We start from the raw sequence: 72,089 nt of genomic DNA on the forward strand, positions 1-72,089 counted from the left end.
CGAAACAGCGATCAGTGCTGATTCGAGGCACTTGCGTCTGCGGAAATTAGTTTCTTTGATCACTAATTGGGCGTCTCTGATTTTCATGGACTGATGAAGCCACTGTGTGGCGAAACGTTTCCTCAATAAAGATACCCATGAGTTGCACATGTGTCTAATTCATCAACATGTCGGTTCTCTGAACCATTCATCGACAAACTTGTCAAACACTGCAACTTCTTGGGATCTTAATACTTAGGAATTCTTCGCTTGCCTAATTCTTGGGCACGACCTACTTCCACATTGAACAAATGTGACACCACCTATGACTGCTGCACCTCTTCTGCCATACGGTTTATAAGCTGCTTCTCAGCTCATATGCCGTATTCTATTCAACATTGATGGACTGAACACATCGACTCAAGGTTGAGGGACTGATTACCTCATTCTCCTCCTGTTCTTCAAGTTTCTCCTACGTATGGACTGATGAAGCCACTGTGTGGCGAAACGTTTCCTCAATAAAGATACCCAAGAGTTGCACATGTGTCTAATTTATTAATGTGACATTTATTGTGGCAACGTTTCGCTCTCCAGGAGCTTTATCAAGCCATTACAAACAATACATGGACACAGAGGGTATATAAAGGCTCAGAGTGAGGTGCAATACTTGTGAGGTAACATTTCGATGTTCAATAGTGGTAGTAGTAGTAGTAGTAGTAGTGACAAAAGTAATACAATATGATAGAGCAATTAATTCGTACAAGAGTAAAAGAATATAAAAGCTATTACTTGGGTAACATAAAAATAGGTTGGATAAATATAGACTGGAAAGAGGCAGCTTGTTTCAGTGTACACTCTCCGTAATGTGCTTTGTGTAGTATAGCAGGAGAGACTAAGTGATGGCAGGGTTTACTGTTTTCAGGAGGATTCTTGCTAAGACTTCGGAGATGGTGAAGCTGCCGTTGTTTTGTTTAATTGTATTCGAAACAGCGATCAGTGCTGATTCGAGGCACTTGCGTCTGCGGAAATTAGTTTCTTTGATCACTAATTGTGCGTCTCTGAATTTCATGAGATGATTGGTGGAATTTCGGTGTCGTACACAGGCGTTGTTCAAGTTATCGTTCCTACATGCGTAAATGTGTTCATTGAGGCGGGTGTCGAGGTTTCTTGCTGTTTCACCTACGTAAATCTTGTCACAGCCTCCACTGGGTATAGTGTAAACTCCTGCATTGACTGGTTCGTGGTGCTTGGATTGTGTCCTGGTTAGATCCTTTACTGAAGCGCTAGAAGCGATGGCGACTCTGGTGTTAGCTTGTGAAAGTACTTTTGAGATGTTCAGTGCAACCTGGCTGTTGGGAAGAATTATAACTTTGTTGGGAGTTGTGTTGATGCGTGGAGAATTAATGATCTGAAGAGCTCTTTTTTTGCAGTCTTTGATGAAAAAAGAAGGAAAATGTAACTCAGAGAATGTTTGGTGAATATATGTACATTCCTCGTCAAGAAAGTCAGGACTGCAAATTCGGTATGCTCTTAGGAAAAACCCGATGATGATGCCTCTTTTGGTCTTGGTATCTTGACTGGAATAGAAGTGTGTGAGATCATTTTTATTGGTCGGTTTCCGATAAACTTGAAATCTTAGGTTGTTGTCTACTTTGTGAATGAGGACGTCGAGGAAAGGTAGCTTGTCGTTGGACTCTTCTTCTAGTGTAAACTGGATCGCCGGTTCAACTGCGTTGAGCCTTGCCTGAAGATCCCGTACATCAAAACGTTTTGGAGTTATTACGAGGACATCGTCCACGTAACGTAACCAAGTGACGCTTGAAGGGATGATGTTGGCGAAGTGTTCGGACTCTAGGTGTTCCATGTATAAGTTGGCTAGGACGGCACTTATGGGGGACCCCATTCCCATGCCGTAGGTTTGTTTGTAGAGCTTGTTATTGAAAGAAAAACAGTTGAAATTAACACAGAGTTCAATCAAGTCAACGAAATCTCCGGGAGGTAGAGGAAGATTAAGGTCCTGATTGACTTTACGTCGGAGGACCTCGATGGCTTTTTTGGTAGGTACTTTTGTGAAGAGGGAAGTCACATCCAAACTGCTTAGTTTCTTGTTACGGATGGAGAGGTTACGGATGCGGTTGAGAAGGTCGCCTGAGTGTTTAAGATGAGCGGGGCTGATGGTCCCAAGAAGGCAGGAAAGATGTTTGGCAAGAACTCCGGCTAGTTTGTGTGGAGCACTGCCTATTCCTGACGTGATTGGTCTGAGTGGAATATTGTGTTTATGGGTCTTGGGTAAACCATACATATGTGCTGGTTTAGGGTTGCTTGGTAACAAGTACAGAAGTTTCTCCCCTTCTCTAGTGCGTTTGAGTATTTGTCTGGTTTTGTATAGAAAATCTTTGGTGAGCGTCTCCCACTGTTGAGTGCTGATGGGTTCGTATGTAGATTGATCATTCAAAAGGTCCATCATTTTAGTGTTGTATTCACTGGTGTTGAGTATGACGACTCCACCTCCTTTGTCGGCGGTGGTGACGATAATGTTGGGGTCGTAATAAAGTTGGTAGAATTACGGACAATATGTAAAGTAAAAGGACACTAAGTGCAACTAATGTGACATTTATTGTGGCAACGTTTCGCTCTCCAGGAGCTTTATCAAGCCATGGCTTGATAAAGCTCCTGGAGAGCGAAACGTTGCCACAATAAATGTCACATTAGTTGCACTTAGTATCCTTTTAATGTTGGGGTCTTTGGCGAGGTTCTTAAGGGCAGTGATGTATCGTCTAGGAAGATTAGAAGAAGAAGGTTCACATAAAGCTGCAGTGAGAAGGCCCTGTATATAACCCTTCTGGAAGTTGCTGTCACTGTGTCTGTGGTTCCTGGTAACTAGATTGAGTTGATAGTTAGGTTTGCGTATGTTGGTGGTAAATTTGAGTCCTAGACTCAGTGCTTGTTTTTCGTAGTCGGTTAAGGTGTGTGACGATAAGTTGTTTATCAGGGATTCGCGTTCCATTTCCTTCCATCGACTGTTAGTGCAGAGGTACTGAAGTTTGCGATTGAGTTTGATCTTCTGTTGAAGGTTAGCTGTGGTGACTGTGCTGAGAATATGCTCAGCAGTGTGTTGGTCAATCTGAAGATTGGCCCTCGTATTCCTTGCAGTTTCAAAGGTTTCCTTAGCGATGTTAGAAAGTTCTTCGGCACATTCAGTTAAGTAAGCTTGGGTAGCTGGAGAGAAGGAGTGCTTGGAGTTGGAGAGTTGTGCAATAACAAGCTCTACAAACAAACCTACGGCATGGGAATGGGGTCCCCCATAAGTGCCGTCTTAGCCAACTTATACATGGAACACCTAGAGTCCGAACACTTCGCCAACATCATCCCTTCAAGCGTCACTTGGTTACGTTACGTGGACGATGTCCTCGTAATAACTCCAAAACGTTTTGATGTACGGGATCTTCAGGCAAGGCTCAACGCAGTTGAACCGGCGATCCAGTTTACACTAGAAGAAGAGTCCAACGACAAGCTACCTTTCCTCGACGTCCTCATTCACAAAGTAGACAACAACCTAAGATTTCAAGTTTATCGGAAACCGACCAATAAAAATGATCTCACACACTTCTATTCCAGTCAAGATACCAAGACCAAAAGAGGCATCATCATCGGGTTTTTCCTAAGAGCATACCGAATTTGCAGTCCTGACTTTCTTGACGAGGAATGTACATATATTCACCAAACATTCTCTGAGTTACATTTTCCTTCTTTTTTCATCAAAGACTGCAAGAAAAGAGCTCTTCAGATCATTAATTCTCCACGCATCAACACAACTCCCAACAAAGTTATAATTCTTCCCAACAGCCAGGTTGCACTGAACATCTCAAAAGTACTTTCACAAGCTAACACCAGAGTCGCCATCGCTTCTAGCGCTTCAGTAAAGGATCTAACCAGGACACAATCCAAGCACCACGAACCAGTCAATGCAGGAGTTTACACTATACCCAGTGGAGGCTGTGACAAGATTTACGTAGGTAGGTAAGACACAAAGGCAACAGTTAGGCAACTTTATTCCGAAACGTTTCGCCTACACAGTAGGCTTCTTCAGTCGAATAGAGAAAGTAGGCAGGAACAGTAGAGATGTGAAGACGATGTAATCAGTCCATCACCCTTGAAGTCGTAGAATTTGAGGTTGTCAGTCCCTCAGCCTGGAGAGTTCAGTTCCATAGTCAGGAACTATCTGAAGATCAAGCGACTTACTTCCCTATCACACAATCTGTCACTGTCCTTGGCGTTAATCTTGACTACCTTCTTCGTTTACACGGACACATTCACTCAAGGCATGCAATAGCTAGTAAGGCCCTTGCGGGCCTCTACAAGCTGAAACATGCCTCTCAACGCACCAAACTACACCTCTACAAATCCCTAATACGTCCTCTGATAACTTACTCTCCTCTAGCCCTCTCTCTTGCAGCAAAAACAAACTTACTTAAACTGCAGCGTGTCCAGAACAAGGCGCTGCGCTGGGTGCTTGATGTCAGATGGGAGGACTTCGCCACAAGCGAGTCTCTCCATGCCCAGTTAGACGTCCCTGCGCTGAATCTGTACTGGAAGAGGCTCAGTGACAGACAGATAGACAAACTTGAGACACGACATGACTACTGGACCTCTCTGCTTGACGAAGACATTCGCAGACCCACAAACCAACACAACCTTTTCTACTCCTTGCATGATCCTGCTCCTAACCCTAACCCTTTTTGAGAGCTTTACGAATTTGTAGTCCTGAGTTCATAGATGAGGAAATATCCAAAATTTATGAAATAGGTAATGATTTAAAATACCCAAGAAATGTAATTGATAAATCTTTTAAAGTTGCTAGAAATACTTTTTACAATCCCAAAAGGGACAACCAGCCTTATTCAACTAAAAATATGTTGGTTCTCCCTTACCATGAAAACTTGGTTGATATGCCTTCTCTTCTTAAGACTTTTAATATTAAAGTTGTATTCAAAAATCTTGATACTGTAAAAAAAACTTTTGATAAAGAATTCCCCCCAAAATGCTGATGGATGTGTCTATAAGATTCCTTGTAAAATTTGCGATAAAGTTTATTACGGTCAAACTGGTAAAAATCTCGAACTAAGATTAAAACAACATAAATTTAGCATTAGAACTGGACAAGATTCCAGTGCTCTATTTATTCATGTAAGAGATTTTAACCATCCAATTGATTTTCAAAATGTTGAGAAAGTAGTATCAAGCAAGTCCATGGTCGACAGGAATATAATTGAATCTTGTTTCATAAAAAGCAGTTTTGACAATAATATGAATATTTCCTTTGGTTTATATAAATTAGATCCATTTATAATTAACAGAATTTGGGAAGAATTTAATAATACACTGGACAAATAATAATTTTAAAAATTTTCTTGGGTAGAATAGTTTGTTGGTGGTTGAGCAAAGGACCTGTCCAGTTGGGCCGGCGCGATTCAGGTGTTTAACCGTTGTGGGATCTGATAGTGAGGTGTTAGCCAGACCACCTTATATACCTTCCTTGGATGCTTTACTTTCATAGTTCCTTGATAATGTGAGTAGTCACGAAAGCGCTTGGAATTTCTCTATTCTTTCAGAGTGGTTGTTTTGCATATATATATATGTATGTTTGTGTATGTATTCAACTACTTGTGGTTGCAGGATTCGAGTCACACCTGGCGCGAGTCGCTACTAGGTCCACTCTCTCCCTGTTCCATGAGTTTTATCATTCCTCTTCTTAAAGCTGTGTATGGATACTGCCTGCACTACATCACTCTCCAGATTGATGCACTTCCTGACAAGTGCAACTCATTGAAATACTTCCTAACATTCCTGTGACTCACCTGATTTTTCAACTTGCAGATGTGTGTGTGTGTGTGTGTGTGTGTGTGTGTGTGTGTGTGTGTGTGTGTGCGTGTGTGTGTGCGTGTGCGTGTGCGTGTGCGTGTGTGTGTGTGTGTGTGTGTGTGTGTGTGTGTGTGTGTGTACTCACCACTTCCTTCTTACCTCTTTGTGGTCGGTTTACAGCACTTGGTCCCTCATCTTAACTATCAGCTACTAGGTCCACTCTCTACCTGCTCCAGTAGTTTTATCGTACCTCTTCTTAAAGCTATGTATGGATCCTACCTCATCTACTTCACTCTCCAGACTGTTCCATTTCTTGACAACTGTAAGGCTGAAGAAATACTTCCTAACATTTCTATGATTCAATTAATTTTTAACTTTCAGTTGTCCCATTGTCTCATTTCTGAAAAATTCTGGCCCTGTCTACCATATTAATTACTCTCAGTATTTATTGCGTCATTATTCTGTACTCCCTATCTCTCCTGTCCTTTAATTTCGTCAGATTGAGTTCACTTAGCTGCTGCTTGTTGGAAATACACCTTAGCTCCGGGACAAGTTTTGTTGGAAACTTTTGCACTTTCTCCAGTTTCTTGAGGTGCTTGAACAGGTGTGGGTTCCATGCTGGTATGGGACGGACGTACATTGTGCACAGTGTTGTGAATGACTTCTTACTTAGATGTCAAAACGTTATTGTTATTTAGGGCTTGCCAGGCGTCCAAGTACTGCAGCGGTTATTTGGTTATGTGCCTCTAGAGATGTGCTCGGCATGATGCTCACCCCAAGATCCTATTCTTTGAATCAGTTTTGCAGCCTTTGTCTCCCAGGACTGTCCTCCGTCTGCAGTCTTCTTTGTCCATCTCTAAGCTTTATGACTGCACTTGGTGGGGTTAAACTACAAGAGCCAGATTTACTTGAAAACTTACCTTAACCTCGTTCATTTGTATTCTTGTTAGTTTCACATCGTCTGTGAGCACAGACACCTCTGAATCTATTCCTTCCATCATGCCATTCATATATACAAGAAACAGCACCTGCCCTAGGACTGACCCTTTTGGAACTCCATTCGACACTTGCACCCACTCCGACATTTCGTCACGTAAAAACGCACATTTCTTTCGTGTCAGGGATTCCTTGATCCATTGCAGTACTTTTCCATCTATTCCCGCCTGACCCTCTTGCTTTTCAACTAGTCTCTTGTGTGTTACTGTGCTGAAAGCCTTTTTCAGTTATGAAAACGCAGTCTACCCACCCTGTGTATGTGTGTGTGTGTGTGTGTGTGTGTGTGTGTGTGTGTGTGTGTGTGTGTATGTGTGTGTGTGTATGTGTGTGTGTGTGTGTGTGTGTGTGTGTGTGTGTGTGTGTGTTTGCACTCACCTATTTGCTATTGCTGGGATCGAGTCATAGCTCCTGGCCCCGCCTCTACACTGATCGGTACTAGGTTCTGTCCCTGCTTCGTGGGCTTTATCAAGCTTCGTCTTAAAACTATATATGGTTCCTGCCTCCACTACGTCACTTTCCCGACTGTTCCACTTCCTGACAACTGTGACTGAAGAAAACTTCCTAACATCCCTATGATTCATCCGACTCTTCAACTTTTAATTGTGACCCCTTGTTTCTGTGTCCAATCTCTGGAACATCCTGTCCCTGTCTACCTTGACAATTCCTCGCAGCATTTTGTAAGTCGTTATAATGTCTCCCCTAACCCTCCTGTCCTCCAGTGTCGTCAAGTCGATTTCCCTTAACCTCTCCTCGTAGGACATGCCCCTTAGCTCCGGGACTAGTCTTGTTGCAAACTTTTGCACTTCCTCTAGTTTTCTTACGTGCTTGGCTAGGTGTGGATTCCAAACTCTGATAGTGTATTCACACCTATTTGTAGCTATAAGGGTTAGTCTTTGCTCATTGCCCGTCTCTCTTTGTTGTGTGAGCTCTGTTACACTTGATAAGAACACATATGTGCAATAGTTAATTGTTTTTATTTCAAAACGAATACGAAGGCGGCAACAAAAGCAGCAGTGATGTAAAGACGATATAATCAGTCCACCACAGTCGAAAACGTTGTATTGAGGTCGTCAGTCCCTCAGCCTGGAAAAAGAGTTCTGTTCCATTGTCTGTCATCGTGATAGGCAGAGCATTTTGATGACAGAAGAGACGGGCCCTGCTAAAATGCATCAAATTTGAGATTATTACAGCTAGATTTAAAATACTGTCTCGGCTTGAAAAGTGATTGCTGTGCTCTTAACCTCTGTCTCGCGACTTCCCCCAAAAAACTTGTCCAGGCGGCCCCATGCCCTTCTGCGTATAAGGGAGACCTATTCGTATCCCTCTTAGCACCTTTTACCCAAGTTCACCTAGCAGGAAATAGGTTTCTCGAATATTGTGGGTTTCATTATCGGAAAGAAATTTGGTAAGCTGTGGCAGGCAAGGTTAAAATAAGATTTCTTACACAAGGTTTGGCTTGAAACTTGAAATATAAATTCTTGGTGAAAACTTGTATTAACGCTGGTAGAATTACCGACAATATATGAAGCAAAAGGACACAAGTGCAACTAATGTGACATTTTATTGTGGCAACGTTTCGCTCTCCAGGAGTTTTATCAAGCCGGCTTGATAAAGCTCATGGAGAGCGAAACGTTACCACAATAAAATGTCACATTAGTTGCACTTGTGTCCTCTTACGATAACACTTTTCTAGTATTGTTAGCCATACAGTGCCATGATACTGAAATTCTTTTCATCACTTGATCTGACTTGTTTTGTCGTCACCACCTCACCAGTCCAGTCCTCTGGCTTTTACTCTCATTTTTCTGTCACACGTAAGTCGTCATAGTATATAAACATCGAGAATTAAATTTAGAATTAGATGCCTAGAGTAGAAGAGCGATATTCTTGAAGTTTATTATTTTCATGGATCGCATACTGATAGTAAAAATAAGGTAAAGCTGATATCCTTGATATCCTGCGTTCTCTTCCTGATACCTGTAACACACCCTCGTGCTTTTCTGAATGTCTACAACACACCCTCGTGCTTTTCTGAATATCTACAACACACCCTCGTGCTTTTCTGAATATCTACAACACACCCTCGTGCTTTTCTGAATGTCTACAACACACCCTCGTGCTTTTCTGAATATCTACAACACACCTTCGTGCTTTTCTGAATGTCTACAACACACCCTCGTGCTTTTCTGAATGTCTACAACACACCCTTGTGCTTTTCTGAATATCTACAACACACCCTCGTGCTTTTCTGAATATCTACAACACACCCTCGTGCTTTTCTGAATATCTACAACACACCCTCGTGCTTTTCTGAATGTCTACAACACACCCTCGTGCTTTTCTGAATATCTACAACACACCCTCGTGCTTTTCTGAATATCTACAACACACCCTCGTGCTTTTCTGAATATCTACAACACACCCTCGTGCTTTTCTGAATATCTACAACACACCCTCGTGCTTTTCTGAATATCTACAACACACCCTAGTACTTTTCTGAATATCTACAACACACCCTCGTACTTTTCTGAATATCTACAACACATCCTCGTACTTTTCTGAATATCTACAACACACCCTCGTACTTTTCTGAATATCTACAACACACCCTCGTACTTTTCTGAATATCTACAACACACCCTCGTACTTTTCTGAATATCTACAACACACCCTCGTACTTTTCTGAATATCTACAACACACCCTAGTACTTTTCTGAATATCTACAACACACCCTCGTACTTTTCTGAATATTTCTGAATATCTACAACACACCCTAGTACTTTTCTGAATATCTACAACACACCCTCGTACTTTTCTGAATATCTACAACACACCCTAGCACTTTTCTGAATATCTACAACACACTCTCGTGCTTTTCTGAATATCTACAACACACCCTAGCACTTTTCTGAATATCTACAACACACCCTCGTGCTTTTCTGAATATCTACAACACACCCTCGTGCTTTTCTGAATATCTACAACACACCCTAGCACTTTTCTGAATATCTACAACACACCCTCGTGCTTTTCTGAATATCTACAACACACCCTCGTACTTTTCTGAATATCTACAACACACCCTAGCACTTTTCTGAATATATACAACACACCCTCGTGCTTTTCTGAATATCTACAACACACCCTAGTACTTTTCTGAATATCTATAACACACCCTCGTGTTTTTCTGAATATCTACAACACACCCTCGTGCTTTTCTGAATATCTACAACACACCCTAGCACTTTTCTGAATATTTACAACACACCCTCGTACTTTTCTGAATATCTACAACACACCCTAGTACTTTTCTGAATATCTACAACACACCCTCGTGCTTTTCTGAATATCTACAACACACAATAGCACTTTTCTGAATATCTACAACACACCCTCGTGCTTTTCTGAATATCTACAACACACCCTCGTGCTTTTCTGAATATCTACAACACACCCTCGTACTTTTCTGAATATCTACAACACACCCTAGTACTTTTCTGAATATCTACAACATGCCCTCGTAATTTTCTGAATATCTACAACACACCCTAGTACTTTTCTGAATATCTACAACACACCCTCGTGCTTTTCTGAATATCTACAACACAACCTCGTACTTTTCTGAATATCTACAACACATCCTAGTACTTTTCTGAATATCTACAACACACTCTCGTACTTTTCTGAATATCTACAACACACCCTCGTACTTTTCTGAATATCTACAACACATCCTCGTACTTTTCTGAATATCTACAACACACCCTATTACTTTTCTGAATATCTGCAACATACCCTCGTACTTTTCTGAATATCTACAACACACCCTCGTACTTTTCTGAATATCTACAACACACCCTCGTACTTTTCTGAATATCTACAACACACCCTAGCACTTTTCTGAATATCTACAACACACCCTCGTGCTTTTCTGAATATCTACAACACACCCTCGTGCTTTTCTGAATATCTACAACACACCCTAGCACTTTTCTGAATATCTACAACACACCCTCGTGCTTTTCTGAATATCTACAACACACCCTAGTACTTTTCTGAATATCTACAACACACCCTCGTACTTTTCTGAATATCTACAACACATCCTCGTACTTTTCTGAATATCTACAACACACCCTCGTACTTTTCTGAATATCTACAACACACCCTCGTACTTTTCTGAATATCTACAACACACCCTCGTACTTTTCTGAATATCTACAACACACCCTCGTACTTTTCTGAATATCTACAACACACCCTAGTACTTTTCTGAATATCTACAACACACCCTCGTACTTTTCTGAATATTTCTGAACATATCTACAACACACCCTAGTACTTTTCTGAATATCTACAACACACCCTCGTACTTTTCTGAATATCTACAACACACCCTAGCACTTTTCTGAATATCTACAACACACTCTCGTGCTTTTCTGAATATCTACAACACACCCTAGCACTTTTCTGAATATCTACAACACACCCTCGTGCTTTTCTGAATATCTACAACACACCCTCGTGCTTTTCTGAATATCTACAACACACCCTAGCACTTTTCTGAATATCTACAACACACCCTCGTGCTTTTCTGAATATCTACAACACACCCTCGTACTTTTCTGAATATCTACAACACACCCTAGCACTTTTCTGAATATATACAACACACCCTCGTGCTTTTCTGAATATCTACAACACACCCTAGTACTTTTCTGAATATCTATAACACACCCTCGTGTTTTTCTGAATATCTACAACACACCCTCGTGCTTTTCTGAATATCTACAACACACCCTAGCACTTTTCTGAATATTTACAACACACCCTCGTACTTTTCTGAATATCTACAACACACCCTAGTACTTTTCTGAATATCTACAACACACCCTCGTGCTTTTCTGAATATCTACAACACACAATAGCACTTTTCTGAATATCTACAACACACCCTCGTGCTTTTCTGAATATCTACAACACACCCTCGTGCTTTTCTGAATATCTACAACACACCCTCGTACTTTTCTGAATATCTACAACACACCCTAGTACTTTTCTGAATATCTACAACATGCCCTCGTAATTTTCTGAATATCTACAACACACCCTAGTACTTTTCTGAATATCTACAACACACCCTCGTGCTTTTCTGAATATCTACAACACAACCTCGTACTTTTCTGAATATCTACAACACATCCTAGTACTTTTCTGAATATCTACAACACACTCTCGTACTTTTCTGAATATCTACAACACACCCTCGTACTTTTCTGAATATCTACAACACATCCTCGTACTTTTCTGAATATCTACAACACACCCTATTACTTTTCTGAATATCTGCAACATACCCTCGTACTTTTCTGAATATCTACAACACACCCTCGTACTTTTCTGAATATCTACAACACACCCTCGTACTTTTCTGAATATCTACAACACACCCTAGCACTTTTCTGAATATCTACAACACACCCTCGTGCTTTTCTGAATATCTACAACACACCCTCGTGCTTTTCTGAATATCTACAACACACCCTAGCACTTTTCTGAATATCTACAACACACCCTCGTGCTTTTCTGAATATCTACAACACACCCTAGTACTTTTCTGAATATCTACAACACACCCTCGTACTTTTCTGAATATCTACAACACATCCTCGTACTTTTCTGAATATCTACAACACACCCTCGTACTTTTCTGAATATCTACAACACACCCTCGTACTTTTCTGAATATCTACAACACACCCTCGTACTTTTCTGAATATCTACAACACACCCTCGTACTTTTCTGAATATCTACAACACACCCTAGTACTTTTCTGAATATCTACAACACACCCTCGTACTTTTCTGAATATTTCTGAATATCTACAACACACCCTCGTACTTTTCTGAATATCTACAACACACCCTCGTGCTTTTCTGAATATCTACAACACACCCTAGCACTTTTCTGAATATCTACAACACACTCTCGTGCTTTTCTGAATATCTACAACACACCCTAGCACTTTTCTGAATATCTACAACACACCCTCGTGCTTTTCTGAATATCTACAACACACCCTCGTGCTTTTCTGAATATCTACAACACACCCTAGCACTTTTCTGAATATCTACAACACACCCTCGTGCTTTTCTGAATATCTACAACACACCCTCGTACTTTTCTGAATATCTACAACACACCCTAGCACTTTTCTGAATATCTACAACACACCCTCGTGCTTTTCTGAATATCTACAACACACCCTAGCACTTTTCTGAATATCTACAACACACCCTCGTGCTTTTCTGAATATCTACAACACACCCTCGTGCTTTTCTGAATATCTACAACACACCCTCGTACTTTTCTGAATATCTACAACACACCCTCGTGGTTTTCTGAATATCTACAACACACAATTTTTCTGAATATCTACAACACACCCAACACACCCTCGTGCTTTTCTGAATATCTACAACACACCCTCGTGCTTTTCTGAATATCTACAACACACCCTCGTACTTTTCTGAATATCTACAACACACCCTAGTACTTTTCTGAATATCTACAACACACCCTCGTGCTTTTCTGAATATCTACAACACACCCTCGTACTTTTCTGAATATCTACAACACACCCTAGCACTTTTCTGAATATATACAACACACCCTCGTGCTTTTCTGAATATCTACAACACACCCTAGTACTTTTCTGAATATCTATAACACACCCTCGTGTTTTTCTGAATATCTACAACACACCCTCGTGCTTTTCTGAATATCTACAACACACCCTAGCACTTTTCTGAATATTTACAACACACCCTCGTACTTTTCTGAATATCTACAACACACCCTAGTACTTTTCTGAATATCTACAACACACCCTCGTGCTTTTCTGAATATCTACAACACACAATAGCACTTTTCTGAATATCTACAACACACCCTCGTGCTTTTCTGAATATCTACAACACACCCTCGTGCTTTTCTGAATATCTACAACACACCCTCGTACTTTTCTGAATATCTACAACACACCCTAGTACTTTTCTGAATATCTACAACATGCCCTCGTAATTTTCTGAATATCTACAACACACCCTAGTACTTTTCTGAATATCTACAACACACCCTCGTGCTTTTCTGAATATCTACAACACAACCTCGTACTTTTCTGAATATCTACAACACATCCTAGTACTTTTCTGAATGTCTACAACACACTCTCGTACTTTTCTGAATATCTACAACACACCCTCGTACTTTTCTGAATATCTACAACACATCCTAGTACTTTTCTGAATATCTACAACACACTCTCGTACTTTTCTGAATATCTACAACACACCCTCGTACTTTTCTGAATATCTACAACACATCCTCGTACTTTTCTGAATATCTACAACACACCCTATTACTTTTCTGAATATCTACAACACACCCTCGTACTTTTCTGAATATCTACAACACACCCTCGTACTTTTCTGAATATCTACAACACACCCTCGTACTTTTCTGAATATCTACAACACACCCTAGCACTTTTCTGAATATCTACAACACACCCTCGTGCTTTTCTGAATATCTACAACACACCCTCGTGCTTTTCTGAATATCTACAACACACCCTAGCACTTTTCTGAATATCTACAACACACCCTCGTGCTTTTCTGAATATCTACAACACACCCTAGTACTTTTCTGAATATCTACAACACACCCTCGTACTTTTCTGAATATCTACAACACATCCTCGTACTTTTCTGAATATCTACAACACACCCTCGTACTTTTCTGAATATCTACAACACACCCTCGTACTTTTCTGAATATCTACAACACACCCTCGTACTTTTCTGAATATCTACAACACACCCTCGTACTTTTCTGAATATCTACAACACACCCTAGTACTTTTCTGAATATCTACAACACACCCTCGTACTTTTCTGAATATTTCTGAATATCTACAACACACCCTAGTACTTTTCTGAATATCTACAACACACCCTCGTACTTTTCTGAATATCTACAACACACCCTAGCACTTTTCTGAATATCTACAACACACCCTCGTTCTTTTCTGAATATCTACAACACACCCTCGCACTTTTCTGAATATCTACAACACACCCTCGTGCTTTTCTGAATATCTACAACACACCCTCGTGCTTTTCTGAATATCTACAACACACCCTAGCACTTTTCTGAATATCTACAACACACCCTCGTGCTTTTCTGAATATCTACAACACACCCTCGTGCTTTTCTGAATATCTACAACACACCCTAGCACTTTTCTGAATATCTACAACACACCCTCGTGCTTTTCTGAATATCTACAACACACCCTCGTACTTTTCTGAATATCTACAACACACCCTAGCACTTTTCTGAATATATACAACACACCCTCGTGCTTTTCTGAATATCTACAACACACCCTAGTACTTTTCTGAATATCTATAACACACCCTCGTGTTTTTCTGAATATCTACAACACACCCTCGTGCTTTTCTGAATATCTACAACACACCCTAGCACTTTTCTGAATATTTACAACACACCCTCGTACTTTTCTGAATATCTACAACACACCCTAGTACTTTTCTGAATATCTACAACACACCCTCGTGCTTTTCTGAATATCTACAACACACAAGAGCACTTTTCTGAATATCTACAACACACCCTCGTGCTTTTCTGAATATCTACAACACACCCTCGTGCTTTTCTGAATATCTACAACACACCCTCGTACTTTTCTGAATATCTACAACACACCCTAGTACTTTTCTGAATATCTACAACATGCCCTCGTAATTTTCTGAATAACTACAACACACCCTAGTACTTTTCTGAATATCTACAACACACCCTCGTGCTTTTCTGAATATCTACAACACAACCTCGTACTTTTCTGAATATCTACAACACATCCTAGTACTTTTCTGAATATCTACAACACACTCTCGTACTTTTCTGAATATCTACAACACACCCTCGTACTTTTCTGAATATCTACAACACATCCTCGTACTTTTCTGAATATCTACAACACACCCTATTACTTTTCTGAATATCTGCAACATACCCTCGTACTTTTCTGAATATCTACAACACACCCTCGTACTTTTCTGAATATCTACAACACACCCTCGTACTTTTCTGAATATCTACAACACACCCTCGTACTCTTCCTGATATATATTTATATATAATTCACTTTTGTACTCCTCTTGTCATCTAAAATATTCCCTTGAACTCTTACTAAAATGCATCAAATTTGAGATTATTACAGCTAGATTTAGAATACTGTCTCGGCTTGAAAAGTGATTGCTGTGCTCTTAACCTCTGTCTCGCGACTTGCCCCAAAAAACTTGTCCAGGCGGCCCCATGCCCTTCTTCGTATAAGGGAGACCTATTAGTATCCCTCTTAGCACCTTTTACCCAAGTTCACCTAGCAGGAAATAGGTTTCTCGAATATTGTGGGTTTCATTATCGGAAAAAAATTTGGTAAGCTGTGGCAGGCAAGGTTAAAATAAGATTTCTTACACAAGGTTTGGCTTGAAACTTGAAATATAAATTCTTGGTGAAAACTTGTATTAACGCTGGTAGAATTACCGACAATATATGAAGCAAAAGGACACAAGTGCAACTAATGTGACATTTTATTGTGGCAACGTTTTGCTCTCCAGGAGTTTTATCAAGCCGGCTTGATAAAGCTCATGGAGAGCGAAACGTTACCACAATAAAATGTCACATTAGTTGCACTTGTGTCCTCTTACGATAACACTTTTCTAGTATTGTTAGCCATACAGTGCCATGATACTGAAATTCTTTTCATCACTTGAACTGACTTGTTTTGTCGTCACCACCTCACCAGTCCAGTCCTCTGGCTTTTACTCTCATTTTTCTGTCACACGTAAGTCGTCATAGTATATAAACATCGAGAATTAAATTTAGAATTAGATGCCTAGAGTAGAAGAGCGATATTCTTGAAGTTTATTATTTTCATGGATCGCATCCTGATAGTAAAAATAAGGTAAAGCTGATATCCTTGATATCCTGCGTTCTCTTCCTGATACCTGTAACACACCCTCGTGCTTTTCTGAATATCTACAACACACCCTCGTGCTTTTCTGAATATCTACAACACACCCTCGTGCTTTTCTGAATATCTACAACACACCCTCGTGCTTTTCTGAATGTCTACAACACACCCTCGTGCTTTTCTGAATGTCTACAACACACCCTCGTGCTTTTCTGAATATCTACAACACACCCTCGTGCTTTTCTGAATATCTACAACACACCCTAGTGCTTTTCTGAATATCTACAACACACCCTCGTGCTTTTCTGAATGTCTACAACACACCCTCGTGCTTTTCTGAATATCTACAACACACCCTCGTGCTTTTCTGAATATCTACAACACACCCTCGTGCTTTTCTGAATATCTACAACACACCCTCGTGCTTTTCTGAATATCTACAACACACCCTAGTACTTTTCTGAATATCTACAACACACCCTCGTACTTTTCTGAATATCTACAACACATCCTCGTACTTTTCTGAATATCTACAACACACCCTCGTACTTTTCTGAATATCTACAACACACCCTCGTACTTTTCTGAATATCTACAACACACCCTCGTACTTTTCTGAATATCTACAACACACCCTCGTACTTTTCTGAATATCTACAACACACCCTAGTACTTTTCTGAATATCTACAACACACCCTCGTACTTTTCTGAATATTTCTGAATATCTACAACACACCCTAGTACTTTTCTGAATATCTACAACACACCCTCGTACTTTTTTGAATATCTACAACACACCCTAGCACTTTTCTGAATATCTACAACACACTCTCGTGCTTTTCTGAATATCTACAACACACCCTAGCACTTTTCTGAATATCTACAACACACTTTCGTGCTTTTCTGAATATCTACAACACACCCTCGTGCTTTTCTGAATATCTACAACACACCCTAGCACTTTTCTGAATATCTACAACACACCCTCGTGCTTTTCTGAATATCTACAACACACCCTCGTACTTTTCTGAATATCTACAACACACCCTAGCACTTTTCTGAATATATACAACACACCCTCGTGCTTTTCTGAATATCTACAACACACCCTAGTACTTTTCTGAATATCTATAACACACCCTCGTGTTTTTCTGAATATCTACAACACACCCTCGTGCTTTTCTGAATATCTACAACACACCCTAGCACTTTTCTGAATATTTACAACACACCCTCGTACTTTTCTGAATATCTACAACACACCCTAGTACTTTTCTGAATATCTACAACACACCCTCGTGCTTTTCTGAATATCTACAACACACAATAGCACTTTTCTGAATGTCTACAACACACCCTCGTGCTTTTCTGAATATCTACAACACACCCTCGTGCTTTTCTGAATATCTACAACACACCCTCGTACTTTTCTGAATATCTACAACACACCCTAGTACTTTTCTGAATATCTACAACATGCCCTCGTAATTTTCTGAATATCTACAACACACCCTAGTACTTTTCTGAATATCTACAACACACCCTCGTGCTTTTCTGAATATCTACAACACAACCTCGTACTTTTCTGAATATCTACAACACATCCTAGTACTTTTCTGAATATCTACAACACACTCTCGTACTTTTCTGAATATCTACAACACACCCTCGTACTTTTCTGAATATCTACAACACATCCTCGTACTTTTCTGAATATCTACAACACACCCTATTACTTTTCTGAATATCTGCAACATACCCTCGTACTTTTCTGAATATCTACAACACACCCTCGTACTTTTCTGAATATCTACAACACACCCTCGTACTTTTCTGAATATCTACAACACACCCTCGTACTTTTCTGAATATCTACAACACACCCTCGTACTTTTCTGAATATCTACAACACACCCTCGTACTCTTCCTGATATATATTTATATATAATTCACTTTTGTACTCTTCTTGTCATCTAAAATATTCCCTTGAACTCTTACTAAAATGCATCAAATTTGAGATTATTACAGCTAGATTTAGAATACTGTCTCGGCTTGAAAAGTGATTGCTGTGCTCTTAACCTCTGTCTCGCGACTTCCCCCAAAAAACTTGTCCAGGCGGCCCCATGCCCTTCTGCGTATAAGGGAGACCTATTCGTATCCCTCTTAGCACCTTTTACCCAAGTTCACCTAGCAGGAAATAGGTTTCTCGAATATTGTGGGTTTCATTATCGGAAAAAAATTTGGTAAGCTGTGGCAGGCAAGGTTAAAATAAGATTTCTTACACAAGGTTTGGCTTGAAACTTGAAATATAAATTCTTGGTGAAAACTTGTATTAACGCTGGTAGAATTACCGACAATATATGAAGCAAAAGGACACAAGTGCAACTAATGTGACATTTTATTGTGGCAACGTTTTGCTCTCCAGGAGTTTTATCAAGCCGGCTTGATAAAGCTCATGGAGAGCGAAACGTTACCACAATAAAATGTCACATTAGTTGCACTTGTGTCCTCTTACGATAACACTTTTCTAGTATTGTTAGCCATACAGTGCCATGATACTGAAATTCTTTTCATCACTTGAACTGACTTGTTTTGTCGTCACCACCTCACCAGTCCAGTCCTCTGGCTTTTACTCTCATTTTCCTGTCACACGTAAGTCGTCATAGTATATAAACATCGAGAATTAAATTTAGAATTAGATGCCTAGAGTAGAAGAGCGATATTCTTGAAGTTTATTATTTTCATGGATCGCATCCTGATAGTAAAAATAAGGTAAAGCTGATATCCTTGATATCCTGCGTTCTCTTCCTGATACCTGTAACACACCCTCGTGCTTTTCTGAATATCTACAACACACCCTCGTGCTTTTCTGAATATCTACAACACACCCTCGTGCTTTTCTGAATATCTACAACACACCCTCGTGCTTTTCTGAATATCTACAACACACCCTAGTACTTTTCTGAATATCTACAACACACCCTCGTACTTTTCTGAATATCTACAACACATCCTCGTACTTTTCTGAATATCTACAACACACCCTCGTACTTTTCTGAATATCTACAACACACCCTCGTACTTTTCTGAATATCTACAACACACCCTCGTACTTTTCTGAATATCTACAACACACCCTCGTACTTTTCTGAATATCTACAACACACCCTAGTACTTTTCTGAATATCTACAACACACCCTCGTACTTTTCTGAATATTTCTGAATATCTACAACACACCCTAGTACTTTTCTGAATATCTACAACACACCCTCGTACTTTTCTGAATATCTACAACACACCCTAGCACTTTTCTGAATATCTACAACACACTCTCGTGCTTTTCTGAATATCTACAACACACCCTAGCACTTTTCTGAATATCTACAACACACCCTCGTGCTTTTCTGAATATCTACAACACACCCTCGTGCTTTTCTGAATATCTACAACACACCCTAGCACTTTTCTGAATATCTACAACACACCCTCGTGCTTTTCTGAATATCTACAACACACCCTCGTACTTTTCTGAATATCTACAACACACCCTAGCACTTTTCTGAATATATACAACACACCCTCGTGCTTTTCTGAATATCTACAACACACCCTAGTACTTTTCTGAATATCTATAACACACCCTCGTGTTTTTCTGAATATCTACAACACACCCTCGTGCTTTTCTGAATATCTACAACACACCCTAGCACTTTTCTGAATATTTACAACACACCCTTGTACTTTTCTGAATATCTACAACACACCCTAGTACTTTTCTGAATATCTACAACACACCCTCGTGCTTTTCTGAATATCTACAACACACAATAGCACTTTTCTGAATATCTACAACACACCCTCGTGCTTTTCTGAATATCTACAACACACCCTCGTGCTTTTCTGAATATCTACAACACACCCTCGTACTTTTCTGAATATCTACAACACACCCTAGTACTTTTCTGAATATCTACAACATGCCCTCGTAATTTTCTGAATATCTACAACACACCCTAGTACTTTTCTGAATATCTACAACACACCCTCGTGCTTTTCTGAATATCTACAACACAACCTCGTACTTTTCTGAATATCTACAACACATCCTAGTACTTTTCTGAATATCTACAACACACTCTCGTACTTTTCTGAATATCTACAACACACCCTCGTACTTTTCTGAATATCTACAACACATCCTCGTACTTTTCTGAATATCTACAACACACCCTATTACTTTTCTGAATATCTGCAACATACCCTCGTACTTTTCTGAATATCTACAACACACCCTCGTACTTTTCTGAATATCTACAACACACCCTCGTACTTTTCTGAATATCTACAACACACCCTCGTACTCTTCCTGATATATATTTATATATAATTCACTTTTGTACTCTTCTTGTCATCTAAAATATTCCCTTGAACTCTTACTAAAATGCATCAAATTTGAGATTATTACAGCTAGATTTAGAATACTGTCTCGGCTTGAAAAGTGATTGCTGTGCTCTTAACCTCTGTCTCGCGACTTCCCCCAAAAAACTTGTCCAGGCGGCCCCATGCCCTTCTGCGTATAAGGGAGACCTATTCGTATCCCTCTTAGCACCTTTTACCCAAGTTCACCTAGCAGGAAATAGGTTTCTCGAATATTGTGGGTTTCATTATCGGAAAGAAATTTGGTAAGCTGTGGCAGGCAAGGTTAAAATAAGATTTCTTACACAAGGTTTGGCTTGAAACTTGAAATATAAATTCTTGGTGAAAACTTGTATTAACGCTGGTAGAATTACCGACAATATATGAAGCAAAAGGACACAAGTGCAACTAATGTGACATTTTATTGTGACAACGTTTTGCTCTCCAGGAGTTTTATCAAGCCGGCTTGATAAAGCTCATGGAGAGCGAAACGTTACCACAATAAAATGTCACATTAGTTGCACTTGTGTCCTCTTACGATAACACTTTTCTAGTATTGTTAGCCATACAGTGCCATGATACTGAAATTCTTTTCATCACTTGATCTGACTTGCCTTGTCGTCACCACCTCACCAGTCCAGTCCTCTGGCTTTTACTCTCATTTTTCTGTCACACGTAAGTCGTCATAGTATATAAACATCGAGAATTAAATTTAGAATTAGATGCCTAGAGTAGAAGAGCGATATTCTTGAAGTTTATTATTTTCATGGATCGCATCCTGATAGTAAAAATAAGGTAAAGCTGATATCCTTGATATCCTGCGTTCTCTTCCTGATACCTGTAACACACCCTCGTGCTTTTCTGAATATCTACAACACACCCTCGTGCTTTTCTGAATATCTACAACACACCCTCGTGCTTTTCTGAATGTCTACAACACACCCTCGTGCTTTTCTGAATGTCTACAACACACCCTCGTGCTTTTCTGAATGTCTACAACACACCCTCGTGCTTTTCTGAATGTCTACAACACACCCTCGTGCTTTTCTGAATGTCTACAACACACCCTCGTGCTTTTCTGAATGTCTACAACACACCCTCGTGCTTTTCTGAATGTCTACAACACACCCTCGTACTTTTCTGAATATCTACAACACACCCTCGTTCTTTTCTGAATATCTACAACACACCCTCGTGCTTTTCTGAATATCTACAACACACCCTCGTGCTTTTCTGAATATCTACAACACACCCTAGCACTTTTCTGAATATCTGCAACACACCCTCGTGCTTTTCTGAATATCTACAACACACCCTAGCACTATTCTGAATATTTACAACACACCCTTTTACTTTTCTGAATATCTACAACATACCCTAGTACTTTTCTGAATATCTACAACACACCCTCGTGCTTTTCTGAATATCTACAACACACCCTAGCACTTTTCTGAATATCTGCAACACACCCTCGTGCTTTTCTGAATATCTACAACACACCCTAGCACTATTCTGAATATTTACAACACACCCTCGTACTTTTCTGAATGTCTACAACACACCCTCGTGCTTTTCTGAATGTCTACAACACACCCTCGTGCTTTTCTGAATGTCTACAACACACCCTCGTGCTTTTCTGAATGTCTACAACACACCCTCGTGCTTTTCTGAATGTCTACAACACACCCTCGTGCTTTTCTGAATGTCTACAACACACCCTCGTGCTTTTCTGAATATCTACAACACACCCTCGTTCTTTTCTGAATATCTACAACACACCCTCGTGCTTTTCTGAATATCTACAACACACCCTCGTACTTTTCTGAATATCTACAACACACCCTCGTACTTTTCTGAATATCTACAACACACCCTCGTACTCTTCCTGATATATATTTATATATAATTCACTTTTGTACTCTTCTTGTCATCTAAAATATTCCCTTGAACTCTTACTGATATCAATAATAAACCTACACGCATTTCTTGGGAACTCTTACAAGCCCCTGAGTTCTTCCCTCAATCCAGAATGCTCCCTCCTCTTCCTGGCATTTATAACCTATCTTCGTACATTTCCTGGTTTATCTAACAAGTTTGTACTTTTCCTGGCACTATAAACATTCAGTAATTCTCTTCTTAGCGTCAATAATACGCACTCATTCTCTGTCTGGTATAGATAACTATCATTCCTACTTTTCTTGAGAAAAATTAGGTTAAGCGCCGATAAATTCTAAATATTGTTCATTTCCTGACAACGTTTTGCCCACGCATTGGTCTTTTTCTTGTAGGATTTGCGAAAGTCTACTTCATGGGCGAAAAGTAATCTGTAAGACAGCAACCACCCAGGGAGGTGCTACCATCCTGTGGTAGTAGGTTGGTAGACAGCAACCACCCAGAAGGTACTACCATCCTTAGAGGATCTCATCACAAAGCACGTGTTTCTTTTGTCTTTGTAATCTTCTTAGTATCCACAACACATATTAGTACTTTTTCTCGAATTTATAACACACTTTTGTTTACGTCTTCGAGTATATTAACTCACCTTTGCGATCTTCTTGGATTCTGTAACTGCTTCATTCTATTCCTGGAATCTATAAGTTACTCTTGTTCTTCGTAAATATTAATATAACATCTTTATTTCTACAAGTACAAGGTATACAGGCCTAGTTGACATCAATGACGTACTACTACATAAGAAGTCGCTTGTTATTCAGGACATTTCAGGAAAATTAAGTCATTTTTTTTTGTCCCAGGATGCGACCCACACCGTCGACTAACACCCAGGTACCCTCTTTACTGGTGGGTGAACATGGACAACCGGTGTAAGGAAACACACCCTATGTTTCTACCTTTGCAGGAATCGATCACGGACCCTCACCGTGTGTAGTCAGAGTTTTTGCCATCAGGCCACGGGCTATTGTGTAACACACCCTCATTCTCATCCTGGGATCTATAAGGCCCTTTGTTCTTCCTGGCCTTTAAATGGCCCTTATTTCTTCCTGACATCTATAACATTATTCTTTTCGTTAAATCTATAATACGTTGTAGTGGCTTGGTGGCTGAAGCTCTCGCTTCGCACGGCAAGGGTCCGGGTTCGATTCCCAGCCAGGGTAGGAACACTGAACGTGTTTCTTTACATCGGTTGTCTATGTTCATCCATCAGTAAAATGGGTACCTGAGAGTTAGTGGACTGGTGTGGGTCTCATCCTGGGACAAAACTGACCTAATTTGCTGAAATGCTCTGCGTAACACATCCTCCGCTGCAACTGTCAATACTTTCCTCTGTTTCCACCCCATCAATCTCTTCCAGACGTATGGAACACATACCGGTACTTATACCCACATCATCAACACATCCTCCGCTGCAACTGTCAACACTTTTATTATGACTCCTTTGTCTCCCTTCACCGCTACTGTCACGAAAGTTAATGGAAGTCTTATTTAAAACTTCTTCAGAGATCCTGTTCACCACAAAGACACTTTGCATCTCAGGGGAATATCGAAGCAAGACGTAAAAGCACTCTCTTCCTTCACCTATTCGAAAATAAGAGTTTATCTTAGCAAATTAAATCGTTACGCTGACTCAGCATGATCGAGTGGGTTTAATTGATGTTTAAAACGAGTAATTAACGAGTGAACCTCTGGGAGAGTTTGATCATTGAGTGACAAATGGTTTATTTATGTAAACGTTAGTCTAGTTTAATCGTGAGATACATATGTATCCGTGACAGAAGCGATGAACACGGAGACATCTGGAAGGGGCAGTAAAGCTTGCCAACTTGCCACCTGGGGCACTTGGAGGCACTTGACGCAAAAGTTGTCTGGTTATTTTCTACTCCCTAGAAGTATAGCTTTTGTCAGTACTATTGTGTCATATTACAGTGTCACTTACTTTAATACGCACTAGTTTGGAATCATACGTAGAAAATAATCCCAGTTTTATTCTCGTAAAACTGTGTTGAAGTGTATCTTAGCTCCTTTGATCATCTAGACGCAACAAAATTATCATAGAAATTCTAGACTATAATACTGAAATGCTACAATAGTTTGTGTCGTATTTATTCAAATACATAACATTTCATTTCATTATATAAATAATTTTCGACACATTTTTTCTTGGGTAAAGACGAAATCATTTACAGATTGTTCAAGGGATATTTATTATAGGTAATTTTTGCAGTAAGTGAAACAGTTTCTCAAAGGTTATGTTAAATTTTTGTCGATTTCAGTGGAAAGCAATAAATTTGCTACGTCTATAAATGAAGCATTTTAAGTTATTATTAGCATTACACTTGTTTCTATATCATACGAACTTAAACACACGTCTACCTGGAGGACATTCCGGGGATCAACGCCCCTGCGGCCCGGTCCACGACCAGACCTCTGAGGAAAGCCTTGTGGCTATCCCTTTATATGCATCAACATAAATCCTGCACATCATGTCTGCTTGTCAGAGAGCATCAGATGTACTCTGGACGTCACAGTGTATATATGTACTCACAAAAGCTTTTAGTTCATTGTGTACATTGGTGATTAACTTGCTTAAGTTGCATTTCTCTGCCACATACACATTTCTCTGCCACATACACATTTCTCTGCCACATACACATTTATCTACCACATACACATTTCTCTGCCACATACACATTTATCTACCACATACACATTTCTCTGCCACATTCACATATCTCTGCCACATACACATTTCTCTGCCACATACACATTTCTCTGCCACATTCACATTTCTCTGCCACATACACATTTCTCTGCCACATACACATTTCTCTGCCACATTCACATTTCTCTGCCACATGCACATTTCCATATTTAGATTCGATATTTTTTGCTCTCTTGTATGAAATCCAAATTTCAGATTAACATGAACGAAAAAAACTAAGAAATCGTGTTATTTGTGGTCCCACTAGTTTACCTGGTGAAGGTTTCGGGGGTCAACGCCCCCGCGGCTCGGTCTAAGACCAAACCTCATGGTGGATCAGGGTCTGATCAACCAGTCTGTTACTGCTGGTCACACGTAAACCGACGTACAATCCACAGTCTGGCTGATCAGGTACTGATTTTGTGCTTGTCCAGCGTATTGTGGTGAGAACCGAAAAATCACTTGACTGACTGCTACTTCTGTGGTTATTGTGGCTGGTTTCTCGTAGAAAACTTAAAAAAAGATGAAATACCTGTTTTCTGAGTCATTTTGTTAGGTCATTTACCTGGTTCTTATGACGCTGAGCGTGATCACTGTGTTTATGAATGTTTATTGATGTTTATGAACTGGTTGTCTTCAAAAGCGAGCTGGACAGATACCTAAAGTCGTTGCTGGATCAGCCGGGCTGTGGCTCGTACGGTGGACTACGTGCGGCCAGCAGTAGCAGCCTCGTTGATCAGGCCCTGATCTGCTGGGAGGCCTAGTAATGGACCGGGTCGTGGGGGCGTTGATGCCCAGAATACCCTCTAGGATGACCAAAATCTGAGACTATTACACAACCTAACTTGACTGTCCATTGTGGTGCACCAGGCGGCATTCTATCAAATTGGGAATGTGACTCAAACCCCAAGGGTGGGGTTTGAACCCGCTAGCTGGCCCAGTGTCTGGTGAGGGGCTCTTGATCTAGGGAATTGGATCTGTACTCTGGGTCCCTGAATTGAGTCTGAATGTCATCCCCCCGCACATGCGCTGTATAATCATACGGGTTTAGCCCTCCCCCATAATTATAATAATTTAGGGAAACAAATTCTCGAAACATTTTTAAATATTTAGTTAGTCCAGAAAGAATATTACATAATGTCCTTGATAATAGGAAATTTTTTTAGTTAGGTTCGTCAGGAAACAGGACAAATATTTCCTGAAGCGGGTCTTAGTCAGATGATGAACTGCCTTTGGAGCTTAGGTCATCTGACCGAGGCCTTCCGCTGGCTTACCGGTCCACCCCTTTAAAAATTATGGTCATTTATAACGATGTACGTTGTGGTGTATATTAGCAAGTTTTTAGTGACTCGTTATATTACCTGTGTTATAAGTTGTAATGAAATACGATTTACAAACAAAAATTCTTGAAATTATGTGTTTTCCAAGAGTGTACAGAGTGCAGAGGACTTTGTAAACACTTCCAAACCTGATGAACAGTGTTCCACCAACTCAAAAACAATACTGAACTTCAGTGTATGACGCAAGTTGCCTAGATTTCATTGCTGGATAAAACCAACAGTCTTTTTCTGGGAGGCTCCTCACTAGGCTCAGTCTTACAGAAAGTCTCCCTGGCTTAGTCAACAAAATTCCTGGGATATCTACGTTATATATTTCAGAAATTTCATGCTCTAAATATTCTGGATTTAAAATATGCAAAAGCTCTGAGAAACATTGTGAAGAAAACACTCACTTAAACCCGAGTTTTATGATTGGAATGAAGATGGATATACGACTACACACTGACTTCCTATTCTCTGTAAATCAAAATCTCCTGTCAACAAAATGGACTACAACACATTAGAATGGTAGTTTGTCATTTATTTGACTTATTTGAGAGCCTGAGCCACTGAATCTATGTAAGAACCCATCAATATTTTATCCTTCATGTGTAGTTAGAGAACATCATCATTATATCTAAACCACTTGGCTTTACATAGAAAGATGTTGAAGATTGAGACACTTATGCAGCATATGGGAATCTTTATTCAGGAAACGTTTCGCCACACAGTGGCTTCATCAGTCCAATACAAAGAGGAAGGCGTAAGGAGAGGAGGAGTATGAGGTAATCAGTCCCTCAGCCTGGAGTCGATGTGTTCAGTCCATCAATCCATCAAGGTCTATCTGCTTCACAACCATTTCACTAGTGACTGTGATGTTACATAATTTATCTTCTTCTGGCCCACTATAAAAATTAATTACCGGAATATTATTAGTGTCTTCCTGTGTAAAAACCGAGAGAAAATAATTATTTATAATCGAGCACATTTCATTCTCTTTGTCAGTAAGATGTCCATAGTTATTTTTAAGGGGGCCTATCTTATCTCTGACTTTTGTTCTATATACCTGGAAAAAACTTTTTGGGTTAGTTTTAGAATCCCTAGCAACTTTAATTTCATAGTTCCTTTTAGCTTTTCTTATCCCCTTTTTAATGTCCCTCTTAATGTTAATATACTGATTCATAAGATGACCCTCGCCTCTTTTGATACTCCTATAAATTCCTTTCTTATGCCCTATTAGATATTTCAGCCTATTATTCATCCATTTTGGGTCATTTCTATTTGATCTAATTTCTTTGTAAGGGATAAACGTTCTCTGAGCAGCATGTATAGTGTTCAGAAAACTGTCATATTGATAGCTCTCTTCGTTACCCCAGTCAACAGATGATAAGTGTTCTCTAAGCCCATCGTAATCTGCTAAGCGAAAATCTGGGACCGTTACTGAGTTATCGCTACTATCATACTTCCATTCAATGCTAAATGTAATTGATTTGTGGTCGCTAGCACCCAGTTCCTCTGAAACTTCTAAATTATTAACACGGGATTCATTGTTTGCCAGAACTAAGTCAAGCAGGTTATTACCCCTTGTAGGTTCTGTCACAAACTGCTTCAAAAAACAATCCTGAACTACTTCTAAGAAGTCGTATGATTCTAAATTCCCAGTCAAGAAATTCCAATCAATATGACTAAAGTTAAAGTCTCCTAGAATTACTACATTATCGTGCCTTGTGGCCCTAACAATTTCCTCCCATAGTAGTCTCCCCTGGTCCCTATCTAAATTTGGGGGACGGTATATCACACCTAAAATTAATTTTTTATGACCCTCTGAAAATTCTATTCAAACAGACTCTGTATGTGTTACTTCAGACTTAATTCCCGTTTTTATGCAACAGTTCAAGCGATCTCGGACATACAATGCCACCCCACCCCCCTTCCCGATACTTCTATCTACTTGGAATAATTTAAAACCCTGAATGTGACATTCTGCAGGCATGTCCCGACTTTTTGAATTAAACCACGTCTCAGTTATGGCAAATACATCAATGTTACCTACACTAGCAACTAGTCTCAACTCGTCCATCTTATCCCTAGCACTGCGACTATTTGTGTAATAAATATTTAAAGACCCTCCTCTCTCTTTACCCTTCCTGCTCCTTTCTGTTATTCCACTAAACCTATTACTGTCCTTGTCAATTAGTGCCATTGGCTTTCCAATATCCACCTCATTTTGCCTATTACTAGTTCTCCTAGTACTCATATTACTACCCTGCAACTTTACAGTTTTCCCGCCAAAACCCATACCACTAACTATTCCTAGTTTAAAGACCTAACAGCTCCCTCCACTGCGTTGGCCAGTGCTCCCACCCCACACCTAGATAAGTGAACCCCATTCCTGGAATACATGTCATTTCTGCCATAGAAGAGGTCCCAGTTGTCAATGAATGTTACCGCATTTTCTTTACAGTATTTGTCCAGCCAGCAATTGACACCAATTGCCCTGGACAACCATTCATTTCCAACTCCTCTCCTTGGCAAAATGCCACATATGACAGGTTTCCCACCCTTCCTCCTAATTATCTCTATTGTTGACCTATACCTGCTAATCAGGTCCTCACTCCTACGACTGCCAACATCGTTGCCTCCAGCACTGAGACAGATAATAGGATTGCTCCCATTACCTTTCATGATGTCATCCAGACGGCTAACAATATCCTTCATCCCAGCCCCAGGAAAATACACTCTCTGCCTCCTACTCCTATCCTTCAAGCAGAATGCCCTATCCATGTACCTAATCTGGCTATCCCCAACAACAAAAATGTTTTTACCTTCCTTGGCGTCGTCCGTTGTGATGCTCCGAGTAGTCGACTCACATTCGTCAGGTGCTCGTTGTGGCATTCCCAGTAGAACACTCACATTCGTCAGGTAGCACCGAGAATGAGTCGGAAGTTTCCACGGTAGTCTTCTGGTTTCTCGTTGTTTCTGCCTCTCCAACCGTTTTCTTGATCCTTAGCTTGGTTCTATGTTGCCCGGCCACTGACCAAGCTCCCCTCTTAACCTGGGGACTCACAACAGGAGGATTACTACGAATCCTCTTGTTCTCCTCCGTTAATCGCCGTATCTCCAGCTTAGCAACTCTGAGCTCTTCTCTCAGCTGCTGGTAAAGCTGCTCAAGAGAGGGCATACTGGTTCAGATTCACAGAGAGCACACAAACATTTCTTCACAGAAGCTCTCACTTCACACGGTAAGGGTCCGGGTTCGATTTCCGCCAAGAGTAGAAACATTGGGTGTGTTTTCTTACACCTGTTTTTCTATGCTCACCCATCAGTAAAACGGGTACATGGGTGTTAGTCGACTGGTGTGGGTTGCATCCTGAGACAAAATTGACCTAATTTGCCCGAAATGCTCTGCATAACAAGCGGCTTTCTGTATAGTAGTATGTCATTGATATCAGCTAGACCTGTATACCTTGTACATGTAGAAATAAATATATTATTACATAATATTATATTATTATCAGTCTCATAATTTTCAGTAGTGATGAGGTGTCGACAGGTAGGAAGAAGGAAATTACTTGGAAATATTTGGAATTTTTGGAAATACTCGTGAATATCTTGACATACTCAAGCAAACTGAAATACTCAGGAATTCGTATACTTACAATGATAATTTTCTGCTGTGAAGCAGAGTCTGTAAGTTTGAGATTAGGAATATTGAAGAATTATCAAACTTTCTAGCAATACTTGGAAATAGTCATGGCTATTTAGAAATACTCAGGATTTCTCTAATGCTTAGGACTAGTTAAACACCAACTGAAGGTAGGGAAAGATCAACTGTAGCCGGCATAAGACATACACCAAACTGAGCAGAACATGACCAGCTTGTGGAAGAACCAGCTCGGGGCACAGCGTAACATGTTCATACCAAAGAGTGACCTGCATGGACCCTATGGTGTTTCATGCCTCACCTCAAAAAAATGATGTCTCTGCGGATATAAAAAGAAATTTTGGTGTTGAAAAGGGTAAAAATAGAATATAGCAAAATTAAATTTTATTTACAGAGCAAACTCAAGTTTAGATTAATCACGTTTAAAATCTCGAGTTAGTGAGATCCAGGAGCTTAACGTTTACTAAAAATGGTTTTGATTTCAGGCACTAATATAGTTTATCTCAAATCTCCTCGTTTTGCTATATCGATTTCCCTTTTCGCGTAGTTATTTACAGCATTAAAACCACAATCCACCAAACATGAAGACGGGAATGTTAACAGTAGCTCCGTTGCCAAATTAATTGAATATGTGTATTTCATTCCTGTCTCGTCACAGAGCCACATCATGGTTCCATTTACCTCCATTAAAGTTTTAACTCATAATGTTGTAACTCAGTCAGTTCTTCTTGGTACTTCCTACCACTTCAGAAATATCCACTAGCAATGGCTGAGTCACCCAAGATGGTAAATCCATTCTTTTCGAACATAAAACCTGTACTTAAAATCACAGGTCTGCATAAACCATTCAAAGGGTGGGGTTAGAACTCGCGATCAAAGTCACAAAACTCCAGACAGGTCGAGTTTTGTGACTCTGATCACGGGTTCTAACCCCACCCGTGGTATGGTTTGTTTATAATCGTGTCATTACGATTTCGTGAGTCAGGTCTGTATTTTCAAATGATCCATAAGACAAGTGCAGCAGCATCACTTACTTCATTCTTGTTTAGCTAATACTACAGAAACATTTATTTTGCAAAATTCCAAAATTTAATCAACAAAGGTCATATTTGCTCCTTGAAGTTCCTTATTCAGTTTTTTTTTTAAAAATATCTTCCAAATAGTTAACAAAAGCTTTGCCTTCACCTGTTAACAGGAGCTTCATTTCAGGGTTTTCCTTTAAAAAAATCACTAGGAATATCCAATAATTCTATGAATAATTTCAAGCAGCTGCCTTTTTGACAGCCGCCTTACATTAGTGTGAAGCAATAATCTCCTAGGGTCTACATTATTATCACTCAAAAAACTGTTTAAAGAGACGTTAACATTTAGTATTAGTTTTGATAGTATTGAGACATTATTAAATTCGCCCCTCAAGGAAAGTTCCTTGATGCTGGTGAGGGGCTCTTGATCTAGGGAATTGGATTTGTGCGCCAGTTCCTGAAGTAAGCCTGAATACCTTCCACATCCCCCACAGCAGACAGGCGGTGTATAATCCTACGGGTTTAGCGCTTCCCTCTTGATTATACTACTAATAATATTAAATTCAGGATGTCTCCTAGAACTGATGATAAAGGTGATAAGTTACAGTGAACAATATTTCTGGATTATCATCCTTCATGAATTTTAAAGAGTCATGTTTCTGGTCCATCACTGCCGGGGTACCATTTATCAGTTCATGTTTGATTTTGTGATGAATGGTTTGAAAAACCGACAAGTTGAAGATTGAGACACTTATGCAGCATATGGAAATCTTTATTCAGGAAACGTTTCGCCACACAGTGGCTTCATAAGTCCAATACAAAGAGGAAGGCGTAAGGAGAGGAGGAGAATGAGGTAATCAGTCCCTCAACCTGGAGTCGATGTGTTCAGTCCATATAATTCATCCATATAATTTTTTAGTTTATTGCAGATATCAATGGCAGTAAACATGAAATTCAATGATCTCATTAACTTGAGATTTTCAATTCTGATGAATCTAAACTTGAGATGGTGAGTTACTAAAATATATTTAAATTTGCTGTATTGTATTTTTAACGCGGCAATATACTTTTTCAACACTTAAATTTGTTTTGTGTCAGGAGGGACATCAATTTTGTTTGAGGCTGGCAACCACTGGTCCTAGATGTATATTCCTACAGTCATTAATAAAGTGGGATAGGAGCTAGAGCTGTGCGAAAGTTTGATAAATGAAAGCATATTCATCTTTGAGAAAATGAGGGCTAGAAATCGTATATTTTATCAATTATTCCGTTTTCAAGCATCCAGTCCATATGAATTCCCAAATTATCATAAACACATTTACACTAAGAAGCCTACATATATATATTACCTTCCATATCTCTCTCACGAACATTGCTACTATGTTACTAAGACGCCTATATATATTACCCTCCATATCTCTCTCACGAACATTGCTACTATGTTACTAAGAAGCCTATATATATTGCCCATATCTCTCTCACGAACATTGCTACCATGTTACTAAGAAGCCTACATATATTACCCTCCATATCTCTCTCACGAACATTGCTACCATGTTACTAAGAAGCCTACATATATTACCCTCCATATCTCTCTCACGAACATTCCTACCAAGTTACTAAGAAGCCTATATATATATATATATATATATACATATATATATATATATATATATATATATATATATATATATATATATATATATATATATATATATATATATATATATATATATAATATATATATATATATATATATATATATATATATATATATATATATATATATATATATATATATATATATATATATATATATATTATCCTCCTCATATCTCTCACGAACATTACTACCATGTTACTAAAAAGCCTATATATATTACCCACCTTATCTCATGAACATTGCTACCATGTTACTAAGAAGCATACATATATTACCCTCCTTATCTCTCTCACGAACATTGCTACCATGTTACTAAGAAGCCCATATATATTACCCTCTTTATCTCGCTCACGAACATTGCTACCTTGTTCCTAATAAATACTATTTGCATCATAGTCTCCGTCTCATATAGAGTCTTTCCATTTTATCTTCCCTCTCCAGCAAATCAAGGATGGCGTTGGTGACATTTGTACATAGTGGTTGAGCAAGTTACTATTATCGTTTGCAATTTACCTGTTTTTCTGCATTTCCTTCTGTCGTCCTTATCCAGGTCTTATCTGGCTTTTCTTTTTCTTTCTTTTTTGATTTATTATCAACAACCTCATTCAGATTTATAACCACATGAGAAGCTATACACTTGTGCGTTTATTTTTGTTAACTACACAGATAAATTCCCTAAATAACAAAAAAAGGCACAATACCGTGACTGGAACGATACACAAATAACCCGCACATAGAAGAGAGGAGTTTACGACGATGTTTCGGTCCGACTTGGACCATTTACAAAGTCACACTAACGAGACGGAGAGCAGGATGGTTATAGGTAGGAGTTGGTAATAGTAGTAGTAGTGGTAGTAGTGGAGGTGGAAGGAAGTAGTAGTTGGGAGGTAGTAAGAGTAGGAGGAGCCAGTCAAATACTAATAGAGGAGCACTGCAAGGGGAGCTGGTGCCCACAAGGGGAGCTGGTGCCCACAAGGGGAGCTGGTGCCCACAAGGGGAGCTGGTGCCCACAAGGGGAGCTGGTGCCCACAAGGGGAGCTAGCGCCCACAAGGGGAGCTGGTGCCCACAGAGGGTAAGAGCAAGAATACCGAGGTGGGGGGGAAACAAATAATTAAGTAAATAAAGAAGGGACAAAAACACAGGGCAGAAGAAAGACAACCAAAAGGAGAAAAAGGAAAGGGGAAGAATCCAAGTCGGACCGAAACGTCGTCGTAAGCTCCTCTCTTCTATGTGCGGGTTATTTGTGTATAAATTCCCTACATTCATCAACAGTGATCTGATGAACCAGTCTTCTTCTGTTTTAAGAATCTCAACCTTCTTTATCATCAATACAAAAATCCAAGAATAGTTATTGTCATAACTACTTCATTTTAATCAGCCACATCAATACGAAGTTCCACCTCGGATGAGGGAACATTGTCAACTATCCAACGTCCAGTCTTGGTATCCATATTGCACATGATCCTGTATTTCCAGACTCACGAGCCACATCCATCCATTCTGTATTTAGGTACTGAGCCGCCACAATATACGTGTAACATCCTCAATTTAGGGAGTTCGCTGTTTCTATTACCACATATTGCCTTTACAGTCCTGAGCCAAATATTTACTTATTCCTATCTAAGATAACTGTTACCACTTCTGCACTGTACAGTTTCCACAGTAGTAGAACTTTAATCTTTCTCTGTTATGCCTTTTTTCTTTCATGCACAAAGGATTTGTTAAGCTGAAGGAAGTGTTCTTTATTTCTAGCTCCTTCAAGGATCACTCTCTCCTCTTATTAATCTGATTATCGATGCTATATTTATCTCTGACTCTGTCTCAAATTCTCTGAAAGTTCAGTTCCAGTGTCAGTGTATCAATCATAACATTTTTTCTATCACCATAAAATTATCATCGTAGCTTTAATCAAGATTTTTTTTCCATCTTATTTGTTCTTCCATCTCCCAGGCAACAGATGACAAGTGCCACTCAATAAAAAATGACCATATTTATCTAATATAAATTCGCAGTGCAGGTCCAGCATCACCTCTTCCACGACTAAATGCGATCTGCGGCACTGACCTAACAGGTGGCTTAGTCATACATTCATACCTGGGATATACAACATACACAAATAATTATGTAATGTATTCTTTTCAATTACCTGTCCATTAATATCCAAGTGGACAATTTTCCGACTTCTTAATTTCCAAACCTATTCTTTGAAACAAGCTCACAAATTTATTTAATCTTCATATTCGAAAATTCTCTACCATGAAGCATAATTTAATCTGTATGTATTTTATATGAATTATCTAAGTTAAGATTAATATAAATAAATACCTAACCTGTGATCGTGAAAACATACTTGTATTTTGAGTGACTCACGAATCGCGTCGGTCTGGAGTTTTATAACTCTCTGATCGTGGGTTCTAACCCCGCCCGTGGTATGGTTTGCTTGTATTTTAGTTATGTGTAGATAATCACATGTCTAAGTTAGGAGCTTTTCCTTAACACTTATACAAACCAGTTCTCATAACTTAAATTCCACGTTAACTTTACCAAAGGCTCCTTGTAAGTCAGTAATACTGGACAGTTGTCACTCACGTTGCCTAAACATTAAATTTTGTTGTCTCAAGGACTTCAATGTTTCGGAAAGTCAAAGACCTATTCCAGATAATCCTCTCCATCGTTTTACAGAACCACAGTCTTCAAGAGACAGATCTGTATTTATCATTAGTTTTAGGAATATGTGCTATAGTCATTTCTCGCACTGTCTGGGACTCTAACCTTCTTGGTCGCTCATATTAATTAGTTTCAGCAGCGGCCTTTTATCAATACTATCTAGTGCATATGCTAGTTTCGTAAGTTATTCCATCCTTTCCAGAGGCAGTAGGTTTCCCAGCCTTACGTCCCCTTATTATTTTGTCTTATGTGTTGTCCATACATGTGACATCCCAAGAGTTAATTGCTGAAAATACGAAATTAATTCCCGTAGCTCTTGCCATTAATCAGAAACATCATTTGCTTCTCTCTGAGGGTCAGTGTGTATAAATAACCTTTGTTCTCCCCGTACATATGTATTATATTTACGTCATACTATGTTCCATGTAAATAACTGTTATTACCATTATTTTGTGGATAAATCAATGCCAGTATCTTTGCCTTTTCTTTTTCCATACATCCTGGCAACTTTTAACAAAGGCGCCTTCAATGTCTTTGTGCAACAATTCCAAACTCTTTGAGACTACTTCATTGTAGAAGTCTGCCCTCTTAAAATCGTGTCTTGTCTGTAGTTATGTTTCCTTGCAACATGTTGACTCACAATAAATATACTTTTTCAAGTGAGAATCGTTGGATCTGAGTGGGACGTGACTACACTCTCCTGCACCTCTCCTTCCGACAGTATATATAAGTCTCCACTCTGTTGCTTGTCTCTTCAGACTGTTTCAGACTATGGAACAGAACTCTACCCCAGGCTGAGGGATTGACAACCTTAAACCTATGACGTTAAGGCTGATGGACTGATTATATCGAATTCACATTTCTACTGCTCCTGCCTACTTTCTGTACTCGACTGAAGAAGTCTACTGTGTAGGCGAAACGTTTCGGAATAAAGTTGCCTAACTGTTGCCCATGTGTCTTACCTACCATCTTTTTAACTTCCTGGCCGTCTCCCACCGGCGTAGGGTGACCTGAAAAAGAAGGAATGCTTTCGCAATCTCTCACACTAATCAATGTCTTGTCAGATGCCTTTACAAAATACATGTACCTCCACCCCTCCTTACAGTGCAGGCACTGTCCGCTAACTACTTTCCCCTGAATCCCTTCACAAATGTTACCTTGCTCACACTCCAACAGTATATCAAATCATAAAAACCACTTGCCTCCTCTCACTCCTATTTAACACACAGTTTTGCTGGATGTACAAACCTCTTGCATACAAAGCCTCCTTTACCCGTTCCTCTAACGTTTCCAAGGGCGATCCTTGCAGAGCCTTCCCTCCACTATAGATTTATACACCCTCCGTATCCTCCTATTTTACTCCATCCTCCCTAAAATTTCAAACCACCTCAGCAATCCCTCCTCAGCTCACCGGATAATTCTTTTAGTAATCTTACACCTCCTAATTTCTAAACAAAGAATTCTCTGGATAATATTTACACCACACATTGCCCTCAGACACGACATCTCCACTGTCTCATGCCTCTTCCTCGCTGCAACATTCACAACCCATGCTTCATTATAAGAGTGTAGGTATTACTATACTCTCATACTTTTCCTTGTTTGCCTCCATGAACAACGAACCATGTCTTAACAGATACTTCAGCGCAGGCCCATCTTTTTCTCTTTATTAATTCCATGGTTCACCTCATTTTTCATTGACCTATCTGTCGACAAGTCTCCTGCCAAATACCTGCACTTCTTTACCATCCACATTTATAAATAAGTGAAACAAGATTAGTGACACTCATTCCTGTCTAAGGTCTACTTTCACTTGTAAATAATTCCCCATAGAGATATATAATTATATTTTTAAATGGGTGGACCGGTAAGCCAGCGGAAGGCCTCGGTCAGATGACCAAAGCTCCAAAGGCGGGTCATCATCTGACTAAGACCCGCGTCAGGAAACACTTGTCCTATTTCCTGACGAACCTTACCTAACCTAACTGGCAAATAATCTCTCTCTCTCCCCCCTGTATACACACGCCTGAGCATCGCTCTTCATAGAAGCTTTAAACTGCCTTCAGTAACATACAGCCGGTTCCATGCACTTGCAACACCTGCCACATTGCTTCCCTATCCACCCTATCATACGCCTTTTCTAAATCTATAAATAGAACGAAAACTTATATGTAAATATTTGGCCTACACATCCCCTATTCTGCTTAAGCCGCCGCCTTCATTTTCGATCCTGCTCTGTTTTGCTCTTAATTCTTGTAATAAAACTTTACCATATCCTTTACCAGGTATATTCACCCGTTTTTTTTCCCATGTAATTTTTACACTCACTTTTGTCCCTCCTCTATACAAAGGAACTATGCACGCTATCTACTAACCCCTAGGTACTTCCCTTCACTCATACATTAAGTGAACAAAAGTACCCACCACTCAAAAACTATATCCCTATCTGCATTAAACTGTTCTGTCTTGATTCCATCAGTCCCAGCTGCCTTACCCCCTTTATTTTCACTGATTGTCTTACCTCCCACACACTCTCACAGATGGCTCTTCATCAATCTTAAAAGATATTATTCTTAGCAAATGCGTGAAATCACTGCCACTCTCACTTTAAAATCATTAAATAGCTCCTTAAAATATTCTCGCCATATTTCCCTCTTCTGTTTTTAGCTATCAAAGCTATTCGTTCCCAGGGCTTTCACAACCTATTAATGTCACTCCAAAACTTTTTCTTATTCTCAGCCTAATTTATTAACAGAGCCTCGCTCACTCATTCATTTATTCTCTTTTTTCACACACTCACTTTTCGTTAAACCTTCTGTAAAATCCTCTTATATCAAATTTTTCTCCTTTACCACACTCTTTACCTCATTATTCCTTCCCTCCTGTACCCTTCCTCTTATATCCACAAACTTCTGCATCACACTCTAACACCGCATTCTTAAGTCAATACCCCATCAACCTCTTTATTTCCTGTACTCTCACAAGACCATCCTTCTCCCAATATTTGCTTATATTTTAAGTTAACTATCTTCTGCTTATGTTTATAATCGTTCACCTCTCTCTTACTCGCTGCTATCATTCTACTTTTTCCTCATCTCTTACTGTAGTTATAACTAAAATATGATCTGATATATCTGTTCCCCTCTATAAACATGCACATCCGCATGTCTGCCCTTGAACCTTTTATCCACCAATACTTAGTCCAACAAATCGTTCTTTTGCCCTATGGCATACCTCGTTTATTTTCTTATCTTCTTTTTCTTAAAATATATATTACTTATTTCGAAACCTCTTTCTATTCAAAGTTCATTTCAAGGTCCCCCATTATTATTTACCCCTGACACCCCGAACGTACCTACTATGCTCTCTATAACTGCTTCTCGCACTTTAGCATTTGGGTTCCCCAACACAATTACTCTTGCAATTGTAAAAACTCCCTTAAGACTCGCTTAACATTTCCCAAAACCTCTCTCTCTCCTTTGCACTCCTCTCTTTTTCAGGTTTATGAACACTTAGCATTACCTACTTTTAATATCTAGCCTTTATTTTAATCCACATTAACCTGGAATTCATACTTTTATATTTTCCTCGTTTCCTCTCATAACTGATCTTACTACATTATTGCTACACCTTCCTTAACTCTAACTCTCAGATATACCTGACCTAACCCCATTTATTTCTCCCCAGTGAAACACACTTAACCCCCTTGGCTTTTTATCGCTTAGAGCCAGGACATCCAGCCTCATTTCATTGATAACATTTACAGTCATGTCTTTCCTGATATCTGCACTACATCCACGCACATTTAAACATGTTTTAAAGTTTTTCTTTTTATATTTAACAATTTATACAGGAGAAGGGGGTTAGTCGCCTCTTTCAACTTACACGGCTTATGGAGGAAGCATTTTTCTCCACTTCTCCATGGAGATGACAGGAAATAAATGACAAGAATGACTAAGAAAATAGAAGTAAACTCCGAAGGATGTGTATTCATATACATTTGTGTTCATGTGTCGTGTGACCTAAATGTAAACAGAGGTAGCAAAATGTACTTCTTATCTTGAGTGTTTGAGACACAAGACACCATCAGTCCTTCCATTACGGGTCTTGTTTCACACTCCTTTCACAGAACTTTAGTACCTTTCTGGGTGGTTGCTGTCTCTCAGTCCGCCTTTTATTTTTCTCTTGTCTTAAATGAGAAAGAAATATTAGAGCAGACTTCCTGTTATGTACTGTTTCCTCTTTCTCAGCACTTTTACAATTACCTGTGTCAAGGGCAAGTTTTCTTTACATGATCTATTTGCTACAATATTTCCATCCACATTATTTCTTACATTGCTTATATCAGAAAAGAGGTTATCTCTGTCCTTGGTCTTTTTACAAGTATTTTCTTCTTCCTTCGGTTCGCTTATATATTCTTCCTCTCTTTGCAGTCTTAGCATCATTGTCCAGTGCTTTAAATCTGTATTATTTTCTTACGTATTCCTGCAGCTTAACATTTATTTTCTTACTCTGTAAGGTCATTCCTTGCTCCAGGGTTTTTTGTGTTCTCGTTGGGCACAAAGTGAAGCCTGCATTGTGTCTCAAGTCTCAACAGGCCGGAAAAAAAATTCCACCTCCCGACTTTCTTTCATGTTTTCTGCAACAAAAAACGACCTCTTGGATCAAACTGACATTCCCAGGACATATGTCCTCATGAAAAGTTCTTCGTATAACACAAACTCCTCAACATATTCTAGAACCTTCCTTTACACGAGTCCCTTAATAAAGACATTTTCTGAAGCTTCGATCTTCATAAGACATATCACCTGACTTTTACGTTCACTGTGTATCACTTTTCGATTTGCCTTCACTGTTTATATTGCTGATTAGAAATTTTGGATTCATGTGAATGGAATATCTGATAAAGATTATGTTAGTTTATCTTTCCTTTAAGTCTAATGGAATTAAAACCACTCCTTTGAGTCTATCATTTATTTTTCCACTGTTTCCTCCATCCCAGCAGCTGCATACAGTTATTTTTGATCCAAGGACACCCACTGATACTCCTCAAACTCCTAGGTCAGTTCAGCTATCCACACTGTTGAGCTCTCCGTTCTTGGTTAACTGAGATTGAGATGATGACTTCCTCCAACTCTGAGCAATGGTATCTGCAGGTTAAGATAGAGTTAGAGCAAGCTAAAAAAGAGATTCAGTGGCTTGAATGGGTGTGCAAAGCTTATCCCAAGAACAACGGCGTCGAGAAACCTCGTCGATGATCGGACCAAGAATTGGATGCTGGTTGCAAAGAATGAAATGAAAGCAAAAATAAGGAAAGTCCAAGAGACTGCTGAGTCGACAGTCCAGGACATAACGAAAGCTTTCGAGACTGTCACGATGAACACCGAAAGCAATGGAAAGAACACAGTTTTAGTTGTGGACAGTCATTTTAAACTTATGGAAAGGGCATATTCTCTTAGAGGTAGGAAGAGGAGACACAGGGTGTGTTTTCCTAGGGCTACGATGGAGGATATTGTTAACCATCTCGACAACATCAAGAAATGTAATAGAGGCAACGCTATTACCAGTCTCAGTGCTAGAGGTAACGATGTTGCCAGACATTGGAGTGAAGACCTGATTAGCAGTTATAGGTAAGAAATAGAGATAATTAGGAAGAAGGAAGGGTGACATGTAATATGCGATATTTTGCCAAGGAGATGAGTTGGAAATGATAGGTTAGTCAAGTCACTCGGTGTTAATTTCTATCTGGAAAAAGAGTAAAGACATTGCAGTACTACTTAAAGACAACTAGGGCGAATTCTAAGGCAGAAATGATTCACTTTTCTAGGGCAGGTGTGGGGGCTCTGGTCAGCTAAGTGGAGAGAGCTGTTAGAGCTTTAAACTAGAAATAGTTAATGGTATAAGCTATGGAGAGGAAAAAGTGGAATGTAGAACCAGACTTTTAACATAAGAAAATAATAACACCACAACAGGTCTACTGGCCCATCAATTCTAGGCTGAGTTGGAAAGCAGGAATAAATCAACAATAGAGAAAATTAGGAAGAAAGGAGGGCGCCCTGTAATGTGGCATTTTGCCAAGGAGAGGAGTTGGAAAAGAATTGTTGTCTAGGGTAATTGGTGTTCATTACTGGCTGGACAAACACAGGACATTGCAGTGCTTTATATAGACAACTGGGACCTCTTCTATGGCAGAAATGGCATGTATGTCAGGGATGCGGTTCACTGTGGGAGCACTTGCCAGCACAGTAGAGGGTGGAGCTGTTGGGGCTTTAAACCAGGAATAGTGATATGTATTTTTGTGGAAAAGTAATGAGACATAACACAGTCGTATCATATCTTATTGCTTTTCCACAAAAATACATATCACTATTTGGGCAGAAAAATTCTCAGGGTAGCAATATTGTAAGTTTTAGAGAAACTCCCTAAAAGGCAGAATGATGAAGTTATTGGTAAATATTGGCAAGCGAGTGGCACTAGGTGATAAGGAGAATAACAGAGATAGTGGACGAACAGGAATGAACAGGAAGGGAAAAGAGAAAAGAGGGTTTCTAAATACACAAATAGTTGTATTGCTAGGAAAAAGATGGACGAGTTTAGATTATACCTGGAGAGGGTTTGGGGGATCAACGCCCCCCCCCCCTCCCCCGCGGCCCGGTCTGTGACCAGGAAGGTAACACTTACGAATTTCCATAAACAAGACGCGTTTAACATGAAGAATCGGGACATGGCTGCTTAAAGTCATATTCTCAGTTTTTAGTTGTTCTAGGAAGGGAGGCAGAGTGTAATTATCTGTTAGAGAACACTTAAATTACTCCATAAAAGCAGGTACTGAGGCTGAAAGAAAACACAGTGTCTCCAGATATGATTTTCATAATGTACTGAAAAAATAATTTTAGGTGTGATTTGCCGTCCCCCAACCTTAGACTAAGACTGACAACTTTGGGAAGAAATGTTTAAGACCACAAGGTACGATAACCTAGCAATTCTAGGTGACTTTAAATTTAGTCAAAGTGATTGGAATTCCTTGACCGGGAATCTTGAGTTAAGCGACTTTCTGGAGGTAGTTTAAAACTGTTGTTATTTTGGAGTAGTTTGTGACACAACCAACGAGGGTAAGTAACCTGAATGATTTAGTTCTGAGATTACAGAGAGACTTGGCTAGAACCACTACAAATCGATTACTTTTAGTATTGAATGGAAGTATAATTGTAGGGATAATTCATTATCAGTTCCAGACTGGGACTGTTACTGAAATATCAGATAGAAGATAGAGAACACCTATCTTCTGAGGACTGGGGTAATGAGGAGAACTATCAACACGACAGTTTTCTAGTCACTGTATACGCAGCCCAAAAATCATTTATATCTATTAGGGAAACGAGATCGAATAGAAACGATCCGAAAAGGATGAACAATCTTAAACATCGCTGACCTATACCTGCTTAGCACGTATAGGTCAGCATTGCCTCCAGCAATGAGCTAGATAATAGTCTTCCTACCATTACCTTTCATAATGTCTATAAATTTAACATGACTATCCCCAATAAAAATAATGTTCTTACCATCGCTGACGGTACTTATCGTAACGTTCTCGTTGATCTTCGTTGGGATGTCCTGGTTCGTCGATTCACACTCGTCTGTTAAGTGCTGATCTCCACTGCAGTTTCCTGGAATTTCCTTAGATTCAGCATCGTCTCATTCGCTTCATCTGGCGTCCAGTTCGTTAGTCCGATCATCAACGCGACTGCTCTCGATGTCCTTGTTCCGGGGATAATCCTTCCACACCTTTTTCAGCGTTGAATCTCTCGTCAAGTTTCTTTTAACTCTGCGTTAACCTGAGAGAAGCCATCAACGCAAACTCAGCTATAAGAACGAAGATCACGCTAGGCACGTCTTCACATGATACAGATCACGCTAGGCACGTCTTCACATGATACAGATCACGCTAGGCACGTCTTCACATGATACAGATCACGCTAGGCTCGTCTTCACATGATACAGATCACGCTAGGCACGTCTTCACATGATACAGATCACGTTAGGCACGTCTTCACAAGATACAGATCACGTTAGGCACGTCTTCACATGATACAGATCACGCTAGGCACGTCTTCACATGATACAGGATCACGCTAGGCACGTCTTCACATGATACACATCACGCTAGGCACGTCTTCACATGATACACATCACGCTAGGCACGTCTTCACATGATACAGATCACGATAGGCACGTCTTCACATGATACACATCACGCTAGGCACGTCTTTACATGATACACATCACGCTAGGCACGTCTTCACATGATACACATCACGCTAGGTACGTCTTTACATGATACACATCACGCTAGGCACGTCTTCACATGATACACATCACGCTAAGCACGTCTTCACAAGATACACATCACGCTAGGCACGTCTTCACATGATACACATCACGCTAGGCACGTCTTCACATGATACACATCACGCTAGGCACGTCTTCACATGATACACATCACGCTATTCACGTCTTCACATGATACACATCACGCTAGGCACGTCTTCACATGATACACATCACGCTAGGCACGTCTTCACAAGATACACATCACGCTAGGCACGTCTTCACATGATACACATCACGCTAAGCACGTCTTCACAAGATACACATCTCGCTAGGCACGTCTTCAAATGATACACATAACGCTAGGCACGTCTTTACATGATACACATCTCGCTAGGCACGTCTTCACATGATACACATCACGCTAGGCACGTCTTCACATGATACACATCACGCTAGGCACGTCTTCACATGATACACATCACGCTAGGCACGTCTTCACATGATACACATCTCGCTAGGCACGTCTTCACATGATACACATCACGCTAGGCACGTCTTCACATGATACACATCACGCTAGGCACGTCTTCACAAGATACACATCACGCTAGGCACGTCTTCACATGATACACATCACGCTAGGCACGTCTTCACATGATACACATCACGCTAGGCACGTCTTCACATGATACACATCACGCTAAGCACGTCTTCACAAGATACACATCACGCTAGGCACGTCTTCACATGATACACATCACGCTAGGCACATCTTCACATGATACACATCACACTGAGAGATGCACTCTCCAGGTCATTCAATTAAGATATATTGAAATCTTAAACACTGATAACACTGCAAAACAAATTACAGTCGATTTAAGAAAAAATATTACTTGTCATGTAGTTCTTATTCTGTGTAAATATTGTTTCTGCTAATGTCTGGTGCTTTTGGTCTTGGATTTTTTTATATTTATTCATTCTTTTCTGACCTGGAATTTAAATAGTAATCTTCGACTTCTCCAGTCACCGCTTTAATCGCTTCTCGTACTAGCAATAATACAGTTTTCTCCATACGATGTCACGAATTTTCCTTATTTCCTACCAACTACAAACTTTAATATTAGGTGAGTTCAGGATGATGTCAACTGTTAAGTATTAAGCCATGAGCAGATTATTATGTAAATCTGATAGAAATTTGTAAATCTGTTACGTTCAGCCACACAGATATTTCCTCATTTGTTACGTTCAGCCACACAGATATTTCCACATTTGTTACGTTCAGCCACAGATATTTCCTCACTTGTTACGTTCAGCCACACAGATATTTCCACATTTGTTACGTTCAGCCACACAGATATTTCCACATTTGTTACGTTCAGCCACACAGATATTTCCACATTTGTTACGCTCAGCCACACAGATATTTCCACATTTGTTACGTTCAGCCACACCGATATTTGCACATTTGTTACGTTCAGCCACACAGATATTTCCACATTTGTAACGTTCAGCCACACAGATATTTGCACATTTGTTACGTTCAGCCACACAGATATTTCCACATTTGTTACGTTCAGCCACACAGATATTTCCACATTTGTTACGTTCAGCCACAGATATTTCCTCACTTGTTACGTTCAGCCACACAGATATTTCCACATTTGTTACGTTCAGCCACACATATGTTTCCACATTTGTTACGTTCAGCCACACAGATATTTCCACATTTGTTACGTTCAGCCACACAGATATTTCCACATTTGTTACGTTCATCCACACAAATATTTCCACATTTGTTACGTTCAGCCACACAGATATTTCCACATTTGTTACGTTCAGCCACACAGATATTTCCACATTTGTTACGTTCAGCCACACAGATATTTCCACATTTTGTTACGTTCATTCACACAAATATTTCCACATTTGTTACGTTCAGCCACACAGATATTTCCACATTTGTTACGTTCAGCCACACAGATATTTCCACATTTGTTACGTTCAGCCACACAGATATTTCCACATTTGTTACGTTCAGCCACACAGATATTTCCACATTTGTTACGTTCAGCCACACAGATATTTCCACATTTGTTACGTTCAGCAAATCAAAAACTTCCTCATTAATTACTACTTTTTCCATAGAAAAATATTGACCAAATCTTTAAATTTGTTTCCATTATTATGTAACCATATTTTCGTAAAAAATAAAAACACTGATATGATAATCAAAAACATTCTTTAAGGTTTACTATACAAATAGTATGAGTCTAAGAAATAAGATAGATGAGCTAAGATTACTTGCAAGTGCAGGTAATATAGATATTATTGGTATAACAGAGACCTGGTTGAACCTGAAAGATAGAGAAATGCCTTCTGAATGCAACATACAGGGTATAAACTATTCCACACTGATAGGGTCAACAGGAAAAGTGGTGGAGTGGCGATGTATGTCAGAGAAAATTTAAATTGTTGCCTTAGACATGATATAAGATTAGAAACATCGAACACAGAATCTGTTTGGCTACAGTTTCTCGAGGGTCGTGAAAAATTAATTTTGGGTGTCATTTATAGGCCCCCCAAACCTTGACAGAGAGTGCAGTCAGCTACTATGGGACGAAATTCATAAGGCATCTAGATATGAAAATGTTGTGATAATGGGAGATTTTAACTTTAGAGAAATAGATTGGAACAATTTGACAGGAAATCTTGAGTCTAGTGACTTTCTTGATATAGTAAAGGATTGCTTTTTAAAACAGTTTGTGACAGAACCAACTAGAGGAAACAATCTGCTTGACTTGATTCTTGCCAACAAAGATTCACTAATTAATAATCTTGAGGTTAATGATGAGCTTGGGGAAAGTGATCAAAAAATCACTTAGTTTCAATATAACATGGAATTATCCAGATAACTGCAATCAAATCTCTGTCCCAGATTTTCGCTTGGCCGACTTCATGGGACTGAAAAATTACCTGGGTGGGCTAAATTGGGATGTCCTGACTATGGGTTAAGAACATAAGAACATAGGTGATCTTGGTTGCTAATATGACTCTTTTTCAGAGCATAGTTCTAGCTGCCCAGACAACTTTTGTGCCGAGTAGGGAAATTAGATCTAACAAAAATGATCCCAAATGGATGAACAATAGATTAAAACGACTCACTGGTCAAAAGAAAGACATTTTTAGGCGTATCAAAAGAAGGGATGGGCAGTTAAGAAATCAATATATTCAATTAAAAAGACAAATAAAAAAAGGAATAAGAAAAGCAAAAAGGGATTGTGAGGCTAAGGTCGCAAGGGATTCGAAGACTAACCCAAAAGGGTTCTTTCAAGTATACAGAAGTAAGATTAGAGACAAGATAGGCCCACTTAAGAGTAACTCAGGTCAGATCACTAACAGTGATAAGGATATGTGTGAAATTTATCAAACCTTACTTCCTCTCAGTTTTTACTCAGGAAGATACTAGCAAAATTCCAGAAATAATAAATTACGTAGAACAGGTTGATAATAAACTATGTACGATTGCAGTAACTAGTGACATGATCCTCAGACAAATAGAGAAACTAAAACCTAACAAATCCCCAGGACCTGATGAACTGTTTGCAAGGGTTTTAAAGGAATGTAAAGAGGAACTTAGCAAACCTTTGGCTAATCTTTTCAACATATCACTACAAACTGGCATAGTGCCTGATAAGTGGAAAATGGCAAACGTAATACCTATTTACAAGGCAGGTGACAGGTCCTTAGCTTCAAACTATAGACCAATAAGCCTTACCTCCATAGTGGGAAAATTTATGGAATCAATAATTGCCGAGGCAATTTGTAGCCATCTTAATAGGCGTAAATTGATAAATGAATCTCAACACGGTTTTACAAAGGGGCTTTCTTGTCTTACGAATTTACTAACTTTTTTCACTAAGGTGTTTGAGGAGGTAGATCATGGTAATGAATATGATATTGTGTATGTGGACTTCAGTAAGACTTTCGATAGAATTCCACATCAGAGGCTTTTGAAGAAACGTAGGGCACACGGAATAGGAGGAGAAATTTTTTCCTGGGTAGAGGCATGGCTGACAAATAGGCAGCAAAGAGTTTGCATATATGGGGAGAAATCAGATTGGGGGCAGGTCAAGAGCGTTGTTCCACAGGGGTCAGTGTTGGGCACCTTGTTGTTCACAATCTACTTAAACGACATAAATGAGGGAATAAATAGCGAAATAAGCAAGTTTGCTGATGATACTAAAATAGGCCGTCCAATTCATTCTAATGAGGACACTAGAACACTCCAGGATGATTTGAATAGACTGATACAGTGGTCGGAGAAGTGGCAGATACAGTTTAATATAGTCAAATGCAAAGTTCTAAATGTTGGACAGGACAATAATCATGCCACTTACAAACCGAATTGTGTAGATCTTAATACTACTGATTGCTAAAAAGATTTAGGAGTTCTGGTTAGCAGTAATCTGAAACCAAGACAACAGTGCATAAGTGTTCGCAATAAAGCTAACAGAATCCTTGGCTTCATATCAAGAAGTATAAATAATAGAAGTCCTCAGGTTGTTCTTCAACTCTATATATCCTTGGTTAGGTCTCATTTAGATTATGCTGCTGAGTTCTGGTCACCATATTACAGAATAGATATAAATGCACTGGAAAACGTACAGAGGAGGATGACAAAGTTGATCCCATGCATCAGAAATCTTCCCTATGAGGATAGACTGAGGGTCCTGAATCTGCACTCTCTCGAAAGGCGTAGAATTAGGGGGGATATGATTGAGGAGTATAAATGTAAAATGGGAATAAATAAGGGGGATGTAAATTGCGTGCTGAAAATTTCCAGCCAAGACAGGACTCGCAGCAATGGTTTCAAGTTGGAAAAGTTCAGATTCAGGAAGGATATAGGAAAGCAGTTTTTGATAATAGAGTTGTGGATGAGTGAAACAAACTCCCGAGTACCGCCATAGAAGCTAAGACCTTGTGTAGTTTTTAAAATAGGTTAGATAAATACATGAGTTGGTGTGGGTAGGTGTGAGTTGGACCTGACTAGCTTGTGTTACCAGGTCTGGTGCCGTGCTCCTTCTTTAAGTGGAAGTGACCTGACTAGGTAGGCATTGTTCTAAGCCGAGGGCGGCATGGACCTGCTTCGCATGGGTCAGTAGGCCTGTTGCAGTGTTCGTTCTTTCTTATGTTCTTGATAGTCTGTTACAATCGTCAGATATAATTTTCTTTCTGTATAAAAGGTTATTTCAAAGCTAGAAACCAGTAAGAATGAAAGTCTGCCAGTCACTCAACCAGTCAGGAAGAAATCCAAAGAATCAATCAACATTCCAGAAAGACATCTTGAAAGCCAATCAGTAGCTTGGCTTTCTGAATCATTTCACTGTGTATTTTCTTATCCCTTCTGGCGAATTTTCTCTTATTCTTTGCAGTCCTCCATATTCTGTTTGTGTATATCCCAGTCTTGACTCGTGTTCCTTATTAATGCATTTTCCAATCATACTTCATCTCCCTTATTTGTGTATATCCCAATCCTATCTCATTTCCCTCTTTTGTGTATACCCCAATCTTCCATTATTTCTTTCTTTTTTTGTGTATGTCCCAATCTTCTTGTTTATGTTGATCTTTATCTTTTGTCTCTCCGCCTTTGTGAACATCACAATTTTTCCTCTCGCTCCATCTTCGTGTACATCACAACTTTTCTTATCTCCCCTCTTTTCTATACATCTCAATTATCCATTTAGCCCAACATTTTTATACACCACTTCAGCCTTTCTCCATGCTTCTCTTTCGTGTGCATCACTATCTCCTCTCTCTCTTCTCTTTTGCGTATATCATAATCTTCCCTTTCGATATTATTTTGTTAATATTTCAGTCTTTCCTCTCGATGCCCATTTGCATACACAATCTTGGAGACAAATTCCAAGACGTCGGTAAGCGGTGAAGAAGACATAATTACAGGTAGGACCTTTACTGAGATGTTAAACCTGCTGTGGAACTAGCGTCATCATTCTCAGAAAAGTTTCTCTCCCGCGTTTTTCTTAAGTTTCATATTTCACTCATGTCCCTTGTTCCTCCTTCGTGTTCATGACACACTTCCCTTATGTCCCTCTCTTGTTTACATAGTAATTCTCATTCTGTTTCTCTGTCTCTCTGTCTCTCTCCTTCTCTCCCTCTCCCCTCTCTCTCTCTCTCTCCCTCTCTCTATTCCTCCCTCTCCCTTTCTCTCGCCCCTCTTATGGGACTACCACTATCTTCTCTCTTTCTCCTTCTTTGAGTACATAGAAATCTTCCTTCTCCTTCTCCTTTGCATACATAAGAACATAAGAACATAAGAATGTAGGAACACTGCAGAAGGCCTACTGGCCCATACGAGGCAGGTCCTTATCAAAACGACATCACTATCAATATAGTGTTCCGATCATTTCATCGCTATAATGCTTATTTTCTTCTCCATGAGGAATTGCTAACTTGGTCTTTCACTCTCCAGACAGCGCCACTTTAAATAAATGCTCTCTTTTCCCTGAGGTCTGCTGGTGTAACTAGTCGATAGCTGGACCGCTCCATCCATTACCAATTCACCCACAGCCACACAACCGTTTGTTTTTCCTCAGTGTGCTACGCAGTATTCTAAGCATGTCTTTTCTTGTGCAGCATCATTTGCTTCGTTAGATGCTCGCTCTAGGACTCAAGTAATTGCTTAATAATTAAATATGAAAAGCTTGGATTTATCTTGTTGTCTCTCAGCTCCATTATACTTTTGTCCGAGGGATATACCACACACAGTCACGAAATAAGTAGTCTGGTAAGGGAATACACTACACCTAGTTTTATTGCAACTAATTGGTTTTGATCCTTTTCACGTTACCTAACGAAGGATTCACATAATCTTTGATTTAGCCTCAGTGAGATAATGATATATGCTTTGTGCAGTGCAAAGGAAACATTGTCTCTTGATTTGTACCAAGATCTGGCGAATTCCTAAAACTGTCCATCTGTAAGCTAGGACATAATGTTGTTTTCCATTTAGACACTAAAATTGCATGAAGGATAAATATTCCCTTTAAACAATTATTGTTTTAACGCAAAACATTCTGTAACAGTATAATACTGCTACCACCACTGCTTAAAGGCTAAACATTTCGTAACACAGCATTTCTTAACGCAGTTTACCATACATATTTTTATGCCACTAAGTTTATATTTTTTCTGACCTAGTGACCCAGAGAGCAGGAATGAGCAGTTTTAAATGCTTGTTATTTTTGGCACTTGGTGTTTATCTGATTAACTTCAAATAATTAATTTTAACATTGAAATAGAATAAATCTGGGTAACTTTTTAATCATGAAAAATGTCGAGTACAACTTTTGAAAAAAGAAAATTTGGCTTAATTACAAAATTAAGTGACAAGAAAATCGATTTTCGCAGCAGCTACCATGTTACTGTAGTCTTAAGTTGTGATTTTATGTCGGTCAATTATAAGTAAGTAAGTAAGTAAATTTATTCAGGTATACACAATACAGTTACATAGAATTATCATACATAGCAGCATATGTGTAGAGAACCTGGGATAACCCAAAAAAGTCAGACAGAGTGACTTATTTCCATTGGGGTCCTTTTACCTTATTATAATATAAAGGTTATAATATTTTCTTATTATTCTATAATGAAGATAACATCTTATTATCATACTAAAAAGACTATCTACTACACGAGGGTCATTAAGACTATCTACAATACGAGGGTCATTAAGACTATCTACTACACGAGGGTCATTAAGACTATCTACAATACGAGGGTCATTAAGACTATCTACAATACGAGGGTCATTAAGACTATCTACTACCCGAGGGTCATTAAGACTATCTACAATACGAGGGTCATTAAGACTATCTACTACCCGAGGGTCATTAAGACTATCTACAATACGAGGGTCATTAAGACTATCTACTACCCGAGGGTCATTAAGACTATCTACAATACGAGGGTCATTAAGACTATCTACTACACGAGGGTCATTAAGACTATCTACAATACGAGGGTCATTACTAGGGATAAGGTAAAATTTACACGTATTTTAGCTAAAAAATAGAAAATCATTCCCCTCCCTTTCTGTTGCTTCATTCATCAGACACCCTTTAGCAGTCTTCTTGAACTGGTTCATGCTATGACTGCCAAAGGATGTCTGATCTCCAGCAGCTTTATAATCAGACAAAAATAAAAACCACATTATAAAACTTTTAAAAAGATGTGACTTTACGATATTATAATTGATCAGTTACAAAAAATAAAACAGATTTTTTTTTTAGATATTTACTATGATTCTGGTTAATTTTGTGGGTGAATAATCAACAAGTCATACTGATTATTCATGCGGTTATTTGTTTCAGATATGGTAGTCATAATATCCAAAAAAAAACCATTGTGTACACAGGTTAATTGTCGCAGAAGTGAGAGCCTTTACAGTTTCTATTTGAGCCGGACACGAAATTTCGCATATAGACGGCATGCGTGAGCGTGTTTGATAGGAGTGAATGGAGACAAATGGTTTTTAATACTTGACGTGCTGTTGGAGTGTGAGCAAAGTAACATTTATGAAGGGGTTCAGGGAAACCGGCAGGCCGGACTTGAGTCCTGGAGATGGGAAGTACAGTGCCTGCACTCTGAAGGAGGGGTGTTAATGTTGCAGTTTAAAAACTGTAGTGTAAAGCACCCTTCTGGCAAGACAGTGATGGAGTGAATGATGGTGAAAGTTTTTCTTTTTCGGGCCACCCTGCCTTGGTGGGAATCGGCCAGTGTGATAATAAAAAAAAATAATAAAAGATGGCTTGCAAAGCATTTCTTCTGCCCTTGACTTTCCTGGGGTTACGGAAAGTCTTCTTGAAATTCTGGGTTAACTTCTTGACCTCATTGACTCGAGCACCAAGCACTTTCCTCCACACGTAGCATCTTCAGATTATCGTCGTAAACAGCTTGGAGGTCAGTGAGTGCTACGTCGTAAACAGCTTGGGGGTCAGTGAGTGCTACGTCGTAAACAGCTTGGAGGTCAGTGAGTGCTACGTCGTAAACAGCTTGGAGGTCAGTGAGTGCTACGTCGTAAACAGCTTGGAGGTCAGTGAGTGCTACGTCGTAAACAGCTTGGAGGTCAGTGAGTGCTACGTCGTAAACAGCTTGGAGGTCAGTGAGTGCTACGTCGTAAACAGCTTGGAGGTCAGTGAGTGCTACGTCGTAAACAGCTTGGGGGTCAGTGAGTGCTACGTCGTAAACAGCTTGGAGGTCAGTGAGTGCTACGTCGTAAACAGCTTGGAGGTCAGTGAGTGCTACGTCGTAAACAGCTTGGAGGTCAGTGAGTGCTACGTCGTAAACAGCTTGGAGGTCAGTGAGTGCTACGTCGTAAACAGCTTGGAGGTCAGTGAGTGCTACGTCGTAAACAGCTTGGAGGTCAGTGAGTGCTACGTCGTAAACAGCTTGGAGGTCAGTGAGTGCTACGTCGTAAACAGCTTGGAGGTCAGTGAGTGCTACGTCTGTCGAATCTCCCTGCACTATATTCAGTTCATTGAAGGCAGCTATATTTCCATCTTTTTTTCTCCAAAGTGCAGGTATTTACTCGAATAAAGATTTCTTATTCACCAGTGTTCACCAGGGTTTGATTTCGATTTTTCGTAAGCCAATTCAGAGAACTACACAGCGTTTCTGAAGCAGTTGGCCAACGCAATCTTGTCCCTAAGTCAAATATTCACTCTCAGTTTTTAGTTCGATAACCCATCCAAGAAAATTCCATCGAGAGAACCGAAGAACATTAGAGCGGAATGGCAAGTCATGGTGATGTGATCCCATCTCTTCACATATTTCATAAAAAAAAAAAAACGCACGAATTCAGTGTCCTAGTGTTTGTGAAATTCACACTTTAGGTCGCATCATTTTAAACGTCGATAAGTTCTGGCTGTAGGCGTTGAGAGGTCCAATTTTGAAAGTGTAATAAACAGTGAATCATCATGCCTTTGGGATTTTCTACATTAATGCTAGTGATAAATATTATCTAAATACACATCACAGATGTAGATCCGTCAGTGCACCCAGTAATAAAGGTTCAAGAGTCAAGTCATGGTGACTTGACTTGTTTACCATGTGAAATATGCTTTTGCTGGTGGTAGATAACAGGGAACCATTAAAAAAAACTTCCTTGACAATATTGCATTTACCTTTGAAGCTGACAAAAAGCATACATTGCGGGTCATTTGCAATGTTCCCAGATTGATAAATTAGACACATGTGCACCTCTTGGGTATCCTCAATAAAGATACCCAAGAGTTGCACATGTGTCTAATTTATCAACATGTCGGTTCTCTGAACCATTCATCTACAAACAATGTTCCCAGATTCATACATCTGCAATAAACAATTTTCTGTTATTTTCAACGCCACAATATGTTGAACCAAAATTTTTTCTGACGTAGCTCAACATTTCACGATAATTTCTGGGAAAGAGATATTGACTTTGCCTTCTTGGCAGTATGTACTACACACACGGGCTTCTCCACTGCCACTGCAGCTGTCTTCAAGGGCTTCTCTCTGATGTTACATATCTCATTACTCTTTACCTCCTCAAAAGGATGCCAAAGAAGCTTTTTTCAGAGGAAAAGCTGATTTCGACGGAGCATTGATCCGACTTCGCTTTGCATGTTCGGTTTTATCCTACTGAAAATTCAAGAGTTTTTCTCTTGGCGAAACTTGGATAAATTGAACTCAAATGACGTTTCATTTTTGTTGTTGTTGTTGTTGTTGTTGTTGTTTCTTTGGCTAGAACTTGAAAACAAGCACGCTGAATTTAAATATTTTTAGTTCCGCTCAAACTAGTCTTGCAATTTGTATTGGTTTATTTTTCCTAGAAAGAACAAATCGATTAGATTTTCATGAATTACATCGGGAAATGTATACTGACAAGGCTTTCTGGTGGTCATAGTATAGTTCTGAATGAATGTAAAGAAATGAATAAGACTAAAGATTTTTTTTTTTTAATTTTGCGATGTTTGATAGAAACGTTATGAGACGAAAATATTTGTTTTATCCCTATTGGTTTTGATTATATTTGTACATATTTATAGTTGTTAGGTAAGACACATATGCAACAGTTAGGTATCTTTATTATGAAACGTTTCGCCTACACAGTAGGCTTCTTCAGTCAAGTACAGAAAAGTTGATAGAAGCAGAAGATACTTGAAGACGATGTATCTTCTGCTTTTATCAACTTTTCTGTACTTGACTGAAGAAGCCTACTGTGTAGGCGAAACGTTTCATAATAAAGATACCTAACTGTTGCATATGTGTCTTACCTAACAACCTGTCGGTATTTTATACCATTTTAATGCACATATTTATAGTGTTTAGATCAGTGATGTTGTGGTCAAGGGTAGACGTGGAACATCTCACAGTGGATTACCTTTTTCGTTTTTGATGACATAATTGTAAATAATTGCTGATGAATATTAATACTAATATGTTTTATTGTAACCAAATCATATTTCATTCTACATTAATAACGTTCTATGGTGGCATTAATACTGGGAAAGAATAGGATCAACAACTTTTTGTCACTGGGCAACTAAACTTGCCAAGTGTTCCAAAAATCTGGCCTAGATACCCTACACAAGCATTTAAAATTTCAAGAGAATTTGAAGAGGCCTAGAGCTATGAACGAAATACTTGAAAGGTCCTCTTTCAAGGATACATAATTACCATCCAAACATCAGGACAACGACGATTAAATCACCAGAACAGACCAACGCACAACACCAGAAAAATTATAATTCATGCAGAAGGATAATTAATATTCCACAGCCATTTGTCAGCACTTGATGTGTACGATGACAGGACTATTACTACCCCAGAACAACTAATACCCTCACATAGAAGAGAGGAGCTTACGACGACGTCTAGGCCCGACTTGGACCATTTACAAAGTTACAATAAAGAAAAGGACTTTGTAAATGGTCCAAGTCGGACCGAAACGTCGTCGTAAGCTCCACTCTTCAATGTGCGGGTTATCTGTGTATCGTTCCAGTCACGCTGTTGTGCCTTTTTTATTATTTACAACTAATACCAGTAGTACATGAACAAACATATATAAGCAACAGGAAAACTACTGTTAAAACATATGGACTAAACTTTCTCCCTAAGGATTATGAGAACTAAGCACTACTGATACATTTTTTTCACCTTTGCACAAGGTCAAATACCATCCTAGCATCTAGCTATTTGCATTTGTAGAGCAAAGGAATCTACTATTCCAATACTACGATAACTATTATCCAAGAATTTTTTCAATTACTATCCCTGCATGAGGAATTCTATCACGTCGACATTATCAACACTAATAACACCAGTGCAAAACAGCCAACATCCCAAGATTACTGCAAAACAACTAATATCCAAGTAACTACCATATCTGTGGGAAATCACGGGACATTGTTGATTTCTCATACTGTTAAAACTTCCTTAAGTGGGGATGGGGGTTGTATGGGGGTACGATCAGACCCTCCTATTCCTACGAGTTGTGCCACATTTCTTTATACACTCTTAATTTGTAAGATTAATCGAGTAATGAAGCCTCCATAGTCTAATGTACTATACACTACTGCTTATACGTATATAAGCTAAGTGAAACATAGATTAATCTAACTTAATATCTTCGTCACCTCGCACTGCCTACACAGTTTGACAGCTGAGCTGCATTTGCAACTGGAAACAAGGCACCCAGCCTACGACAACACATTACAGTCCGAATTAGACCCCTTCCTTTTTACCTATGAAACTAATTTGTACCTTCTCTCATTGACAAAGTCGAAGATCGTGATTCATACAAGCATCTCGGGGATCTGCTGAAGTATCATAGGCCCCCACACTCCACACGTAAGTACTCAGTAACAATATCATTAAATGCGCATTCCTTGAACGTTATTGGGGCCAAGTTGAGAGTCGTGCCACATCTTCCATCCCAGAGATGCAACATATTTGCAATTTGCCTACCATACACTGCACCATGTGTAAACTAGAGGTAAGAATTCAGACAGAAATGGGATGGCAGACTTCCTGGCTGAATTCCATAACTGACTTGAGTGGATCACTAATCTAATCAGTCATAACCCACAGACACGCTCTATTCTACACAATTCCATCACCAATTCAACTCGACTAGAATCGCAATATCAGTGCAATATAAATATCCCAGTACCACAGCAATACAACTACAGTCCCACCAACAGTGCAAAACAATTAGCACCTCAGCACCAGTGTAAAACAACCAGCATCCCTGCACCAGTGGAATGCAACTAGTATCCTAGCACCAATGAAAAGCAAGCACCATCACAGCACCAGTAAAAAACTACCATCCCAGCACCAGTGTAAAACTACTAGTATCCAAGCACTAGTGCAAAAAACTGCCATGCCGGCAAGTGTTGAAGAATTCTTTGTAACAAGATCCCATGATGCTGAAGTGTCAGACACTGCAGCATCATGGGATCTTGTTACAAAGAATTCTTCAACACTTGTTCAACCTTTGGACGAAGACCTACTTCGACTAGTGGATGGTACCATTATGACCCCGCCTCCGCCTGCTTCACCTCACCTCACTACAGTATATAAGCCATGTCTACGGCCCTATGCTGTACATTCTACAAGATTGATGGACTGAACACATCGACTCCAGGCTGAGGGACTGATTACCTCATACTCCTCCTCTCCTTACGCCTTCCTCTTTGTATTGGACTGATGAAGCCACTGTGTGGCGAAACGTTTCCTGAATAAAGATTCCCAAATGCTGCATAAGTGTCTCAATCTTCAACTTGTCGGTTTTTCAAACCATTCATCACAACTACCATGCCGGCACCAATGCAAAAGAACTACCATCCCAGCACCAGAGCAAAACTACTACTATATCAGGGCTACTGCGAAACAACTACCATCACAGGACTACTGCAAAACAATTATCATTCCAACTGTGGGCAGCCAATTAAGAGCCTGGAGGAATTCAGTCCTCTATAATTTCATTCAGCCTCTATAAGACAGTCCTCTATAATTTCATTCAGCCTTTATAATTCAGTCCTCTATAATTTCATTCATCCTGTCATGAAATTTATTAGTCATTCATCTCATTCTTAGGTATAAGTCTCCTCCTATATCTGATGTTCATAGAAGAATTTAAGAACGAAGGAACACTGCAGAGACCTACTGACTTACTGTTGGGTAAAAGGACACATGTGCAAGTAACGAGATTTTTTGTGTCAACATTTTGCTCTACAGGAGCATTGTCAAGCTTGCTAAGTCTCTTGGACATTTTTCTGCATGAGAATATCTCATTGGTTGAGCATGTTCCTTTTCCTAATGTAATGTAGGTAATTCTTATTTTCCCAATACCTAATACTGAGATGACTTAGGCATTTTTCTTTATTGGTCAGTATGGTTTACCTTCATATGTCTAACTCCTCATCGTCTAACTGCTTACATGTGACTTCACGAAATTTTTTCTTTAACCCCTTTAGATACCAATATTTTGTTCTCTTTGTGAAGTGGTAAAGTCAGTGATGAAAGAGACGATTTCATAATAATGTCTTAAGCTGCATTGTGTGTCTTGTTAACAAAGTGTCGGTATACTGTGAAATTTTATTGCCATACTAAGAATCAGACACAAGATAGTACCAAGACACTGCTTATTCTGTTGTCAAAATTAGAATTGCAGAATTTCTGCAGCCTTACTTGACGTCGGGGAAACTTCAAGTTCACACATGGTAGCAGAAAGAAGAACCCTATTCAGTCTCAATGTTTTTACTCATAATCACTCTTACATGATCAAGACTTTATTTCAAAACACTGACGACCCTCACCTCCTTCACCTCTATCTGGCTCCTGTTGTGAATCTTGTTAGTTTTGTCAGTTCTGTCTGAACTTCATGAAAAAAAACGCAATGTAAAATCATGGGAGGTTATATATAAATATGCAGTTCATTTATTTACAGTGGGTGGCATTTATCTGCAAAATATTAGAGAATATAGTTTATATTCTCTAATATGGATATTTGTTTTCTCATTTATAAAGTTACATTGAAAATATATTTAAGAAAACAGCTATTTTTTTTTCTGTAAAACCATTCGAAGTGTAAATGCAGGAGTCCAATTAACTCTCCATCCAACCAGTAATCCTGCCCCTCAACTCCGTCAATAAGAATATCATGGCCTCGACACAGCATCCCATTAAAATTGCTCTTCATCTACCATCCCAGCACTACTGTAAAATAACTAATATTTCTGCACCATTATAAACCAACTGTCATCCTAACACTTACTGTTAAACAACTGTCGCAGCACTATTGCAAAGCAACTAATCCCAGTTCTGTGCCCAAATAATTACTAATGCAGCCAGCGCTACTGACAAACAGGTATTATCTCCTATTGTAAATGAAAAATGACTATTGTCTAAGCACCAGTACAAAACAGCTGCCATTCCAGTATCAGTGTAAAAGGACTACCTTCTCATTAGTGCCAAGACAATTTACATCCCAGTGCCAGTGCACAAAAACCTTAATCCTAGACAGACAACGACCATCTCAGAACCAGGAAAACAGCGAAACTCGACCCACGGCGTCCAACAGTATCACAGACTTCAGGCTTTTGTCAGGACTGTTCAACATTAACATCGCTACAGACAACACATAACACTTGTCGCTCTGTTAACCTGCGTCAACAGACCTCGGATCAGGTTACGGCCTCTTTATTGTCAAGCGATTCATCAGACCCATACTAGTGGGTCTTCCAGCTCAGGATGTAGTGCTTAAGAAGATCCAGATGAGTGTATCTTTAAGCTCAGTGAATCGTATTACAGAAGAGCTCACTATGAAACGCAGTCCCAAGCCTCTAACTTCTACAGTAGGTGTCTACACCATCCCCTGTGGACTCTCCCAAAAAATATGTAGGCGAGACAGGCAGAGATCTTGCGGTCCGCCTGAACGAGCATCGAAGTGCCTGTAACAGAGACGATTAAGGTACGCCTGTGTTCTCCACAGAGACTCTACTGGGCATTTGATGAACTGTGATGAGGCACAACTCGTTCTCACCGAACCAGACCTCAGATGCCGACGGTGCCTAGAAGCCTCACTAATCGCCGTCACCAACACAATAACACTGGAAACCACAAAATTTCTAAAACATTAGCATACATGATACTCAAGCAGGCTAAGCACCACCAGCCCAACAACACAGGAGACACATGATCTCATCCTCTACCCGTCCTCATCCCAGTAAGGCATTCTTCAGGTTACAATGCGTCACTCACACCTTATTCTCCGCCTATATATAATGTCTTTCTACCTCTATATGTTAGAAGTGATCAAGGTCCCAGGACCGAAACGTCTTCTAATAAATATGTCATAGTGTTTGCTTACGTGTCTCTCTAAATCAATATGAAATACACAATGAGATGCACATGAGCAGGTCGTCTGTCTCATTATGCTGTACTTCAGGAGACCCACATAAATGGACTTTTGGTTTATGTGGGTCTTCTGAAGATTTACGTGAACGAATCTTAAAATGTGGACTGAACGGATTTGGAAAACCCCTCCATCTGAATACTTTTTCACCTCACCCTCAACAGTTCCAAAAGGCATATGTGTGTGTTCCACCATTTTTCCAAGTCTTCCCTGAGACCCACATAAGTGGGTCTTTCACCTCGGTATCAAGCACCACATGAACTACACGAGTGAGCTTAAATAACAGAGAGTGCTTTACCTCAAATATACTGAAAGTCGAGGTTTCCCTTTACCTCTGCTACCTGAATCTGATTATATGTTGTAGAGTTTCATGAAATAATCGGTTTACCTTACTGTGCTCTCTATTAAGCTCCTCTCGTCTGTTATCTCCTGGAAGTCCATCTTGCTGCCCAACCGGCTTCCAGTATTATTGCTGACTCCTTCAGCCTCTCCACCACACACATCGGTACCAACTCCACAACGCTTTATGCCTTCAACGCAGTCATCTCTTTAACACAACACGAGACCAATTAATCCTCCATTCAACCAGCAAGCCTCAACCCCATCAATAAGAAAATCAGTGAAGCCCCAGCATGTCACCACCATTGCGGTACAACTATCATCTAAGCACCACTACAGAATAACTACTATACCAGCACCATTGGAAAACAACCACCATCCCAGCACTACTTCCGAAAAACTACGAATGCTATCAGCGCTACTGAAAAATAGCTATCAGCTCTCAACTCATGGTATCCTGAAGAATTGAGACACTTATGTAACATATGGGAATCTTTATTGAAGAAACGTTTCGCCACACAGTGGCTTCATCAGTCTTATACAAAGCAGGAAGGTATAAGGAGAGGAGGAGTTTGAGGTAATCAGTCCCTCAGCCTGGAGTCGATTACCTCAAAATCCTCTTCTCCTTATACCTTCCTGCTTTGTATTGGACTGATGAAGCCACTGTGTGGCTAAACGTTTCTTCAATAAAGATTACCATATGTTGCATAAGTGTCTCAAATCTTCAACTTCTCGGTTTTCAAAACCACTCATCACATTTATGGTACCCCCCCCCACCACCAATGTCCAATCAATTGTCTAAACAAAGTAGCCAACAAAATCATTTTTCATCCTAACAAACTAGGTTATCCCTTTTCTCTAAAAAACACAAACATTCAGTTACAGAAGACACACCAAGAGTCTACCAGATACTATGCAAAGATTGCAAGCAAGTATACACACATCGGGAAGACAGGTTGCATGTTACCTGCAAGGATCATCGAACAACAAAGGGTAATACGTTATGTACAGGAGTATTCAGACGTTTTCAAGTACGTTAGCAATAACAATCACATTATACATTGGGAAGCTGCGGGTATCAAACTCTTCTGGAAATCTCGCACATCCTTTTAATCTCCAGGCTATAGATTCTATGCAATATAATCACACCACACATTGCCCTCAGACTCGACATCTCCACAGCCTCCAGCCTTTCCCTTGTTGCAACATAAACCAGAAAATTCCTCACACCCATATAGGAGCGACGGTACCACTATACTCTCGTACATTCCCCTCTTTCTATTTGCCTCTATGGATAACGTTCTTTGTCTCCACAGACTCGTCATGGCTCAACTCACCTTTTTCGGCTCTTCATTTCTATAATTCACCTCATCTTTCATAGATCCATCTACTGACAAGTCCACTCCCGAATAACTGAATACAATCACTTCCCCATACTCCCTTCAATCTGATATCCAATCTTTCATTACCTAATTTTTTTCCTTATCATCTTGCTCTCCCCAAAATTCACTTTTAATTTCCTTCTTTTACATATCCTTCCAAACTCATTCACCAACTTCTGAAACTTCTCATCAGTATCTCCCAAAAACACAGTGTCATCAGCAAAAACCAACCTGTTTGGTGTACTAGCATAACAAGCTAGGCGGACCAAAACATCATGGGTGGTTATATATATATATATATATATATATATATATATATATATAAACACTGATCTCTGGCTGAAGGAGACTCGAACCTACGAACCTTGGAACAAGGTACGCAGTGCTTTACCAATCTACCCACACTGGACAATACCTTGGAGTCCAGCTTGCGCTAGACTTTGATCCAAGGCAGCCAGCTTTCAGGGAGAAGGCTTACAGCTTTTCATCTCATCCACTGCATGCATCAGCCTTACTAGAGATTTTAACAATGCCAGGAATTCGCAAGAGCAGGATCAAAGTCTAGCGCAAGCTGGACTCCAAATTATTGGTCCAGTGTGGGTAGATTGGTAAAGCACTGCGTACCTTGTTCCAAGGTTCGTAGGTTCGAGTTTCCTTCAGCCAGAGATCAGTGTTTGTGTATATTTCGCCTGCTCTTGCTAATTCCTTGCATTGTTAATATCTCTAGTAAGGCTGATGCATGCAGGGGATGAGATGAAAAGCTGTAAGCCTTCTCCCTGAAAACTGGCTGCCTTGGATCAAATTCTAGCGCAAGCTGGACTCCAAGGTATTGGTCCAGTGTGGGTAGATTGGTAAAGCACTGCGTACCTTGTTCCAAGGTTCGTAGGTTCGAGTCTCCTTCAGCCAGAGATTAGTGTTTGTATATATATATATATATATATATATATATATATATATATATATATATATATATATATATATATAATATGCAATAAGATCACAGTAAACAGGTGATTTCAGAATATGCAAAACAGCCGCTGGGAAAGAATAGAGAAATTCCAAGCGCTTTCGTGACTACTCACATTATCAAGGTTCCTTGATAATGTGAGTAGTCACGAAAACGCTTGGAATTTCTCTATTCTTTCACAGTGGTTGTTTTGCATATATATGTGTATATTTATTTATTTTTATTAACACACTGGCCGATTCCCACCAAGGCAGGGAGGCCCGAAAAAGAAAAACTTTCACCATCATTCACTCCATCACTGTCTTGCCAGAAGGGTGCTTTACACTACAGTTTTTAAACTGCAACATTAACACCCCTCCTTCAGAGTGCAGGCACTGTACTTCCCATCTCCAGGACTCAAGTCCGGCCTGCCGGTTTCCCTGAACCCCTTCATAAATGTTACTTTGCTCACACTCCAACAGCACGTCAAGTATTAAAAACCATTTGTCTCCATTCACTCCTATCAAACACGCTCACGCATGCCTGCTGGAAGTCCAATCCCCTCGCACACAAAACCTCCTTTACCCCCTCCCTCCAACCGTTCCTAGGCCGACCCCTACCCCGCCTTTCTTCCACTACAGACTGATACACTCTTGAAGTCACTCTGTTTCGCTCCATTCTCTCTACATGTCCGAACCACCTCAACAACCCTTCCTCAGCACTCTGGACAACAGTTTTGGTAATCCCGCACCTCCTCCTAACTTCCAAACTACGAATTCTCTGCATTATATTCACACCACACATTGCCCTCAGACATGACATCTCCACTGCCTCCAGCCTTCTCCTCGCTGCAACATTCATCACCCATGCTTCACACCCATATAAGAGCGTTGGTAAAACTATACTCTCATACATTCCCCTCTTTGCCTCCAAGGACAAAGTTCTTTGTCTCCACTGACTCCTAAGAGCACCACTCACCCTTTTCCCCTCCCAAATATCTGAATACATTCACCTCCTCCATATATATATATATATATATATATATATATATATATATATATATATATATATATATATATATATATATATATATATATATATCTATATATATGATTATCATCTCTGGGAAGATCGAATTCCTCTGCAGTGGCTAACACATGCCTTGACTGAGGACAGTCTGAACGAGTATCTACAAAAGATACAGCTATATTCACTAGTGACTGTGGAATTACTAACTCTTCTGCTAGGAGTGCTCAACTCGACTGTTCGATACAGTAATTCTTGGCTCATTACAAAGTCACTAATGGATGCTGGTGGCTTCACAGTCAGAATAAGATCTTTCTGGAGCAGGAATCGAATCACCAGTACACAAGGGATCGGTTCTTTCTTACTGGAGGAATGAACAAACTCGGTGGAGTGGATGACTCTCCCCGGTTGAAAAAAATTAACGCTATAACACGCAATATGAACAAGGGAGAACGAATCTACTATCTCTCACTGCAAGCAAAGGGAAAGGAAATGAATTCGGTCAACAATGCTCATATTCAACTGAGTCGCACACAGTGACATGAGTATCAACTATAAGAATACTACACTTACAAACGTTAGCAACTCGTGAAAGTTACTCGAGATATAACTTCTTACAATGTACTGATTACTGTCAACTAGGATGGGATCACCATCTGGAACATTAGGAACAACAGACACTCTAGTGAGAGCACTAGCTGTCTCATCATGTCTCATCAACAAGAGATGGCATTATTAGTTTCAAGTAATCGTTTTCTGACAAGGCATCCCCTGTGGAGAAACTACTACTTGAACTAGCAGTCATTGCAGTGATAGGCTCTGCACTCAAGGCAGTCTGAGTGTCCCCGGACACTTGAGGCAATATGACATTATCTTGCAAGTCTGAAGGTGTAGGTGAAACACAAATGGGAGTGACAGAGTTACTAGTGCCTGACAGCTCGGCTACGTTAATAAGTAATTCACGGATCTATAGGAACTTAATCTGAACTTCACATTTCGCAGCACTTTAACAAATCTCAGATACAAGCTATGAGAACAAACACATTGCTCATGGGCTAGGTATTGTCTTTCAGTCAGTAAGGGAATATTGGTACTGTGGACTGATTCATATTGACTTTGGCATGATATACTAAGTGAACACTCAAAAGTGACTCGGACATCTTCTCAGTGAACTTACTGAAGGGCATAATGCAAAAAAATTAGAGAGAATGACACAAGCTTAAACCGCAAGAAAATGCTTAACTATTCTGCATAAGTAATTAAAAATTGACAGGTCACACGGTAAGCAAAGAAACTCACACAAGAAATTACTCAAATAAACAACACTTTGAAAATCAAGAGAACTTGTACTTTACTCAAATATAATTTGCTCAAATTTTACTTTAAATTGAATGAATGGCACAGTGAGTTGTCTTTACTCTCAATGCAATAGGGAAATACACAATAAAATGATAAAATGGACTCAATAAAGCTTGTGCAAAATAAAACAAACTGGGACACAATTCACTGAAATAAAATAAAATGGTTGAGAAAGAATAAAATATTATGCACAGAACAGAACATAATAATCTGCACTGAAATAAACTGTAGCAATATTGCAAATAACAATTGCTAATCAAAAAGTATTGCACAACACTGCATAAAATTTCTGCAAGAAAAACTTTAAATGGTAACACAATGTTTGCACAAGAATTATTGAAAAATGAGTCAATGTGCAATAATAAAATATATTACACACACAAGAAAAGAAATATATCAAGGAATGATCTGAGTGAACACTAACTCTTAACTGCAACTCAAGCAACACTTAACAAGCAAAAGAACAATTTACTTTAAAAGAAGAACTTAAAAATTGCACTAAGAGTGAATTTGTTCAGTGAAACATGAAAAATAATAGGTGCTAAAACACAGAACAAAAAAAAAGTTTGAACACTTACAGTGATGCAGAACACAACACATCAATATAAACACAATACTAGAATTTTCTTGCAATGAAACTTGGTGTGAAAAATTTGATAAGATAATTATCTTGCTTGCACAAAACAATGGCACTATTGTCTGTGGAAATAAGACAAATTAGACACTAGCTAAATGAAAAGAATATGAACACAAGAATGTTCAACACACAGGGAACAAAACAAGAATACACAAATTCTGGGAGGAAAATATAACAGACAACACTGAGTTGTGATGCAGAATATAAGGTGAAAAATTACTGAAATACTTCACTGGAATACTGAGAACACTAGGTGATTGTGAAGTGGAAACAAATTCTAAACTGCTTATATGTTGTACACACAACAAAGGAAAAACACTAGGTACTTCAAGTGTATAAAAAGAAACACAACAGAGACATAAGATAATGCACGAAAATTAACACTGAATTAAGAAGAAAAAAATTATTGCAATCAGTATATAATAAACACTGAGTCTAATCAAGAGTCACTGAATGTCACTAAGAAAAATCACTGGAACACAAAAGAAATGTCTCAACACTCGCAAATGTCTCTATGAAAAATATTATTGCTGTAACGAATTGGTGTAGAATGAGGTGGAAGGTGGAGGGATGGAGGCTATCGTCTCGTGGCTGGCTATTATCCTCACGTGATCGTAGAATTGCGCTTACATCGACGATAGACACACACAGGAGGCTTTTCATCAATGGCGCAAAACACACTCTAGCTCTTGACCCCCTATGTGGTTGCGAGGGAAAAGTTCAATAGATAGGAGTAGCGAGGAATATTATAGTAACAATAGTTTCATTGCCGGCTACTTGTTAAGGTAGGGTAAGTCAAGCTCCCACTATTCCCGCCTTTTTTCCCCCTCCCCGAAAGTGATAGTTTCATTGCCGGCTGCTTGTTAAGGTAGGGTAAGTCAAGCTCCCGCTATCCCTTCCCCTCCTTCTTCCCCCCCCCCGAAAGGTGACGTGTGGGGCTCCGGTCCAAACAGTAATCACTAGACTCACAGCTCCCAGCACTACTGTAAGTACATGCCTGCCTTGTATTCTAGTGGATTTATTGGTTGAAAGCTTCACTTTTGACCAATAATAAACTTAGTCCTTTCAGTCTTGCTCTAAGTTGACTGTTGTAATAATCGCCACATCTTTTAGTTATTGTATTTATCATGGAGAGTGATTTCTTAAGCAGTGGGTAACCTGTGTATCTTTCCAGCTTGGATGACAGAGAGGGTCACCTGCCAATCAACGAGTTGAATTTATGGAGATGGACTAACGTCCTGAGACTTCCCCTTTTTGGATTTAATTACCTGTGCACCTGTATGAAATTGCAGGACGTAACCCCTCATCATTGCAGCGGTAAAGAACCTGCTTTCCTGTCATCGGGATATAATATTCACGGCTATACTGTGAAGAACGAACCGGTGGGTTGTAACCAACACCTGCGACCCCCCCCCCATCATCAACGGCTACGATTTCAACAACACTCAGTGTCACCAACACCAGACACCCAAGTTTTAAATTAGCGTTGAATTCAGTTATCATTTATATTTTTCATTTTTCATTTTCTTTAATGTAGGATTAATATTTCATATTTAAGTGTTTTATATTTTATATTTTCTAAATAATTAAGTGTTTATGTTTGTCAGTTTTTATTCTTTTTCCATACATTAATTTTCCTGAGGAGGAGCCAGCTTTGGTAATACTGTCTGAAGTTGTTACAAGGCTGAGTAAGCCTTCACAGTGGTCCTTAAAATATGGTGCTATGACCCCTAGTAGTGTACCAAAACGCTGGTAGAGGTTGGGTGAGTGGGTTAATGGCTGGGTGAGGCGTCTGGCAGTGGTGTCGAGTGGTTGGGTGGGTGGGCTTAACAGGACTAAGGCCGTACCGCATGGTGAGACACACGTGGTCAGTGGGCCTCACCACAGGGATGAAAAAGAGCACTCAGAATGACTTGGAGCTTGAATCACAAGCGATGAAGACTGTACCCACGTGGCTTGCTTGAGTACTGGGGTAAGACACCTGGGTTAGTTGCTAGCTGGCTTATCTTAACCCTTCACACAGAATAGCTTGATAACTTCTCACGATGGGCACAGCAGGGGTGGAAAACTGGCTTGGCAGGCAAAGAACTGGATGGAGTACGCTAGGCTGGACTGGACTCGGTTGTTCTGACTCCCCCACCACAGACTGAAAGCTGGCTTATTTTGCAAACTCGGGTCAACCCCTCGGGAGTGATGCAAATAAGCAGATAAACACTAATACAAAGAGACTGACCAGTGAATAATGTAGTGGCTGGTAGAAGCTTGAGAGAGTAGCTGGCTTGAGGTAGCTGGCTGGGGTAGGTCGAGCGTACCCTGCTCGGCAGGCCTACTCACAAGATGTCGGCAGGCCCAGTAGAAATTTATCTCCAGAAATTGCTGTAATCGTCAGGATTACAGGCCCTCCGCTTTCACCATTTGTCGTAGGGGTTCTTAAAAGGAGATATCGAGGGTTGAAGATAGACACACTTGTTGGATGGTAACGCTATATTGTCAGACTGTGGTAATGGGAGATGGAGCCCAGCCTTGCCGTGTTCTAGCCTGGATGTCTATGCGCTGACTGAGAGGGAGGCAGAGGTACGAACGTACACATGCGCATCCCGTGACGTCACACAGTCACAGGCCTAAAAGGGATCTTCTATATAAACACATGGATGGTACTATGATATGCTATACAACACATATAAGGGGATCAGCAACTATGCTGACAGTATATGTGAATGATACGAAGGACGGTATAGACTCAAAGGTGTCCCTGTTTGCAGACGATATGAAACTAATTAGAAGTGGAAGAGGATAAGGTAAGCCTACAAGGGGATCTGGACAGGCTGCAAACCTGGTCTGATAAATGACTCCTGAAGTTTAGCCTCAGCATGTGCAAAGTTAAGAAGACTGGAGAAGGACAATGGAAACTGCAGACAGAAGTCAAAGGCAGCAAAACTCACTCAAGGAAGAGGATCTTGGGGTAATCGTCATACCAAGCACATTGCCTTAAGCGCATTAACCAAATAACTACTGCAGCATATGGAAGCTAGCAAACCAGAGAATAGCATTTCAACATCTAAGCAAGAAATCCTTCACGAAATTGTACCCCATGTACGTCAGGCCGATATTGGAGTATGCAACACCAGTATGGAACCCACACCAGGTCAAACACATCAAGAAATTAGAGAAAGTGTAAAGGTTTGCAATAAGAATAGTCCCGGAACTGAGGGGTTTATCCTGCGAGGGTAGGTTAAGGGAATTCAACATGACAACAATGGGAAACAGGAGGAATAGGGACGATGTGATAACACACCAAATACTGAGAGGAATTCAAAGGTGGATAGGGACAGAATGTTTCAGAGACTTGACACAGCAACAAAATGTTACAACTGGAAGCTGAAAATTCAGATGGGCCACAGGTATGTTAGGAAGTATTTCTTCAGCCATAGAGGTGTCAGCAAGTGAATCAATCTGAAGAGTGATGTAGTGGAGGCAGGATCCATACATAGTTTAAAAAAATGTATGACCAAACTCATGGAGCAGGGAGAGAGTAGACCTAGTAGCAACCAGTGAAGAGGAGGGGCCAGGAGATATGACTCAACCGTTGCAACCACAATTAAGTGAGTAAAATTAAGTACACACAGCCAAGAGCTGAGTCTCGACCCTTGCAACCACTAATAGGTGAGTACACATAAGCTCTGGTCCCGTCCCCTCGCGGCCTTCCTCTCCCTCCCTCCAACTACTCTGTCCTAACAAATGGCCCATCTTACCCCCTCAGTCGTCCCCCCTCACTCCCTCCCTCCTTTCACCTCCCTCCCTTCCTCTCTCTACCTCTCTCCATCTCTACCTCTCTCCTTCACATGCAAACATACACGCCAAACACTGCACACAACACACGCTCAACATCCACAAAAAAAACTCAAACACACACAAGCACGCACAGCACACAAACAGCACTCTCATTCACACACACACACACACACACACACACACACACACACACACACACACACACACACACACAAGAAGACCTTTGAAACAGTTCCTCACAAGAGATTAGTGCAGAAGCTAGAGGATCAGGCCCATGGTACGTAGTGAGGTATCACAGTGGGCATCTGTGACGAGAGCGGTCCCAAAGGGGTCGGTCCCAGGACCAGTGCTATTTTTTGTATATGTGAATGACATGATGGAACGGTTAGACTCAGAAGTGTCCCTGTTCGCAGATGATGTGAACTTAATGAGGAGAAATAAATCAGATGAGGATCAGGTAGGACTTCAAAGAGACCTGGACAGACTAGACACCTGGTCAAGCAACTGGGTTCTCGAATTTAACCCCGCCAAATGCAAAGTCATGAAGATAGGGGAAGGGCACAGAAAACAGCAGACGGAGTATAGGCTAGGTGGCCAAAGACTGCAAACCTCGCTCAAGGAGAAAGATCTTGGGGTGAGTATAACACCGAGCATGTCTCCGGAAGCACACTTCAACCAGATAAGTGCTGCAGCATATGGGCACCTGACAAACCTGAGAACAGCGTTCCGATACCTTAGCAAGGAATCGTTCAAGACACTGTACACCGTGTACGTCAGGCCCATACTGGAGTATGCAGCACCTTTCTGGAACCCGCACTTGATCAAGCACGTCAAGAAATTAGAGAAAATGCAAAGGTTTGCGACAAGGTTAGTTCCAGAGCTAAGGGGAATGTCCTATGAAGAAAGGTTAAGGGAAATCGGCCCGACGACAGTGGACGACAGGAGGGTCAGGGGAGACATGATAACGACACGACATATAAAATACTGCGCAGAATAGACAAGGTGGACAAAGACAGGATGTTCCAGGGAGGGGACACAAACAAGAGGTCACAATTGGAAGCTGAAGACTCAGATGAGTCAGAGAGATATTAGGAAGTATTTCTTCAGTCATATAGTTGTCAGGCAGTGGAATAGCCTAGAAAGTGACGTAGTGGAGGCAGGAACCATACATAGTTTTAAGACGAGGTTTGATAAAGCTCATGGAGCGGGGAGAGAGAGGACCCAGTAGCAACCGGTGAAGAGGCGTGGCCAGGAGCTAAGGCTCGACCCCTGCAACCACAAATAGGCGAGTACAAACAGGTGAGTACACACACGCACGCACACACACACACGCACACACACACACACACGCACAGTGAAGAGGCGGGGCTAGGAGCTATGACTCGACCAGTGAAACCACAATTAGGTTAGAACACTTAGGTGAGTACACACACACACACACACCTAGCCTATACTCTGTCTGCGGGGCCAGGAGCTAAGACTCGAC

Source organism: Cherax quadricarinatus, chromosome 58 (assembly GCF_038502225.1).
Source record: "Cherax quadricarinatus isolate ZL_2023a chromosome 58, ASM3850222v1, whole genome shotgun sequence".
NCBI classification, from domain to species: Eukaryota; Metazoa; Arthropoda; class Malacostraca; order Decapoda; family Parastacidae; genus Cherax; species Cherax quadricarinatus.